Source organism: Frieseomelitta varia, unplaced genomic scaffold, assembly GCF_011392965.1.
Source record: "Frieseomelitta varia isolate USP_RPSP 00005682 unplaced genomic scaffold, Fvar_1.2 scaffold_233, whole genome shotgun sequence".
NCBI lineage: Eukaryota > Metazoa > Arthropoda > Insecta > Hymenoptera > Apidae > Frieseomelitta > Frieseomelitta varia.
In genome coordinates this window covers 525-72,613 of record NW_025109961.1, presented here as the reverse complement: position 1 = coordinate 72,613, position 72,089 = coordinate 525, and the positions used below count along the sequence as shown (strand labels likewise).

The window sequence follows — 72,089 nt, the reverse complement described above, 5'->3', positions numbered from 1 at the left end:
ATGTCCTCGATAGGAACTTTATGGTTGAACTCGGTCAGTGGTTCTAGTGATTTGTTGTCATGTTAAAGCGATACTTTTAATCACCGTTAAAACATAAAGGGTTAATATTGACAAAAACAAAAATTCTACTATCTTAGCTATTTTTTTTTTTTAATTTTCCTTTGTCAAAATGCGTCCAGTTTGAATGTGCAAAATATTTACATTTTCCTCAGTAGATATAAAAATTAGAGTATAGAATAATAGTGATCAATCTTGGGAGTTTCGGTACAATTATCGACATACATAATTATCCTGACTGTTGGCAAATGATATCCTGTACTAATAACGTTCGAGTATTAAAAAATGGTGACTCTGCTGTGGAAAATGGCGAATTAAAATACAAAAGGACAAGAAAACATAAAATATTGAGATAAAAAGGAAAAAAAAGAAGTACAAAAGAAAGGAGCAAGTGTACAGAATGAGACTGTACAGAGGAGCACGGGTTGAACCTTCGAAAGCGAGAGAGCCACCACGTTTTCGCGAAGAATTCACCGTGAACAGTAGGCACGCGGCACATTGGTAGCCGTGTGTCGTCGTTCAACAAACGACCAGGCGTCGTTAAACCGCTATAAACGCGTGGGCTCGCGATATACGAGCGTTGGAAGCAAGCCATTAAAGAACGCGGCTCTAGCCGCGCGCGCGCGCACCTCTAAATTCGCGATTCCTCGAAATCCGCGCGACTCGGCTCGCGAATCGAACGTCGCGCGTAAATTTCCTCGCCGAGGAGGTGTGTCGCGCGAACATCTGTTTCGAGGCGAGTTTACAACGGCGACAGTCACAGGATGATACATTTTAGTAAATCGAGAAAGATTGCCTGGTGCCAAGCGACCAGTTATAAAAGTAGCTCCTCCTCCACGTTCGCAATATTCAAGACCAAACGCCGGATTCTCCTCTGTACGACAACAGGGAAATTCGGAGATCACCGACTAATTAATTATTTGGTAGAAGCGACCGTATTTCGTGGGTGAAGCTATTTCGACCATATGTTGCATATATATATAACTTAAATGAGTATGTTATATATTATGTATTATATTATAGTATAGTATAGTATAGTATTATATATATATTATAGCACATTATAGTATATTATATTATAGTATAGTATAGTATAGTATAGTATAGTATATTATTATATTATAGTATAGTATAGTATATTATATTAGTATATAATACAGTATAATACAGTGTATTATATTATTATATTGTAGTATATTATTATAGTATTATATATATATATATATATATATATATATATATATATATATAATATTATAGTTTGCGCGCACACGGTAGTGTACGTATCAAACACCAAGGGGGAAAGAACGAAAAAGCCGAAGTGAGGAAAAAATTGAACGTGTCCCGGTGCCTAACGATCTCTCCGCCAAGGTAATTAATCTAACGATACGAATCTCTCTATCTTCCTCTCTCTTTCTCTCTCCGTTGAATCTCTGTAATCTTTTTTTTTTCTTCTTTTCTTTTTTTTCTATGGGCAAACGCTAATTAGAAGCGATATATTATCCACGGTCGCTTATCAACGGAAGAACTTGAATAATTCAAGGCATGATTACCGTCAAGGTGAGCCGGTCGTAGGGTCATTCTTTCACGGCGTTCGCCGAGCCTCTAGCAATTAAATTTATCCGCCAGAGAAGAGAGAGAGAGAGAGAGAGAAAGGTCGGCCCCTTGCCAGATGAAAAAGCGTTTCTACCGGCGCGGCGGAATCTGTTTGTTATACCTGCGTCATCGTGAATACCAGAACGATAATGGAACTGCGAAACGACGAAACTCCATCAGCTTTCCTTTCTCTCTCTCTTTCTCTCTCTTTCTCTCTCTCTCTCTCTCTTCAAGCGCTTGTACATACGGGGCAACAAGAGTTCGGCGGTTTAAACGCTTCAACCTGCTCGAGATCGTGAGATTCTTCATCTTTATTAAACCGAGCGTGGAGAACCGGGTCACGGGTTTCCAGCGTGAGCTACGCGCGTTGGTACAGACTGGTCATGTGAGACGCCCCGCAATCGATATTTCAGCAGGAGACTTCAAGCTCTGTTCAAATTCTCTCAAGATAGTGACAAAAACTTACAATTGCAGGGAGTCTCTGTGATTTTAACTTTTTTTGGGAGGGAGGTGGAGGAGACAGTGAAAAAATTATAATTCTAAAAAGTCACTGTTAATTTGCCTTCTTTTGATTTTGGTACAGTGATAGCAAATAACTTAGAATTGTAAGGATTCTCTGTGATTTTGCTTTTTTTTTTTAAATTTTTTTTGGGGACAGTGATAATGAAAAAATTACAATTCTAAGAAGTCTCTGTTAATTTGCCTCCTTTTGATTTTGGTATAATAAAAAACTTACAATTTGTTTCTGTGACTGTGATTTTGCTTTTTTCTGGGACAGTGAAAAAATTACAATGTGATTTTGGCTTTGTTTGATTTGATTTCGATATCAACGTGTATATTCCAAATACTTTATATAAATACATACAATTGACTATTATCTCTTACAAGTGCCTTCAGGGTGAACTTCTTGAACTGGGTTTCACTTCATTTCACGAGTACACATTGAACTCGAACACCTGATTTACATCGTGTCAAGTGTAAATCACAGAAAGTATTAGATACAATTTGTATATTGTATTTATTTATATTGCATTTATTTGTTCATAATATATAACCTTCTGAAATCATGTAATATAACTTCAGAAATATATAATTGTTATTTTATATATTTAAATAATTATATATATATATAATATAATAATTATAAATATATAATTATTTATATTGAAATTGAAAATTCACAGGACTGCTTTTTCCTTCAAAATCGAAACAATAATTGCTGCTACGAAAAAACCTGCTACGAATGCAACTGAAAGAGTTAAACCAATATTTCTACCGTGACGTTGCTTTTGTCAAATAAAATAAAATTACGTCGGTCATTCTTTTTTTTTTTTTCCTCTTCACGTGGAAAAGATATTTTCGCAGTTCCAAACCGGGGAATCGTCGTCGTACTCGGTCGAGTTTATTGCGCGCCTAGTGCTAGCTGCCCGCCGGAATTTCGTGTTTGGCCAGAGGAACACGAAATCGCTGCAACCGCCGTTTAGCTTTCGCTATTTTTACTCCTTTTAGTCGGTGCACACGCGCCAGCCAGCCTGCCTCCTCGCGATTCAAGTTTCGCAAAGCTGGCGTGCGCTTTAAAAGCTTCGCGAGAGAGAAGAATCGTAAAACCGCGGCTCACCGACGAACGATCGGTACAACAATCGGTGTAAAAATTTAACAACCACGAGAGAGCATCGCGCGTGCATTCCTGCTCACCATACAAGCGTTCAAGTGTCCGACAAATTTTTTATTGAAAAAAATCTCGAATGCAAGCGGATCTTTCGAAACGATGATCAACGATGATGTTTCTTTTAAGTTTCTAGCATTTAGCGAGCGTTCTTTAAAATTTCGCTCGACTTCTGTACTGAGGTCAGAATACATCCTGATATATTTCTAAATAAGGATGCAAGTTACCGATCGGCCTCTACAAAAAAAAGAGCGATCGATCGTGCATAGGCGAACGCGATTCTAAACTTAGTATCGGCGCTGCATAATTTCACAGTTTCAACAACGTGCTCGCAGAATTACGTCTCGGCACGTTACTAACCGAAGAAATCTCGCTGCATAGGCAACAAAGTTCCGCGACCACGGCCGAATATCTCGCATTCCTCGCGCATATTTAAAAAGCGTGTTATTTCAGAACGCTCTTTCGTCCCTTCCACGCCGCCACTGAACACTTTCAGTTCCATGTTAGTGAATTTCAACGACTTTATCGTCTGACGATTTTATAATTTATATTTAATATCATGGATACTTGTACGAACCTCTAATATATACAGAGTGTCCCGTAATTGATGATACAATCGAGTAAAATACAAGAAAAACGAGAAAAACGAAAAGAAAGAATAAAATAATTCTTCGTTAGCGCCTCTATTTTCGAGAAAATGACGTTTGGAAATTTACCGAGTATACTTGAATTTTAGTACTATAATTTAGTACTGGAAAGGCGTGAATAATAATTTCACGTGCAAAAATAAGTGAAAAGTGTAGAATATTGTAATTATTATAATTATTATTATATTATTATAATTATATATTACATTATATTATATGTAATTGTAATAATACAGTTATACTTATATAATAATTATTATTATATTATAATAATAACTATAATATAAATATAATAATATAATATAATATATTAATAATATAAATAAAAATATAATATAATATATAAATAATATAAATAATAATATAATATAAATATAATTATATTATAATAATAACTATAATAATTATAATAATTAATAACTATAATAATTATATAATTATTATAATAATTATCCCCAAGAGAAGAAAACAGGAGTCCACTCGCGATGACTTTGCATCCGTTGTGACCCAAATACGCGACGACGAGGCGAGAATCGTTATCGAGACTGAGTACATGGGAATCTGCTTTCGAAAAAAAAAAAAAAAAAAAAAAGAATCTTGATCCACTGATGCTGTCCTCAACGATACAGACGAACTCGAGCGAGACACTCGAGCGGGTCGTACCTATTTCCACGAACAAGAAACTTTCGACAAGCGAGGAACTCGGACGGAATTTAGGCGGCTGCGTGCCGCGAGACTTCTTGCTCGCTACGACTTCTAATTGCCGCCGCAAAGGCAACCATCGCGCGTAGATTTACCGCGAGAATTTCGTCTGTCTGTCGTTATGCGCCGGCAGAATGAAATCCCGGCCAGAATGCTTCCTTTTCCTAACCGGAATGAATCTCACCGTGATCTTTCCAGATGCCTACAGCTCTCTCTCAACCGACTAAAACCTTCGTTCGCGTTTCTTTCAAATATTTTGCCAATTAAAGTTCCAGGTAAATTCCCTTCGAAGATTGCCTCGTTTTCAACAATTAAACGGTGAACGTAAAGTCGCTGCTGGTGAAATTCTCGTCGATCGTGAGAATTAATTGTTTTATTAGATAAAACGAAAAAGGCAGATGGAAATATAACTCATCGAGTGCTTCTCGAAATATACGAAACATACACTCAATCTTGTTCAATATTTCTTTTATATTATATAATACATTATATATTATATTTTTTACATATATATCTATTAATATTTATATACTAATTTATAAATTTATATACAATATATATTATTTATTAATATTTTATGTATATATTTTATAATATTTTATATATTATATTTTTTTCATATTATATAATATAATATTTTATTTATTACATTATTTTTGAAAGTTAGATTTTCATCAATACGTCACAAAAACGCATTTAACAATCTAACCTCAGCCTAACCTAAACCCAAATTGCAACATTTTCTCAGTTTCAAGTATATTTAAACTGCAACCCAGGCAAAACAAATGATAACTTTCTCACTACTTAATAATTTCTATCCAGTGATATCGTACCGACGAGCTCAGACGAAGAAGAAAGCGACGAATTGTTGTATACGGTTCGGTCACTCGTTACGGTCCGCGTTACCAGTTGCCAGCGCAAGGGGTTAAGACTGGAGGCAAGAATTCGTCGGCTTTGCGAAATGGATTATAAAAAATGGATTTGACTGACGATTTATTCCGAGCCAGGTAAAAACCATGAGATTCTCGTCCGTTTCAGGATTTATTTCGAAAGCTCAAGCGAGAAATCTTTCCCCTCCTCCTACGGATATTCCTCTTTGAAATATCCACATCGCTTTCATCCACCGGTATCTATAGACGATATCCATCCATTCCCGACTTATTTTATTTGACTCGGGAGGAGTCAGGCGAATTTGAGTGCAACGGAACCCGATTACCCGATCCTTCCTTATTTCCCCGCAGCGTGACGGCATATTCTCTTTTCCATGCGGTGCGCAATCTCTTTAGACTTCTCGTCTCGTCTCGTCTCGGCTCGTCTCGTCTTCGCCTCTCTTTCCAGCCTCTGTCACTCGTTCCTTATTTTCGTTTCCTCCGCGCGAACGCCCGGAAACGCGAGAGGATTCCGCTTGATCGAGTTGCACGCTTCTCTCGCGCGACAGATATAATTGCGAATGAGATTACACCCTCGTGCAAATCCTATTCACAACGCTTTTACATTGCTCGTCGTGTCATGCACTTTCGCGAGATGGATACACACCCATCGTGGCGTCGAGTGGATGAAAAGGAAAAAGAGAGAGAGAGAGAGAGAGAGAGAAAGAAGAGAAGAGCCGAGGCTGAATTTTATCGAATAACGACGCGTTCGTCCATTATACCGTTCCCAAAAGACCACCACTACTGTGTAACTGCACCTTATCCGACGTCGAGTACGCTCCTGTTTTTCTTTTTTTTTTTTTTTTATTGTACTGGGCATTCCTTCTTGCTTCTCAATGGCTACGCACTTGGCAATATACATTTATTTATATATATATATATATATATATATATAATTTAAAATTAATATAATAAAATGAAGTTTTATGATAAAAATATATTTTAGTAATAATTAAAACTTAATAATATTATTTATAGTTTAAAGTAATGAAAATGAATTTTCAGAAAAAAAGTAAAATTTATTTTGTATCAGGGTTAATTAATTTATTTTAATAATTTTAATTATCTCGAAAGTAAATGATCTATATATATTATTTTTTTTCTAAAATGAAAAAAATAAATATATATTTAGAAATTAAATGTTTGTCATTTTTATTAATATCTAATTTTTCTTAAATAAATTGATACACTTGTTAATAGAAGTGTATTAAATGAGTCAAAAAGAAACTTAAATATATACGTCTCATTTTATAATAATTTCCAATTATCTGTCTTTTCATTTTCCTTTGTAATAAATTTTTGAAATTATAAAGAGACTTTATGGACACCCTGTATATCTCTTCGATGATTTATATGTGTGTTCAGTTTTGTTCATCAGTGTATGCGTGGAAAAATGAAAGTAAAAGAAAAACAATTTCACTGAACTTAAGATGTACTTGTTAGAATAAGTTGTTCTACGAACTTTTACTTTAACAAAAATTATAAAAAAGGAAATTCTCTAATAATCTGAGATTAAATTAAATAAAAAAAAAAAAATAAAAAAGAAAATTCTTTCATTTCTGCACTCGCTTGTGACTCAAATAATATTTAGTAAAACAAATCGCCGTCTAAATTTCATGTTCGCGAAAATGAAAAACCTAATAAACATTTGACTCCTCTCTTATCATCGGTTACTTATCGAACTTATTGCTAATAAACGTGCAAAATGCACTGAGTACAGATCGACGTGAAATACGCGACACGTATCAAATATTGGACAAACTGGAATGGTAGTTTTCTGCTTGTACGAGAATCAGTGACGATGACATTCACGAGCGTCGTAAGGTCGGCGCAACATTTTATCATAGCACTTAAAACCCTCGAGGTCTATTTTAATAGAACCGAGTTCCAAGCAACACGTTCGAAAGCAAATAAACGCGTGCATCTATGCATGTCGGAAGGTTCGTTTTCAAGAGGGTACAAGTGGAAACGCTGTTTGAATAATACTCGAGCACGTACGTGAAGAATTCGCCGTGTTCGTTGCGCTAATAACTCGGGAGATATTAGCAATACGACCGTTCGAATTTCCAAACTATCGAGGGTACTTGAAAAACCGCCGGGATTTTTAGTTTAGCCTAATTAGGGTAAAATTTCTACTTTGCTTTTCTAATTTTGCTACTGAAACAAGAAATCAGTCGTTATAAAGGTCTCGCTGTTTTAACCGCTTGCGCTGGCAACTGGCGGACCATAACGAGTGACCAAACCGTACACAATAATTAGTCACTTTCTTTTGAAACTCGTCGGTATGATGACACTGAATAGAAATTATTGGGAAGTAACAAATTTATTATTTGTTTTGCCTGTTTTGTTTTACTTAAATATACTTAAAACTGAGAAAATATTACAATTTCGGAACAAAAAGTTCTCGACGTGCGTGGCACGAAAAAAAAAAGTCCGAAATACCAAAAATTGGGAAAAATTGGGAAATAGCCGCCAAAATTAGAAATTTACTAAATCTAGAAACCACGCAGAAACAAAATGTTTAGAATATTTCAAGAGTGTAAGTAAAAATAATTTTCCAAAAAAGAGCAAACGTTTCGTTGTAATCAAACGGTCTAATCGACCGCAGGGGTGGTCTAATGAAAATTAATCCGTAGAGGCCAGGGCGCAGCAGGTGTTATGATAATGCGTCGAAATTAGCCCGTGTACACATCCGTATGCAAAGTTATGCGGCAAGTTAAACTTTCGCCCGCGCGATTCAACGAACGCCATGGATCGCCGATGCAATTATGTTACAACGATCCCGCGGCTGGATTGTCAGCGTTAGTCTAATTTACCCTACAACTACGCACACCGGGTGATGTTTATCTGGATTACAGTTCGGCCTCGATAATAATAGATATCGTTTGTCGTTCGTGCTCTGCTTATGATATCACCGTGAAATGACGAGATGGTATGTATGCTTTTAATAACCGAACGACCGTGGAGCTCTTTCATTCTCGAATCAACGACACGGGGGGGGGGGGGGGGGATGAAACGCTATTAATTCAGCGAGAGGTAATTTCGTAAACCAGATACATTTCGGTTATCTATCTTGCAGAGTTAACATTAAATGTTCTAGATGTACGTGCATAGCTCGATCGTTCAATAGTGAATATATTATCACCACGTTCGCGCAGATATTAACAATGTAACTTTAACAAAAAGTTTTGGAAACAAAGGAGGACCGACCTATAAAAACTTTTTCGCCAGCGTCGTATCCAGATTATTACGTAGCCTGAAGATGCATCGAGAACTTCGCGCGCTGCATATTAAATTTATTGCTCAACTTCCTACCAGGCGTAAGGAGTTTAATTACTCGCCATAATAAATACCGACTATTTTATTCGATTATTTTACCACAAATTTTACATTGCTTTCTCCAATTAGTTTGCGAGATTTCCCTAATTAACGTACCACGTCGCACGGTACAATTTGCCTCGAGTTTTAAAATTCAACGCAACGGTTAGCCTAAATACGAGGCGCAGGAAATTTTTTCTTACTTGCAGAAAGAAGATTGTAAAGAATCTGGAGCGCGCACGATTCACCTTTTAACGTTAAGATCATTATATAAAAACGAAAATCCCAATTTACTTGATATCTTCTTTCGTTCACTGACATTTTCCTATCGAAATTTCACGAGTTTATCAAATTTAAAGGTAAACTACTATTCTAAATGTGGTAACAAGGCACACCGTCAACGTGATCCCTTCAACGCGAACCAAATTAAATTAACGTCAAGAGAAAAACCAGCTCGTAAATGTTATATATAATATTATATATAGAGATCTCCGTTGTTTCCGTGTCGAAAACACGGAGAGAAAGCTCGAAACAAAAATGCAGGCTGTAACGAGGAAATACAATACGGAAGAATAAAGCCCGCCCGCCATTTCAGTTCCATTCGGACGAATTTTTCACTCAGAAATAATACGTGTCGTTTGTTGAAATCACCGCTCCGACAAACGACCGTCTTTTTCAAAGCTTTTCGCTATTGCAGCGGCTTTCTGTACAAAATACGAAATCAAAAATCAGGTATATCTGCTCCAACGAGCACAGAGACAGCGCCGTGAACAGGATAATACGCGTAAGGATATCCTACGGTGGAAGAGAAATTGCACGGCAAATAACGAAAACGTTGGAACTCGTCTTTGATCCCGCGGCTCGTGTCCCAATTATTTCTCAGCCTTTTCGGTAAAACGAAACGGTTAGAAAGATTCTGGCACTTGCAACGTTACTTCTCGTTGCCGACCGCGTTATTCTATTGTTCCATTGTTCTATTGTGGCTAGTTACAGGACAGTTATAAATAACGTGCTAACAAATTTCTTCGCGTGGCAAATATTGGCACGAATTTATTCGTGCCTTTATGGTACACGTGTAAGTGCGTACAGACATACGTGCACAGTCGCTTGTAAAAACATTGGAACATATCGCAGAAAATTTCCATTCATGTATATCGCGTGTGTTACGTAAAACATTTTAAAATTTTAATAACGCTGATTGTTTTAATACTCAAGATTTCAAGTCGATGTGAACGTAAGTGTAGAAGATGCAAGGTAATCACTGCGAGTATATTTTTGGATATATTTGTGTTAAAATAGACATACAACAAGTGCCAAAAATGGACTTAAGAGTTACGAATACAACGAAATTTCAAAATGTTTCATATAATATATAAGTCATACAATAAACGCGTTCAAATATTTATTTATAAGTATTTGAATATTTTTATAAAGTCACTATATGTACTTTAGTGATTATAGTCCAGGAAGGAATTTTCCACAAAAAAAAAAAAATGAGTCGAAAATAAAATTTGTTGACACGAAGCTTTAAATATAAGTTTGAATATCTTTCGGTATATTTATATACATGTTGAATGAGTTCCAATATCCGCGATATTATTAGCATTTGCATTACTATTGATATAAAGGTTATGTTTAGATTAATTGAAATACAAAAATTGACACTGATCAAGCAACAAACAGTCGGGGACCAAAAGTAGCAGTTATTAGAAGAATTTTTACGAAAAAAGATCAGTAACTGAAATTTATTTATTATTCACGTTGAGAATGTTAATTTTAAAATGTAAAGAAAATTTTTCAAACCAGGCCAAAAAATTTTTTAAACAACCAAAAAATTCAACGTTTTGGTTATAAATAACAATTACAAACGACTGAAAATTTTCTTGAATTGCCGATAATCGTTATTGACGAGGGGAATTTGTTTTCAATCCCTTATAACAGTTATCGATATGGGAAATTCATTTGCTTATACGAGAAAAGCTCCATTTCTGTCGTTCGTAATAGTGTAAAGTATTGCTCGGGCATATTCGACCGAAACAGTCCTCCACAATCGCGTTAAAACATTTTCAAAACTCTAGAGTTACTTTCCGATATAAATCTCGCGAGAATTAACGAAAAAAGAGAACCGAAATAAATCTCCCTTGTCGATAATTATTCGGTTAGCAACCGAAAGAGAGTTTCCCTCGCTGAGAACTATTAAATAATAGAAATAAATTTCTCTCATCGGTAATGGTTATTAGCAAGAAAAAAATTTTCCATAAAACTAGTAATTTGTAATCGATTTAACGTTTTAGTCAAAAAAATAATTATGATCCTGTGATTTTTTTTTTCATTCTGATATAAATGTATGGTTATGATCCCTAACGAAAACAACGTCGATAATGCAGACAGAGTTTTAGCTATTGATAAGGATGACGTCACGTAACGATCAAATTTTTCGGGAGGGATTCGAGAAGCAATTATCGTACAATGACCCTGCTTCATTTCGTAATTAAAGCATCACGTTGCATTACGCGGGAAGTTCAACGTACCCAACGACACCTCGCGATTATCGATCATCGAACAACGTCAACTTCAATGGTCTGACTCTCGATGAAAAAACCAAGTAGGTATCATGTCGCATACATGTACATATATTTCAAAAATGACACAACTCAAACTCATTTCAAAACTTCGTAATTTGAATAGCTAACAGTTCTTAAACACACAGGAGGAAAAAAAGATATAGAGAAAAAGAAAGCGTCAAAGAGCACTAACCTTTTCGATGGCTTCCAGCGCCGCTTCAGAACTCCCAGCATGAGTAAACCGACGTAAACGAGGCCCAGGTGCCAACGGGCTTCCGACTCCCAAGAGCGTATCAAGCACCACCACCAAAACCAATCACCACACAACCACCGATCAACTTCGTCGATCTTTCCGAAAAGATCAATCCAGTCACCCGAGTCACACCATGATCGTTCACTTTATTACTTTCTTACTTTCGCACGATTATATCGATCAACGTTCGACACCTGATTAATCGATTCTCGCGAGTTCCCTGCAAAACGAACTAATCGGACCTTTTAATTGGTTCACCAATTCGCGCGGGAAGCCACGCCATTGGCGATGCAGTCGTAAGAAACCACCAATCACAGCGCCGCCGCCAAAAATTTCATCCCCTCGATTTGCCGCTAAATTTGAATCGATCAGAATCACGGAACTTTATTCTCAATCATATTTCTTTTCTTCTTTCACGAAAATGCGTCCATCGCACGATGCGAATTTATTAATGCTTGCTTATCGACGCGCGTGAAACTTTTTCCTCGAGTAGCCGACGATAAGGGAACTTTCAAGACTGGTAAAGAACCTCTACACACAGTCTCTGTGGTCCGTTAACGCATAATAGGGTCTTTGCACGTCAATACGGGTGAACGTCCTGCAATCGTACTCCGATGCAACGAACGGGAGAAACCACGTTAACAGCGATGACGCGTTGATTTTGAAAAATATGAATGATTAGATCACGTTGATAACTCGATTACTTATCGATGAACAATCACTGACGACGGCACTTGAAATCATGTGATACTCGATTAATCAATCGGAAAATTACAAATTCAATAAAGAATTCCACTTTAAAAAAAAGAAAAAAAAGAAAAAAGTCTCGACTTATCCTTTTATTTTTATTTACTAATATCTTTTATAATAACTGTTTGCGTGATCTGTCGTAATTACATGGCAAACACGCGGAATATACGATGCACGATGAACGAATATCCGATGCACAAAATCGATTAATTATTAGTTTCCGTCCTTTCACGTCCTATCAACGATCGTCGCTGTCAAATAATGGAGAATCCTCTCGGTAGACATCTCCGCGAGCGTTCAATGTTACTCTTGTGCACGAGATACGCATGCCACTGATTAATTAGCTGCCAATGATGTCAGCGCTACCTAGGTACCCCTGATTAATCGTTCGTTCCCAAATAATCAATTACAGAACGCGATAATTAGGCCAATAATTAACTCCAACTTGCCAGAAAAATCTGCCCGCAGATTCGGAATCTTGTCCAATGGTATTCTTCCCGTAATTATCACGATCGAAAACTTTATTCGTATCAAAAGAGAGAGACAGGTTTGACGTAGCAACGTACGTTACGTTGGAGAATCGATGTAAAACCCACGCACTGTATATAGCAACGCTGTGCTCTCTATGGAGTCACGAATTTAACTGCATATATTTCGGAACACTAATTATAGAATGTATATCGTCCGTTTTCTACCAGACTTTTTCCTAGAAATCGATATTACTCGATTGATTATTTAGCAATGGAATTTCGTTGATAATCCCTAGAATTCGAACGATTGAATTACTAAAAGAGATATCTTTTTTAAAAAAGAGGTTAAATGTCCCTACGTTGAATTATGACATTCACATATTAAATTTGTTAAGTAATAATGGTGCTCCATTTGTAATTAATTCTCCCGATATCTCGAGCTGACTTTCGAGATGTCACTTTCTTATACAACGTCTGCCATTGGTCCGAACGTCGGAGCTCGAACAACTAATCGATCATTCACTAACGTATCGACTAGTTGTTCAAGCCTACCGATCGATATTCCAGAGCAATCTAAACAGCAATGTTTACATTCACAATGTGTTCTTACTATCAATCGGAGTACGAGTATCAAGTACGAAAAGTTTAAACGGATAAACACAACAAATTACTCGCGCGGAAACGTCAAAACCAGCAAAACAAAACCCCCCTTACGCTCTTTCCCGAACGCTCCAATGAATCACCTTTTCCCTCGAGACGTAGCAACTTGCGATTTATCATCGATTGTCCCCTCGTACGACACCGTGGAATTTCACATACGCGCGAGACAACGCTTTTCCAACTAAAAAACCACGCTGGCTTACAGATAATTATACCACAGAAAACTAGAGCGAATGATTGGCGACGCTGTGAGTGTCGGTAATGTATATATATATACGTATGTACCAAGTTTCGGAAATTCGTCCCGGTGACCGCGTTCCAAATTGGAGGAAGACGCGAAATCACTGTGCAGATCGACAACGTATCGACACGAGTCGCGGAGACGAGATGAGCGCCGATCGGGCGGAAATCGAACGCAAAGCACACGGATACGAACCGGCTGCACGCCGAACTCGAACTGAACTAAAGACAGAGATGGCAGACACGCGGTGATACTCCTTCCCGGCGGTTCGCCGGGCTCCTCGTTTCCCCCACTCTGTCCGACTTCCCACAAGCTTTCCCCACCACGGCGCTCACCGCTCAAGGTACCACGCCGATACGAAGTGCCGCGGGGTTACTACGCTGATAATCAATCGAATTACGTTAATATACGATGGTTCTTCTTCCCTGACGCTCTGAATTCTTCTCCAAAATAGTTTGCGTAATTTTATATGCATAAAGTGAAATTACTATCATCCAATCTTAACAGGTTGACGACCCATTGAAATATGATTTATTAAGGATCCAATGTTTATGTGGAACGGGAAAGAAAGGTTATGTTGCACTATATTGTTATTAAACATATCGATCACAGAATTGAGTTATATGTAAAATTAATAACACAGATACGAGACAAATATATGTAAATATTATAACGTTTCAGTTATGTAAAATATGTCGTAAATATTTCTGACTCCGTAGTTGCTGATAAGTTTGTCCAATTCGTGAGTGTATCACAACGTTTTAAGAACGAATAGAAAAAAAGCAGTAAAACACATGTTCATCAAATTTACATCCTTCGTTCTCTCGCAAAGCTGCATCTACGTCCTATAACGTGGAGACAAAAAGCCCTCCGAACAAGAGAGGATAAGTGGATGAATTCACCTAGCATTATGTAATCCTCATGTTCACTAATCTGATTACAAGATGATTAATTCGTAAGTACCAGCAGAATTTCAAGCGTGATTATTCTTTATAATCGATTTTCTATTCATTGTTATTAACACACTTTACCACAGACAGAAGCAACGTTTTACCTAGTCTTGGTAAAAGTGACTGACGGTATGAGATAAGTTCATTAAAAATTAAACATCTTATTAAAATATCGAAAAGGGATGAAAAGTTATTAATACCGTACGTGAATCCTCTAACAGAAGCTCTGCAGAAATATTATAAGAACACCTCTTAACATTTGTGCATCCCTTGCATTGCTCCCAGCTAAAGGTTGCCCCGATTCCTTTCTATTTCTAGACCGATGATACGTCATGGAACTATACAGTTATACTAATTATAATTAAGAGCAAAGGGGATTTATTAAGGTAGACTTGTTAAACTGAATTGCTTACTAAAAATATGTAATTATCATGTTATACATTATAAATCAATACTTATAAGGAGAATAATGGAATGAACACGCTATTATTTTATAAGAATTCGAGGTCATAAGATCAGGAGAGAGCTCATTATAAGCAATCCTATTTAACGAAACTACGATATCTTTACCAGCTTATTTAAATCCGTACGTCGCAATTAAGCGTTATCTGTCCACGGGGCAAAGAGCTGATACAAAAGAGCTACTTTATTTTTTTCAGGTAAAGCTTCGCGTGTGTATTTGAATGCAGATAACGAAGAACGCCATTTATTTTACGTCGTTCTTTTTCTTCAACGAATTGAGATACAAAAGCCTAGCTCCCCCCTTTTCGACACAATGCACCGAAACGTTAATTGAATCTTCACGTTCTAAAAGCAATGTTGCTCTGAACGATGAAAAAGAAGAATGAATATGAAAATCACGTTCACGAAACAAGGACATTGACGTGGGAATGAGAATTTCCTGCGATTATTTATTACGTGATTGACTTTGAAGTACATGGCCATTTTTAGACTCCAACTTCGATCAGATTGGTCAAATTTCATGAATTCAAACGACTCAAATTTAAATATGCGACCTGAGCCCTTATCTTTCCATCCTTTCGACGATAATACGACTTGGACATGAGCACGCGAAGGTATGCAATAAATAAGTACTTCTACAAGTTGCTTAAAATAAGCTTCACCAATTCTTGAAATTACAATGGCAACTTTCCAACGTTGTAGCTGCCGAGGATATGCGGTAATCGAAAAGGAAAACTCATTTCACGAGTAACTCCGTGCTCCGTGGATGGGTTTAGAAAGTCGAATCACGTCCCAGATATCGCGAAGAAAGTTCGGAAGAGGTCCAACGTAGATATTCGAAACGAACGTCCCGAACTTTCCACTCGTGGAGATGCGAGTGAATCGTCGAACGCTTTTTCCGACGTCACGGCTCGCCAGGAACCTCCTCCCGTGTGAAGATCCGGTGCAGCAATCGCACCACGTCCGCACAGTTTCGCGCTGGTTCCTCGGATTCGGCACAGCTGAGCCGACTTCGGCATCGCTCGGCCACAATCGTAGGCGATGCATCGATTTTTCCTTCATCCACCGCCGCTGCAGCCGGTGCATCGCCTTTGCACCGTGACCGCGTTGACACTTGCCAACTTTCCTTCTAGAATCTTCCCTTTCGTCCTTGCAGTCACTTCTTTTTTATCCTTTTTCCTTTTCTTTTTTTTTTTTTTTCGTTTCGCACGATGAAAATTTAGCAAATTTTGGATGGTGGATGAAGGGAACAATAATAAAGAAGATTTTTGTAATCTTCAACATTTAATCTGGTAATTAGGTCATGTGCAAGAAGCCTTAAGACTTCTATTTTTAACTCGCCAATGACCAACGTCGCGGTAAAGTAACATTTTGACTTTCTTTTCAATTAATTTATTACCTTATTGAATTCTCTTTTCTAATATTATGAAATATCTTACACAGGTTAGCTAGTAATCTTGAAACTTGAACGTAATTTATATTGAACACGGTGACGAAAAGGATGAAACTCGTTTTCCTTCGTGTGCTCATGTCCAAGTCATTTCGTTTGATTAATAAGCGCAACGCAGCTTTATTAATCATCGTAAAATTATTCCGTATTTGCTTGACTCACCGTGAATCCGACGTGTTCTCAGATTGAAAAGCCGTGAGGGCGAAAATATTGCTTTTAATTACTGGGGAGAGAAAGTTCCTTTATCCAGTGGCTGAAGAAGCTAGGTAACCATTAGTGTTAATCAATTTCCGAGAGAATTTATTGCCCTTTCACGAAGGAACTTTTTAAGCTCGCGTACTTTTCCTCTTATTCACAAGAAACTTCCACGTTTCATCACGCTATACTAATGATGAACCAGAACTTCTGGATTTATAGGACGGTTTGAGCAGAAGTAAAAAGTTATGAAAGAAAGAAAATAAAATCTTGCTGAAAAATTAAAGTGAAAACGTTTGGAATTGTGCAATAATATCACATTTCACGTAAGAAGAGTCATCGAGCAAGATACAAAGCTTTTCTTTACTACATTATTCACACATAGTTAAAAACTTGATGCAAGAACCTATTTTCTCCAATTATAAATATTTCGACCTTTTCACTCTAATCCTAAATCCTTTGTATTTTTTTCCAGACATACGTGTTAACAAACATCATTTTTGTCACACCATTTCCAAAGAATACAAGTAGGATCAAACTACGAAATATATTACAAGAGTAATGCTATAGAAGCACCGACGTACCCTACACAGGAGTCTCGTAAATTTGTGCTTGATTGTTGCGACATAAAACCTAAAATATCATCTTTGTGACGGTTGGATCAGGTCTGTGGAAAAGGCAATTTAATTGTTGGCTATAAAATGTGACCACAGATTAGGGTCAGGGTGAAGTTCAGCGGCGAGGATAAAAAGAAGCTGCAGGTGGAGACGGGCGAGGTAACATTAAACGACCGTGCGACTGGTTTCTCGAGATTTCACGCTGCTTTCCGACAGGTAGCCTCCTCGGGACACGAAACAACCGAACGAAGAAACTCAATGTATCGTTCTAGACGAACCCGTCATTGAAACTGATCGTTCCACGCGGGAGGTAGAGATTCTCGCGTCTTATTCATGAGACTACTTCTGGTCAATCATCCCGCATCCTGAATGGGCCACCTGCAGTTACCACGGGGAACACGGATGCATAATAAATTCAAATCGTTCGACCGGATTGTTACCTAATCCTTTTTATTGGAACCGATCCGGCTGCGTCGATCGTATCTGACCTCCTCGATCATGGAACCGTGTCGCGTTTTGTCGACGATAAACTTAAAGCATGCCGGTTTCAGTAAAAAAAAAAAAAAAAAAAAAAAAAACCAAACGATCAAAGTTGGAAATTTTAAAAGTGAATTGCCGCTTGATCGTACACAACTTGCATATTAATTTAGTAACTTGAAATATTTTAGAGGACAGAGAATCATATGATGAACCACTGATATTTTTCATGAAACAGACGGATACCGTTAAAATACTGATATAGTAAATCAATAGTACGTTGATCCAGTAATAGCAAATTAGAAAATTGAAATAGATAATGAAATTAAGCGGTAAAAATTGAAGTAGATAATGAAATCAAGCGATAACAAATTAAAACAACAAATTTAGAAACTGGACTTATAAACACCGTTAGTATTAAACCAACAATAACACAAACAAGAAATAGCATTATAGACGGAGGTTGGAGTAACCTTCTTGTCCCAAAAGCTATATCTTTCGATCAAACATTATTATCAGACAGTAAAGCTGCTTGATTATCAAGATAAGGAAGCTAAGCTAACGAATTTTTGCAACTGTCTAAACAGGTGATTAACCTGTAGGATTATGATCAATTTACACGCGATAGTATTGAAACAGATCATTTAAAATATAATAATATAGTTAAATATGCTATATTATTATATAATAAATTTTCTGCCTTAAATAGTAGCCTCTTTCGAATAGAAATTTTCAGAATTCTTTCTTTCTAAACAGCCTGGGGAATAATGTAACGTTTCACCGCTCGGATTTGCTCTCTGGAAAGACGCGAAGCACAGAAGAGAAAATCACGTGAATCAAAGTACGCCTGGCAGAAAGATAGGGGTTGTTCAAGAACACTGGAGTTTGAAGGTGGCCGAAAGTATTCTCGCGACACTCGACCCAATTTCGTTCTCCGTTGTGTAATCACCAAGCGAATAAGCGAGTTTTACCAGGCGTTCGTCTGCTTCGGAGACACACAGGCGAACCCAGATTTCCACGTTCCAGCTTTCATCTACGCGAAAACAAACGTGTTCACTTGAAAAAACGAAAACATAATGTGTACAACATTGACGTAAAAAGAACAATTTTTACAAAAGTAACAAGAAACAAATATATATGTAAATTTAGGAGAAAAGTAACGGCGAGTTCATAGAAGTTGCTCAGAAATGTTATCAATCTTTACAGATACGAGATGGTCCAATACCTTCAGGTTAATAGGACAAGCAACATCAAAGAAAAACCTACTCGAAACTTCTACTCAACCCTAGAGATCATCACCGAGAAGATTCGATTTGATATCGAATCGCGTTAATCACGTTCTGCGTTACAATTAGAAATTTGTTCAAGCATCTGTCCGTGGGCATGTTATCGACGATCGTGCGCTATATCGACGTATAGTCACGCACAGTTGGCTCTTTGATGCACGTTGATTCCGCGTAGCTGGCTAAGCTGTTCGATAAAATCAGTTCGGCGGCAAGAGGTAAAAAGAACAGAAAAAGGAAAGGAAGGAACGCAGTTCGTTCGAAGACGCATCGATATCCACGGTGCTCTCCATCTTGTTGTCGCGGTATAAAATACCGGCTGAAAAAGGAGCGCTGAATGGTCGACGTCCGACTAAAAACCGGACTTGCTCTCGTTACGCGACGCCAAAGAAACGAAGCAGTTGGCCGCGGCACGGCGCAGGTGGGTTAGCAGATGGCCGAAACGGAAACAGTGAATGAAGGAACGAAAAGAAGTGAAAAGACACTCTGTACGTCCTATCGTATCATTTCGGACGTGAACGTGCGAAAAGACAAATATCACCGCGTCAACCGAATATCAATTTCAACTTCCGCGATTCCTTCTGTTTCGTCTCGTTTCGTTTAACTAATGGCAATGATGTTTAATTATAAACGAAATAGTTCGTACGTTGAATTTAAAAAATGTGACAATAATAACTAATAACAGAGGAAATGAGCTTTAATATTTGATAGTTTATGTTTAGTTGTACAAGCGAAAACTGATGGTTTCTGTCTTTAGCTAGTATTTGCTATTTATGACTGTTGATTCATAGTTTTCTGGTTTTTTTATGTTTGTTAATTGCAAAATGGAAATTTTTTTCTAAAATTAAAAAAAAAAAATTATATGTGGTTCCGGCCGGGATCGAACCGGCGACCTTCTGCGTGTAAAGCAGACGTGATAACCGCTACACCACGGAACCTGTTGCTAATATGTTTTATATTAATAAGTCTGCTCTGCTATTATTTTATAAATTATTTTTATATTGTATTGCATAAAATTTCACATTTTTACGTCCCAAATTGAATTCCATTAAACTTGTATATATTTCACTAGCGATTGCATAGGTACTTCTGCACCATCGAATAGTAAATGAATTTACAAAATTATTGCATTGCACTCGATATTGTATTGGATTCCATTGTAGTTACAGAAACTTCCTTAGACATTATATTTTGCTGCAGAAAAAAATTAAATTAGTTATAACCACAGACGAGGTATGTGAATAGATCAAGCATCTTATAGAATTTCGTGTCCCATGTTCTGAAATACCGACATAGTAAATGGTTTTTTTAGCGCACTGTACCACGGACTAGATATATGAATAGACATTGCATCTTACGGACTTTCGTGACCCGTGACTTGAAATACCGACATAGTAAAAAATCACTAGTTTTTTAGCGCACTCTACGTTTAAACACAGACAAGGTATTCATGCTCATACTTCATCTGTGGTCTATTCATATATCTCATCTGTGATGACAAGGAACGTACACAATTTTTTTTAATAGAAATTAATCCCATAAATTTATTCATGAATCGAACAAATTTTCAATTGAAGAAAGAACCAATACAGATTGATTTGTAAACTAATAGCACTTTTTCAATTATCACTTTAAACTTTCTTCTTATACTCCAGTTGATGTATAAAATGTGTATAGAGAATATTTACAATTTTATTCAATAGATCGAAGTTTTGCTCTATATGCGTTTAATTTAAAAATGTCAGAATATATCGTTATACTTTTATCCAAAAATATTAAATTTTTTATGTTTGTATTTCATTTTCAAAATTATAATATTATAATTGATTTCAACAATACTTGAGATTGCTTGGATCAAGCATCACAAACGCAATGAAACATATTTGAACTCGTTTAGACATAAAATAGCAATCAAGTGAATCACCATGAATGATTCTATAAAAAACTAATTTATATTGTTGTCCTTGTCTCACGCTATTGTTCTCCTTGTCTACCACGCACGTATCTCTGTCCTTGTCGCACGCTGGTGCTCTCCTTGTCTAATAACGCTAGACAAGGAAAGCAATAGTGTGCGAGAAGGACATCCTTCGATCTATTGAAAAAAAATTCAACTTTTTATACACACGTATTTCTAGGACCAAATACACATAAAATGAAAGCAAGGAGCCTAATTTTAAGGAAACATATAAAAAAGTTCGCAAATTATTCCTCTTAATTGGGTTAATTGGGTTTTTCCGTATATGTGCGAACTATCACAAAATGGACATGGTGGCGCCATCTAGCGGTAACTCCACGGTACTAATTATTTACAAAAATACTTATTTCTACATTTTACGGGTCAAATGGGGTATGAAAAGAAAGCTAGAGGTCTAATTAGGGTGATACAATCGCCAAAGTTCACAATTCATTCCGCTAAATTAGGTTTTTTCGCAAATGAAAATTTCTCTGTTTTATGGGGTAAAAACAGATTTTTCTACTTTTAGTACCATCGAGCTATCAATAGATGGCGCCACATGTGCCTCTAAACATTGACAGGTGACAGTATTTCCACAAATTATGAGAAGAAATTAATTTGTGAACTGTTATGGTTGCGTCTTTGATTTTAGAGACCCTAAAATTGCGTATTATGTTTAGTAAGTATAGTTTACGTATATAAAGAATATTTCAATTTCGTTTACGTTAGCAGTAGTGCCAGGCTTGAGTGCCTAATTTCGCGCAAATTATAGTGAATATTAGATTCAGATTTATTTGCGAATGTGACTGATAGCATCATCTTTGAAATATGTGCTTGTGCAGAACAAATTTGTAGCGTGAAATATTAAAATTAATTATTCCCCTTATGTGGTTGTAAAGTTTAGTAAAGTTTAGTTCCACCGGTCTGCCACAACGCGGCGCCTGTGTTTCTTACCGTGAAGGGATTTGAAATGGCGATGATAATGCGAGGATAACGTAGGAAGTGATGATGTGGGTAAGGTGAGGAAAGGTTGTGCGTTTCGTCTCAGAGTCGCTGCCTAGACTCATCAGTGGGGCTGATGGCAGCGACTCCTTACCCCAGACGCTTGTTGTTGTAACTATTCGCTAGGATGGTCCACCCATCCTAGCGGTTCCGCACTCTGTTTGCTTAACATCGAATATCGGTTGACTTCGACGCTAGGCGCACAGCCACTTGCGGCTTGTACAAGTTGGTGTTCGAAACTCGTACTCGAGGAACTATAGGTGGTCGCTACAACCGTATAGTGATTATAATGATAATATTATAATACTACAAATAAATAAGAACTTCGTGACTTTAGTTACTTTTAATATATTATATTATTTATTTAATATATATTATAATAAATTATATAACAATAAAGTTTATAGATAACTGTTTTCTACAAATGTTAATTAAGGAATGAATAATTCTAAAATGGAGTTTATATATACATTTCTATTAACAAGTAAACAAGGTAATAACATCTCCATAGTGATAATAAAAATAGAATAACAATTTACAGTTTGCGGTGTCGATTTACATGAATCGTACTTTTCGACAGAACGATTGCGTAGATGGCGTTGATGTTAATTTTGAAGGTGTAACGGTCGTTACAATTCCGTAAAACAAATTTTCATCTGCGAAAATACCTAATTTAGCGAAATGAATTATGAACTTTGGCGATTGTATTATCCAAATTAGACCCTTAACTTTCTTTTCATACCCCATTTGACCCGTAAAATGCAGAAATAAATATTTCTGTAAATAATTAGTACCATAGAGTTACCGCTAGATGGCGCCACCATGTCCATTTTGTGATAGTTCGCACTAATTACGAAAAAACCCAAGAGGAATAATTTGCAAACTTTTTTATATGCCTCCTTAAAATTAGACTCCCCGCTTTCATTCCATGTATGTTTCGTCCTAGAAAAACGTGTGTGTAAGAAGTTAAATTTTTTTTTCAATAGATCGAAGGATGTCCTTCTCGCACACTGTTGCTCTCCTTGTCTAGCGTCATTAGACATTAGCACGACAAAGCCTGCCGGTGAGAAAGATTTTCTTAATACAGAGGTTTTTTGAAAAATTTTTGAGCGGAAATATCTCGGGAACGAGAACGAACGTTTGGCTGAAAATCCCAATTTTGTACTAGAAAAACATGTGATTCGAGGAAGTGGCATAACATAGTCCGCCGTCAAGCGGTTCTTCCGATAGAGGTTTTTCAAAAAATTTTTGAACGAGAATATCTCGTGAACAAGATGGTACATCTGGCTGGAAATTCTAATTTTATATCGAAAAATCTTTAAGTTTCAAAAATCATATTCTTGAGGCATTCACTACTTGCCGAACTTCTATCGTTTTACTTAATCCGGGATTACCCACGTGAGGGTCTAGTCGCCGGGATGTACCTGCGCTAGACCCCCAGGTGGATAATCCCGGGTTAATGGAGTTTCCCAATTCATCGTTTTACTTAATGGAGTTCCTCAGTTCATCATGGTTTAAACGTAGTGTACGCGAAAGTCCAGTCATTTTTTACTATGTCGGTATTTCAGGTCACGAGTCATGAAAGTCTAGTAAGATGCAATGTCTATTTTTATATCTCGTCTGTGACCTATTGTATGTCTGGTCTATCTTACCGTTAGTCAATGCTTAAATCACGCAACCCCACGTCGCTTTACTTCATTATAAAAATTAAGCACATATTGGTTTTTGAAACAATTGTCAAACAACTTTATTATTGTAGATACAATAAAATTGAATGCAAGCTAATGTAAGAAGAATAATTCGTACAGCTGAAGTTTGATTTATTAAAATTAAGGAGCGTTCTATATATAATGGGATACTTTTTTTAAAGTTTTAAATGTTAAGGCATAAATAAATTTTTTATAAGTTATATTACATTTAATACAAGATCTGTTGAAATACAAAATGGTAATGAATGTACAAAAAAGTATTACAAAAAATTTATCTTATTCAGTATTTATAACTGAAATATTCATTAACGAAAATTTATAAAACCCAGCATTTATATAAAATTGTTGAAAAAATAATGTTTTTTCACGATGTAATTGTTTTTTGCATAGAATGATTTGTCTGAATAATTTTTCGTATGTCTGAACAATTGCACAAAGAAATCACTTTTTCATTAGTTGTATAAAATTCTTTGTCTTTCTTATATTTAATTTCTAGTATTTTGAGACTAATTCATTGAATCGTATTATGAAGTAATCATATTGCAAAATAATGTCAATATGTTCAATTTTATTATGAAATAAGCTGTATGAATTCAATTATTACTAATTGTGCATGTTTAAGAATAATGGCAAAAACAGAAGTTGTTGAAAATTGGGAACCGTTACGACTGACGCATATTAAACCATCATTTAATAATGAAGAATCAGCTTTGGCAGCACGTCAAGATTTATGGCATAAGTTCATTTTGTTTAACGTAGGACAATATAGTGCAACAGAAATATTAAGAACTGTTATTGTTGCTTGTGAGCCTGAAATTATATTGCCTGTTATGTACAAAAAAGAAAGACCTAACAAATGTACATTCCTTACAAAATGTAGCTCGAGTGCTATTGAAAATCTTGTAAAGCAAGGTTTATGTATAACTTTATCAAATGGACAAGAATTACGTATTGATATCATATTAGGATATACAGATTCCCAAAATTTACAATTGAATCCTAATAGAATTATAGCACAGGCACTTTATTATAGATATGAGCCTACAAAAAAAGTGTTGAACCTTGATGACTTTGAAAATGAAAAATCATTAAATTCTATATATTGTCCCATATCTTTACCTAAAGTATTACACTTTGTTTTAAGATGTACTAAAATGGGTATTTTAAGCAATAATCGTGACTCACGATTACCTATTAGAGAACTGAGTTTAAGATACAATGAAATTACAAGAATTGTCTTTTTTGAGAAGTTCTTCAATTATCATTTAACCAAATTAGATTTACGTCACAATCAAATTGCAGATGTAGAATACTTACGCTATTTCAGTGAGTTTAAAATAAGTGAACTTTGGTTAGATGGAAATCCATTATGTACAAAATACAGCAAGTGTCAAGATTATGTACAAGCAGTAAAGAATGTTTTTCCTCATTTACAAAAACTGGATGGGATTGTAATAGGTATGGAGCAGAAGTTTGTTCCTAGTATCCAAAGTAATTTTCTAGGAGATGGTACCAGTACTTGTCTGATCAAACAGTTTGTGAAGCATTATTTCACATTATATGATCAAAATGATAGGCAAGTGATAAATGGTTTATATGATAGAGATGCACTTTATTCTATGAGCCTAGGACCTATTTCAAATTATATTCACAAACAATTAACTAAAACGTTTGTTACAAACAGAAATTTACTAAAATTCGTTGATTATGCAAAGTGTCAAGAATTTTTATTACGTGGCCCAGAAAAGATCATTTCTGCACTCAGGAATCAACCATCTACTATACACCACTTTAAAACATTTCATGTAGATTTATTATATGAAGGAGAGATCCACCTTGCAATTTCTGTGCAAGGAATGTTTTCATTCCGAGACATTCATCAATGTCCACCAATGTTTTTCAATAGAACTTTCATAATTATGAAGAAAGAAGATAATGAATATTGCATCACTAATGACCAATGTTATTTGGATGGAACACCTGCTAATACTTTGCTAGGAAACAGTGAAATAAAGTTTGAATCAAAAGGTGCCCCGAAATTTATTCCAACAGTGTTTAGTGTTTCTGAGAAAGAACAACTACTTATATTTTTACATGAAATAACTACAATGAACATGAAATTTTGTCATCAATATCTTGAAGATGCCAACTGGGATATTAGAACTGCCATTGCAACATTTATGAATATGTATACAGTTAACAACGTGCCACCTGAAGCATTTGTGTAATATATATTTTGTAGTTTATTGTACAATATTTATATAATATTAATATTAATATTATTACTTGTAATATACCTGTAGTGTAATAAGAAACAATTTAATTGTAAATTTTGCTATTTAGCTATTTAATTAATTTTATTTTTTATAAGTACAAAATTTTTTTGGTAATATTATTTTAATAAAATGTGCTACTATTTGAAAAGATAAAATAAATGCCATGACTGTTTTTCTATAAAAAATTTTTTATTTCAATTTATACAAAATATAAAATTACAATTTTCATAATATTAACAACCTTGCTGTGTATTTAAAAGAGCAATGGTTTTATTTATATATGGTATAGTATTCACATTTGAATTTACTCCTAATTCAAATACTTTTTGCATTAGTGGTAAAGCATGTTCTAAAATAAAATATAATTTATTAAAATTATAATGCAAATTATTAAAATAATTTAAAGATTAAAATAAGAAGGGAAATATACCTTGCATACATAATACAATTTCTGGTAATTTTTCTAGAGCTGACATTAATATATCAGCTCTAGAACTGTCCAAGCATCTTTGAAATGCGGATAAGATATTTGCATTTGACGCAGGACGATGTTTTAATGCTCTTGCTAGTAATGTATGCGCAAGAGATCTTATGTTACTTTGCGGAGATATAAGCAATTCCGCTATATTGTCTGTTATAGATTCCAAAACCGATGGTTTTCGTGATGATAAGTGTTCAATTTCTTGAAGAGCACTAAATACATCTAAAGCACAATATTAAAATTTATATATTCTAACATTGTAACAAAATTTCAACTGAAGTCATAACATAGTTTCCAATCATACCTTCACCTTGCAGTTTAGATAATGTAGTTAACAATGATGGCCAATGTTGTGGAATAATAGATTCTGGAGGTGGAGTAGGAGGAACAGTAATTAAAATCTCCTCTATATCTTCTCCTTCTCTTGGCATTGGAATGCCTGATACGAGCGTTCTAAGTGTAACTAAATTTGGATAATGTACCTGTAATTCACTATATGTAAGTGTAAGCTGATATCTGAAATTGATTAGAAGAGATTACAAGTATTACTTACTGTAGAGCCTGAGCATACTTTTGCAAATATTTCAACGCCCTTTGTGCATTATAAGAGATGTATGCTTGTAGTAACGTAATAAATCTATTTAAGAGTGGTATAAGATCTTTTACAGGGCCATAATTCTGAAAATTAAATTCATTAATAATCTTTAATTTAATTTATATTAATTAAATATTCGTGTATACGCGCAAATATTCCTTTACACACTTGGAAACATTGAAAATAATTCTCTAATGTATCTTCCAAAGCAGTCTGATGTTCTTCGCTAAACAAATGCGGTTGTAATAACTCTAGTAATCCCATTATTTGTACAAAAAGATTTAAATGATGTCCTGTTCTAAATTGACTAAAATCCAAATAAGACCTTCCCATTAATGACGACGCTAACATTGGAAGCTGTCGCAAAACTAAAATAGGATGTACAGCAGCCATTTTTCGAGCACATAATTCGAAGTCTTGAGACCTGGAATTCCATGACTTTTGTCTCGGTGTTGCTGCTAAGGCAGTTAACAAAGAATGACTCATACAATCCAATACAGAACCCGTCCATTCTGTAATCTTTGCTCCTCCGACAAATTTTTTAGTTTGAAATGTATCTAAATAACATATTACTTTAGGTATTTTCATGTACATGTGTAACAAAAACTGATGGACCATATCGGAATCAACGCTAAAAGATAAAAAATAAAACTATTTAAAAGATACTTTATAAACAGAAAACTTAACGCTATATTAAATTAAACGTACTTTGAGTCGTTCATCATACGTTCAGCCAAATATTTTACAACATTGGCAACTAAATGATCATCTGTAGAAATACAATGTAATAATAAATCAAGACGTGAATCCATTCGAGCAAGCGCAATGTTTCTACTCTGACAATTATGTATAATAACAGCTTCTGCAACTATATATGCTACGAGTGTCAATAATTGTTTTTCATGTAAAAGCAAAATATTTTCTGGAACATAATGTTTTGGCGTGAATTTATCTCTGCCTTGCCAGAGTTTTGGATTGCAAGTTAATGCCCACAAGAAATCTAAAACAGCTGTCGGATCATACCTATAAAAATAATATTTCATTACCTTTATATATATTTTTAAATTATGTATATTTTTTAAATTATTTTTTATTTACCCATCATCGCATTTATCTAACAAATGTCCAACACATTTATACAAAGTTGCCCAGCTTGCTCTATGTGTCAATAAAGTTAACAAATAAGGTCTAAACGAATGAGAGCTCATAACGTTATTATCAATTTTCATTTGTATCTTTGTTTTTCCAAATAAAAGTTTCATTTGCAGAGTGGGACATGTCCCAATTAATTCTGGCTCAACAGATGCTAACCAGTCAATTAGTAAACCGGTTCGTGGCTTTAAAATACCTTCGTTACTGTCGTTCACTAATAATCGTGCCATCGCTTCAACAAGAATATCAGTTTTCTGTTGCTTCAAACAAATGTCTAATAATTTACGTCCAACTGCTTCTAAATTTACTGGATCTGTACTTTCCAATATAGATCCAGGATCACGATTTTGCATCAATATTGTTAATTCCATGTTCTTTGGTGTTTTGGTTAATTGCACGTTTGCAAAGTCTCTTAAAATAGACAGAACTGGAGCTTTCACATCGCCTATCAATTGTATCAAGTTTAAACACATATTACGAGCTAATTCGACCACTTGCTTCGAAGTCGATGACTTTTTTAAAGGCAACAATATTACTCGCATCAGAGTACAAGAATATTGAGGCATATGAACAAGTGATGCTAGGAATTGTTTAACTTGCATTGAACTTAATACACTACATATATGTTGTATTGCTAAAACAACGGCTCCACTTTCTTTGGTAGATTTCTGCAAGTCCTTTGCCAAGGTTTTATGCAATCGGCGATATGCGTCTACCTTTTGATTCATTGGTATATTTTCGATAAATAATCTATTAATCAAATGCGGAACATCCGTTTTAATAGAAGATTGTATAACAGACTGTTTTTGAACTATAGCACTTAGTGGTAAAGATTCTTGTAATTGTCCAATAGTTACTGCATTCTCATCAGGTAATTCTGGCTCCATCAATTGCAAAACTTGTACAAAAACTAACCCACCTGTTGCTCCTCTTCTGTGCTGCACTTCAACTAATTGTGCCATGTATGTTTTATCGAGCACTGCTTCGCCAACTGAACTTGGGTCGATTTGCACGCCCGCATCTAATGTGTGCAATAATTTAGTCATTGAAGGGACAGGAATACCGAAGCTTTGAATAAAAAGGACCAATTGTTGCGGCTCCAAATCTTTAAGAGCTGCATCAATTAAACGTGGTACGTTGCTTCTGATCATTCTTAGTTTTAACCAATCTGGTATTAGTAAAGCTTCTTCACTTGTATCAACGAGGAAAGCTTTTGGTGGCTCTGTATTTAGTGGAAACCAAGTTTCAAGTAAAATATCAAACAATACATCGTCATCGGAATCGTACGTTAATAAGATTATCATAGCGTGGACAACTAAAATATGCATAGTGCATTCTTCTCCTGTACTCCATTGTACTAATATCTGATCTTGACTCTCGGACCACGTATATTCTTCTGCTCGTGGAGACCGAGCTTTCTCTAAATAATTGCAAAAAATCACCATGAACGCATGCAAAGTCTGTTTAGCTTGTGGATTGTCAATTTCTGGTTGTGGTAGAATAGCCGCTATAATTGTACTTCGCTCGACTACCAACTGAGATATTTCATTAGCCAAATCGGTTAAATCAGGTAAATCATCGTCCGTAGTATGCGCAGAAAGATAAGATATGTACGCGTGCACAAGATCTGGATTATTTTCGACTTGACACGCACCACGAAGAGCAGTAGAAACTAAAGATCGTACTGATAAGAAATGAGGTATGGACGGTAATTTACGAAGAAGCCAGATTTCCCTGAAATGAACAGTTCGTATTAGGTTCTAGCTTGAATAAATATCATTAAAAGTGTACTTTTTAGATTACTTTTCATTCTCTCCATCTATATCCATGGGTTCTTCTTCGGTAGGTATTGATCCAAGTACCATCTTTAAACCTGTAATTGCTTGGAGGCGACTGCCAGTCTGTTGACTGCTCAGTCTTCTTAAGAAATATTCTAAAACCTCGTAGGCATGTTGTCGATCCTGTTCGGGATCGGTTAATAACATTTGAAGATGAGCTAATAATTGTTGCTGTCTTGGTTGTTTCTCCACAGCTTGAGTACTAGTGGACAATAAAAATTCACAAAGACATTGTACAGGTAATTGACTAAGAGATCCTTCGCTATTTTGTACAAGATCTGCTAGCCATGGCATACTCTGAGACGAACTTTGTTGTTGCCTTTGTATTATATCTAATAAGAAATCTGGTTTACGAGATCGACAAAGTAGATGTCCCAATCTATGAGACACATTTAATGATTGTATTTGTTCTAACACCGCTGGAGGTGGCCTTCTAGCAATACCAGTTGGCTCCATAGTCATCAATTGCGACAGTAGTAAGCTGTTTTGTTCTGATATTTGTATTCTTGTAGATGCAGCGGCTAAGTGCGATTCATATTCTAATATTTCTTGTTTTTCTATAGCTTCGACTTGCAATTCTTTTGAACGTTCTTGCTCTATTATTTCTGGCAATGCCATCGTTGGTGGTGGATAGGAGAAATGGCTACAAAGGAATGACACATTAAAAGAAATCTATTGAAAAAGAATATAAGTATTTTTCTCTGCGCGATTGTATAAAAATTTCAACATACTTCGTAATGCACATTTCCATCAAAGTTCGTAAAATGGGATATCGTTTCCATGCAACTGCACCAATAGTAGAAGGATTGTGAGCAGCCAGTATTAATAACATTATCCATCCTTTCCAGTATAAATTTGATATCGCCAAAGTAGGTGGTACATAGCTAAATAAAAGTAAGAAAATAAATAAATAATTAATATGTTTCTATTGAATTAGTTAAATTTCTAATATTACTACAATCTGTAAATACCTTGACGGTATGTTTATAGTTCCTGGTGGTTGATAAATACACAAGTTAAAAATAAGTTCAATTATATCTAATTTGTCAGCTTGTAGTGTTGGGAAACTCTCAGTGGAATTAGCTGCCGCTCGCCTAATTAACTGATCTACTAGATCTAACGTTTCTGAATGAGTAATGCCATTTTCCTAAAACAAAGAGTATAAAACACTTAAACTATTATGTTAAAAAGATATTCTAGAAACGAATAAATTTATCACTGCAGATACATACTTTTGAAAAACCAATCAGCAGCAGTCTTAACAATGTATTCTGTAATAATGGAACATCCGAAATAAGGCGTAAATAAAACACTCTATCAGATTCAGGCGGCCAATTATCTAATTTATAGTACTGCTCTGGTGGTTCAAGCAGTAAGATTTTATGTAAAGCATGAAGGAGCTCATTTTTTCCAATAGCATACATCTGTGGCGCTGAATTCTGTAGCCATAACACGGCTTCGAATTGTATTGTCGCTACCATGTTCTGAAATTGATGTAATAAAGCTATATCTTTTTTGTCACCTCTTTGTGCTAATGCCGCGGCTTCTTTAACTTGTGGGCTGATAGCTAGTAACATACATAAGCACAATAAATCTGCAATTGAAATGAAGACTCGTTCTTTGAATTCAAAATTAAGCAACTGTTGCGCTATATCCTGTCTTTCAGACATCAACGTGCGTGCAAAGATAAGTAAATTAATATCATGCCGGCAAACACGTATGATTTCTCTGAGCAGTGCACGCAAAGGTCTAAGGTAATCTTCTCGGTTCATTAATAAATCCTGAAATATTTCTGCAAGTAATTTAGCTGCTTGCTCAGGTAAAGTTTGAAACATTACACCTAGCATTGGCATATTATTTGGATTTCTTGCATTAGATAATTCATTGTAAATTGTATGTTTTAAGATAGTAGACAAATTTTCAGGATGCAGACCGATTAATTCCTTTACACCATTCAAATACAGATTAATTACTGCTTTAGTTTTCAATCTCATTTTTACTAATTGACTTATGACTTCGACGTCTCTTTGCGTGTGGGAAGTACAATTGTAACAAATGTAGCTCAGTAATTCTTGAGCAGGTCTCATTAATTTCGGATTGTGTAACCATACTTCCAATCTTGGCACGGCGATATTTCGGATTTCTACAAAACCACAGGCTGAAGAAAGTAATTTTAAAAAATTTTTCGTAATTGATTCTGGTTGCCGTCTGTTTAATTGTTCTTTCACAGCTTCAAGAACAATAAACTCTATGTTATCTATACAATGAGCATATCTAGGAGTAACAGGAAATTCGATTTTTTCTTTATCTCCAGAAAACTGTACAGATGAAGATCCTGGATCATCATCATCAACTATAGACGGACTATGACAATCTCGTGGTGTTAAGACAGATAGCTCTGGTTGTAGGACACTTTTTGGTGGATGCCTTGTATTAAATCCTGTTAAAATATTATCTACAAAACCTTTGCATTCTTCGTGATCAACCCATACTCTTTCACCCAAAGCATCCTCAATGTATAGCTATAAAGAGAACAATAAAAATTAAATTGTTACACAGTACTAATAATTATTAATGTAATGTAGACATTCAAGCAACCTTGACAAAGATTTCTGGCCAATTCCTTTTATCATGAAATCCCTTCATTAACAAATTAGCTGCAAGTACAGGAACTAATGGGTTTCCTTTTGTTTTATAATTATGTCCTTGATCCCGTTTTAATAAAGAGGATAATGCATGTAATATACAATCATTTGAAAACATGGAAGGGCGAATTTTTGCTAAGTACAACAGTCCCATGTAAACCAATGTATCAGGTTTCCATTTTTGATTTTTAAGCGTTTTTATGGCACCACAAATAATGCCTATAACTTTGTCACCTTCATCATTGTCGTTAGCTTCTAGAACCATTGGGACAAAATCTGCTGGATCAATATCTATAGCTACCAATTCCCAAGCCTCAGCGCTTGAGAATGGTGGTCGCTGATGAGAGACATGCGTTGCAAGTTTAGGTTTCTTCTGTGGGATGTATTGAAAAGACTGAAGTGATCCTGATGGTGCTTCCTTTTTCCTATCATTTCCTACAACATATAATATATTATATTTAAACGTTTGTTTATGTATATACATAAAAGAACAACGTTTCATTTACCAGAAGTTGAAGTATTACTACTACTTGGTTTAGAGTGAATAACACCTGGTCTTTTAACATCAGAACTTTCATTACGAGAGCTTTTGGATCCAAGTGCGAACAGATCAGAGGGATGTTGTGCAATTTTACTTTTTGCACCTCTACCAATTCCTGCCTTGCCACGGTCCATTGCGATATTTGTGCCTTTTAAATTTAAAAAAAGAAGAGTAATTAATGATCATTGATATTGCTCATTTTTCCTTTCTGGATAAAACAAATAAAAAGAAAAAAGTAAAAATCTTTCAAATTTAGAATTTAAACTCATTGTTAGAATTTTTTCCAATAATATTCAAAGTACCGTAAAATATATTAGAAGATATTTTATTTTAATAAATTCTAACCTATGCAACATTTATAAAGCGAGTTTTCAAAAACTGTTCTTTCGAAAAATATATCTAGTACAGTGCAGGTCCAAAATAATCTACTACAATTGAAGATGTAGATACATTGGTATTTTTCTACGTCGAGAAATTAATGTTTTACAAACAGAACGCTTTCAATCAACAATAGTAGCAGACACTACTATCGATATCATTTTATTAAAGATTCGATAGTATCGAACTGATAATTGGATATAAAAGTCACAAATTTGAACTGGCGAGCAATGACGACAAAGTCGGAAAATGAACGTAATAATATAAATAAACCTTGTTTTTTAAGATTCGCTTTCGTATGTACTTCTTGTTACAAAAATCTACAACTTACGCAAAAAAACGACGATTTATCTGTACTTAACTGTACTTAAATTTCGATCGATTTAATTCCAAACTCGCGCTCACATTGCAATTAATCATCAAAGAATGCATTAAATAATTCATTAAACGCGTATACTATTCTAAAATGTACAGTATCCAAATGTATTATATATTCAGAATATGAAATTCAAATATTCTAGTCTTATCACGTTCTTGCTTATTGCACTGCATGCTCGATTAAACCAATCAGACTGTAGGAAATTTAAATTTAAATGAGCATTAAAGCAGTCGTCATTTTAAATGGCAGTTGCGATTTGAGGGGCAACATGTAACGAGGCTGAAAAGACATAAAAAGCAAATTATAGGCGAAGTGACCACGTGAAAAAATTTCATTCAAAATTTCTATGCCGTCTCGTTTAATATCGTTGCCAAATCGTCGCCAAAATGTTAAGCGATGTTAAGGTGGGAATTAAACTAAGACCTCCGACGCAACAGGAGCTAGATGAAAATTTGTCGATGCAATGGATCGTAAAAGAAAACTCGATTGTTTCGTTAGAGCAAAAGATAAGTAAATGGAACGATAACGAATTTCATTTTGGTATGTGTCAATGGTTTCAACGCTGTCTCAACCTCTATTTCTTCCTACGTACAAAAGTACTTATACCGGACTATAACCTGCTTGTCATTTTTCATTCAATAACATATTTTCACTGGCAAAGAAAATTAGAAAAAATGTAGAAGTTCCATTACTCATCACAAACGATTAATCAGTAATTGTTTGTTAATGTATTCAATTACATTAAATATTCTTGCTATAAATCATTGGATAATTGGTATTTATTATTTGTACACAATAAGAGAAATAGATAAAGTATTAAATGCATTACACAATAAGAGAAATATATGAAGTATTAAATGCATTTTTCTTATTACGATACTGTAATGTTTTTTGTTGTTGTTGTTATATTACTTATTTTTAATACTTTATTTACAGATTATAATTTTGATGTAAATACAAAAAATTCTAAAGTATTTGACAATATTGTTAAACCTATTGTTGATGCTACTATAAATGGTTTCAACGGAACAGTATTTTGTTATGGTCAGTTTGATTCTGGTAAAACATATACAATGATAGGTACTTCAGAAGATCCAGGAATAATACCACTTACTGTTGAATATATATTTGATGCTATTTCAAATGTCATTCAACGTGAATTTTTATTGAGGTTTGTATTATAGATTGTGTCTGTAATGTTTGAGAAATGATGAGAAGGATATTTATTGTTTTTAGGGTATCCTATTTAGAAATTCATGATGAGAAAATAAATGACTTATTAGATAAGAATCAGATTGATTTAAAATTATACAAAGATAATGGACAAATAATTGTTAACTGTACAGAAAAAATTACAAATTCTTCAAATGACATGTTGTCTATAATGAAAAAAGGAATTAAAAATGAGAGGATAGAAGAAAATAAGAATAAACATATTGGTAGCCATAACATATTTCAAATTGTAAGACTGCATAAAATCTTTTATATTACTACATATATTTTATTATATTTAATGGAACAGAGCGACATTTTTTTTTCTTTTAGATAATTGAAAGTCAAGGAATTGAAGAGGATTCAAAGAATATTGTACAATTATCACAATTAAATTTGGTAGATCTTGCTGGTTTTACAAAAACTCAGTGGACTGAAGCTATTGAAGAACATCAAACTGATATATCTCTTCTTACTCTAGAATCAATAATTACACAGATGTCACAAAATAACCAGAAACACATTGATTATCACAATAGTAAACTAACAGAATTGCTACAATCATCATTAAGTGGCAATGCTTTGATAGCAGTAATATGTACAGTGACACCTGTTGCTTTAAAGGAAACATGGTACACTTTATCGTTAGTATGCTACTTTTTACAATGTAATTTATAACTTTATATGTGTTAGAACAGTTTCCTTGATATTTAGGTTCGCAACTAAAGCTAAAAAGGTTAAAACCAAACCACAAAAGGATAAAATTACATCTGATGTATCACCTCTTTGTTATGCAAAACGAATAAAACTAAAGGTTTGTATAATTAACAGTAATTTAATTTTAAAAATTAACTAACTTTTTCATCACAATTACTATGATATATTGAAATTATTTCATTAGCGAATAAAAAATGGAAACTCATCTATAGATGTAGAAGAAGTAGAATCTAATAAGGTGCAACAAAAATGTCACTTGTTAGAAGAACATATAAAATTATTAAAAACTCAAATTATTTCTGGACATGTAAAAAATGATGAAAAACCAGTTAATTATAAGTCTAAAAGAAGAGAAATTTATTATAATCCTGGAATGGTCAAACCGTATTCACCTATATTTTATACTCAAACTTGCTTACCAACAATAAAAGAAATTTCACCCGAGAAACCACATAAAAAAAACATTATGCAATCAATTGACATAAATCAAAGTAAACTTATTACATTGTACAATTTGCTCTTTTCAATGTTTACAATTATATGAAAATTTAGCTTATTTTATACTTTCAGCATTTCAGGAAGATCTTGAATCAGAAGCAAGTGATCATGAAATAATTGATCATGAAGCAGATTATGAAATAAAAAAAAATGATGATAGAAATAAACATGTTAAATGTATGGGAAGTAAATATTTTTTTCTAAAATCTGGAACGGAAGAGTCTTTAATGCAAATTTCTAGGTATCTATGTAATTATTATCAAAATATTATCCATTGTAACTTAGAGTTTCCTCTTATCTACAACAGCAGTGAAGTATCTCCTTCTACGCCAAAAAAAGTTTTACGGAAATGTATTGTGGATTTGAGAACAGAGCTTGATGAACTTCGTGAATTTACAACTTTGGAAAAACAATTGACATATGAAGAAGAGCATTGTTACACACATGTAAGTGCAATTGCCATCTATGTGTGTGTTATAATTTTAGTTTTTTTTAATTCTATATATGTATATATATATTTTTTTTATAATTTTGCACCTTTTACAAGAATATGGAGGAACAAGCGAATAAATTGTTTACTTGTTCTGATTTAAAAAATGATGAAATTGACAAATATTCTCCAAATTTTGTAATACAATTAAAGGATGAAATAAAACCTGACGTTCAAAGTATTAAATTAGATATAGAAAAGTTGGAAAAAACTATTTGTTTATTGACAAATGAAAATATGGAAATGTCAAACAAATTATGTGTTGAAAAAGAACTTGCTAAAGAAACCGAATTAAACTTTCAGAAAACAATCAATAAACTTTATACACAGATCTCAAAAATTACGGAAGAGAAGATTGATTTAGAAAACCACATAACAGTCTTGAATGACCAATTGGAATCGTTTCGTTCAAAAACATCAGAAAAATGCGATGATGAGCAGTTACTTATTAAATATCAGAATAAAATTGAAGCATTAAAAACAGAAAATATTGATTTATCAGCTATTATTGCAAATCAAAATAAGGAACTTGAAAATATTAAAGAAAGTAAAGCACTATTATATGATCATGACTGTATTTATAAAGATAAAGTCACATTACTTACAGAAAAAAATGAATATTTGATAAAAGAAAATAATGAACTTTCTACTGATTTAATAAACAAAATTGAGGAAAATGATATATTGAAAGAACAGTGCGATATTTTAGATAATAAAATAACTTTAATAAGAAACATGGATTCTAATGAAAATGATATAGAGAAATTAAGGTCAGAAAACAATATTTTGAAAGCTAGAATTGCAGAATTAGGAATAAGAATAACAATATTAACTGATGAAAATGCAAAATTTTCTAATAATTTATTAGAAAGTATGGGAAATTTTGATAATTCGTACAATGAAAAAGTACATGATAATTCATCTATTGCACCTAATGGTCCTGAAAAACCGAATGAAACTATAAAAAAAATAGTATCAAATGAAAATTACGAAGAACTGTCAAATAAAATTATGATGCTACAAAAAGAAATTACACATCTATCTCGTGTAAATAAAAAATTAAGTGATTTAAAATTATCATCTTGTGGTCAATGTGTACATTTAAAGAATGTAAGTGAAAGTCGTAGAGCTTTAAAACTTGAAGCAAAAATTTTAAATCACAAATTAGAAGACTTACAAAAAAAGTTTGATCGTAAATGTGCAGATACTGAAACATTAAAACTTAAGGTTAATCAAGAATTGAATTTAAGTTTTTCTGACCCATCCTTGAATGCCAGTTTTGTAGATAGAATGAATGTAAGTTTTATAGAAGAAAAAGTTCACCATTTAAATAACGAATTACAAGCTTTAAAAGATGACCATGATAAACTTTCAATTTCATATAAAGAAAAATGTGACAAACTTGAAAAACTTCATAGTGCAATAGATAATGCAAAGAAAATCGAGCATCTTCAAAATAATATCGATCAACTGAAAAACGATATAGATGAAATAAAGAAGAGTAGTACACATTTTGTTTCTTTGTATAAAACAAAAAAAGAAAAATTATTGGACAAAATTAGTAGTTTAACAAGTAATAATGAAATATTACAACAAACAGTGGCAGATAAAGAGACATCAATATCTAAAGCTACAGAGAGAGTTCAAATTCTTGAAAATGAATTGTCATATATGAATAAAGAAATTGTACAGTTTTCTGCGATGGAGAAAATAATGCAGAGTGAAAAAATGACATTAGAAGTAGAATTAGAAGAATTAAAGCTTGAAAATGAAAACAAAGATAATCTTATTATTCAACTAAATAAAACAATCGATGATTTAAACAAATGTATATCATCATTTAAACACGAATTAGATTTAATAACTACTCAAAAGAACGAATTGACTATTTTAATTGAAAAAAATGAATGTAAATATAAAGATGAATTAAAACTTTTAAGAAAGCAATGTGACGAATTAAAAGAAGAGAAACAAAAAAGTATAGAAATAGAAAAACTGCAAATCAATGAATTAAAATCAAATATAGAAAAACTTAAAATAGATTTAGAAAAACAAAGAAACTTACATTGTGAAGATACTGTTAAAGAATCTATGATCAAAGAATTAAACTCATTTGAATGTATATCACATTCTGTAGATTTTTCAAATAAAACTATAAACGAAATTTTCAACATCTTTTTACAAACTATTATGTTGAAAGAAGAAGAAATAGTTAAAAAAATGAACGAATCATTCGAAAAAGACAAACAAAGATTAGAAGACGAGAAACAACAATGTGTAGATGCTGAAAAACGTATGATGTTATGGGCTAAAGAATTGGAAACAGAAAATGAAAAATTACACACTGACTTTAAAAAAGCAGAGAGTTTATGTATGAAAAAACAAGATGAAATTGATCAGTTAAAACACTCTATAAAAGAAAATAATTATGAAAAGGAAATACTCAAAGAAGAAATTAAAACATTAGAAATTGATTTCAACAATTTGCAAAACGAATTTGACAAACAGTGTAGAACAGATATTCAACAAAAAGAAGAAACAATTATTATTGCACAAAAACGAGAGAAAGAAGCTCTTAAATGTAAAGAAATTGAACTTCAATCTAAAATGAAATGTGAAAAAGAGCGATATGAAAAGAAAATAGAAGAGTTAATTTGCACTATAGAAATCTATAAAACAAAAAATATAGAAATGAAAAATAATATTGAAGGACTTGAAGCTAATGAAAAACAATTGAAAAATATTATAGAAGCAAATTCTTTAGAACTGAAAGTAAAAAATCAAAACATTCATAAAATTACACTTGATTTTGAAGAACTTAGACAAGCTTATAATGAATTAAATTGCGAAATGAAAGAAAAAACATCTAAAATTCAAAACATTACACTACTTTTGAAAAATAAATGTGATATGTTATCCGAATATAAAATGAAATTAGAAACTATCATGCCAGACTATGAAATATTACAAAATCAAGTTCAAGAAAGAAAAGAAAGTATAGAACGATACAAAGAAGAAATAGAACAGTTGAAGATGGAAAAGAAGAAACAAATTGAAGAAGTCAAAGACAAATTAAATTTGGAAGAGATAAAAAATGTTGGATTGAATAAGCAGTTAAATGAATTAAATAGTAAAAATATTGTTTTAATAGAAGAATTTGATAATTTAAAAGAGAAGTGTGAACAGTTGCAACAAACAAATGTTAAATTAGAAAAGAAGATTAGAAATAGTACAAGTAAAGTGAAAGTTGAAGCAGAGATGGAAGAGTTGAAGGATGTAAACAAAAGATTGCAAAATAATTTAGAAGGTGCAAGCAATCGTATAATTGAACTGCAAGAAAGCAAAAATAAAACTTTCAAAGAATTAGTTAATTTAAAAAGTCAATATGAATTACTGTCTCAAGAAAGTATTGAATTAAAAAAGATGTTATCATTATGCAAATCCAAACAAAATACTTCATATTTATTAAAAGAAGAAAGCAAATATGATGTACTTCTTCAAGAAAAAAATAAAATCGCATTACAATTAGAAGGTAAAAAATTATTACTAACACAAAAAGACAAAGAGATTGCAGAATATGTAAGTCAAATAAAAAATTTGGTTACTGAGAAGAGAGAACTGGATAATCAATTAAGAGAATGTACCACTATTTTATATGAACGTAATGAAGAACTATCAAATTTAAAAGATAAAATGTACATGCAACAAGCTGAAAACAAATTAATTAATGAATTAACAAGAAAATTAACAAGTCTAGAAAAAGAAAATGAAGAATTTAAAGACCAACTTCAAATATTTAAAACAATAGCACAAACCAACATGCAACAGGTAGAAGATACAAAATTACACAATGAAAAAATCCTTGATATTTCAAGAAAAAAAAATTCAGAATTACAAATGAAATTTGATGAATGTCAAAATGAACTGGAACTAAAAAGCAATAGTAACAGTTCAAGATCTACTAGTCCAGCTTTTGAAAATAACAGAAGAAGACGTAGCAGAAATGAGATATTTAATCAAAGAAGACAATTAGAAAATGTAGCAACTGATACAGATTATGATCAATACACACAAACGTGCCAAATATTAAGAAAGAAAATTCAGGAATTAGAATTAGAACTAGTAATAAAAAATGGACAAATTTCGGCATTAGAAACTCAAATTCAGAGTGAAAATTTTCCTTATTTACAAAAATGTAAGGAATTAGAAGAAGATATGCTCACATTTCATAAAAAAGTGTGTATAATATCAATTTTTTTCAATGTATTTTTAGAAAATAAAATTGATCAAATTAATTAAAATGAGTTACATATTTTTTTTTTAGAATGCTGATCTTAGTTCTGAGGTAAGAAAACTTCAAAGGACTCTAAATGACATTAACACATGGGAATGTGATATATGCAGACGATGGCGTATTAATCGGAGAAATCAAGCCTGTCAAACGACGTTAAATAATACATCACAACTTTTTGCAATGAATAATGAAATAATTAAGGTAAATAGAAATATAATAATTTTACATAAAAAACAATTATAATATCTGTGCAGGATGATCTAAAAATAGCAAAACTGGAAAAAGAAAACGCATTAATAAGAGATGTATGTCGTGCACGATGTCGGAAAATAAAACATTTAGAGGACAGAGTAAGAGAATTAGAAGAAGCACAGGCTATGTTGTATTCAGAATGTAATGAACTTATGAAAGAGAGAACTAATCAACAACATACTTCCATGATGGAATTCAACAAACAATTTAATTTAGAAAAAGATATAAAACCGTGAGAAGAACATTTCTTTAAATATGCTTTGCTTAAAATTTGACTACCAAGAATTTTTTTTTAGTGGTGCTTAATTATTGGAATGCAATTGCTACATTTATTTATTATATGCAAAGGGGATGTGTGTACATTATTAATTAACCACATTAATGTGAACATAAAAAGTAATTGATTTCTATTTTAAAACAAAATATTCATATATTATTTGCTATTGTTGGCTAAATTTATATACATTACTAAATTTTTTTTTATATGCATGCTATTTAGAATTTACATTTATATTTCATATCCTATTTTTTTCTATTTCAAAATTTCGAATGTTTAATAGTTGAATTTACACATTATTATATATTAAATATTATTATATATTTAATATTTTTCTACAGAGCAATGAAAGAAAATGTTCCAGTCAATGTGTTAAAGTTCCCAAAATCTTCAAATTATAGAGAAAGCATACAGAACACTAATTACTAAATAATATTTTTCAGAGATTATAGCCTATAATATTATTAGACATAAAAAGGCTATTACTATTCAAGTATTATGTTCATTCCTTTATTAAGTTAATGTAAATAGTAACAATATTAAAATATTTGAATTTGTAAGGTATTATATTTTTATACTTTCGTAAAATTTTGTATAAATGAGGATAAAATTAATTTTTATATGTACTCTGACATTAAAAGTGACTATATATGTCACGTCTTTCGTGCCAACTTTATAGTAAAATGTTATCTGTGATTCTTTAGAATTTAGACCTTTGTGTTATTATTGTATAAATATTAGTATATATATATATATAAAAAATGTGCCATAAATTAATTTCAAATTCAAATTTAAATTATATCATTTAATTGGAGAATTAAAAAAGAAACATGTTTATCAAATTTACTATTATAATAATTATGTAATTTAAAAAAATAATAAAATTGTACTAAAATTGTAAATTCATTAAATATAAATAAAAAATTAGATTGTTTACTTTTTATTTAAAATGGTGCAAAATATAACATCTCTTTGTAATATAATTGTATTTCTTATATTGGCTACACTTGGTAGTTCATGTATAACCTATACATTAAACAATTTAAATCGAGGTTAACTTACATCAAACCTGTACTTTGTTCTGTTTATAAAGAAAACTTATAAAGAATAAGTGAAAAGACGTATATAGAAGACAAAAATGGATTTCCAAAATCGACCTGGAGGCAAAACTGGTGGCGGAGGTGTTGCATCATGGTCAGAAAGTAATCGAGATAGAAGAGAACGTTTACGACAACTTGCATTGGAAACTATTGACCTCAACAAGGACCCGTATTTTATGAAAAATCATTTAGGGTCTTATGAATGTAAACTGTGTTTGACTCTTCATAATAATGAGGGCAGTTATCTGGCTCACACGCAGGGTAAAAAGCATCAAGCTAACCTAGCCAGAAGAGCTGCTAAAGAAGCAAAAGAAGCCCCTCAGACACTTGCGCCTGAGAAACCTCGAGTAGAACCAAAAAAATTTGTAAAAATTGGTAGGCCAGGTTATAGAGTAACTAAACAACGAGATCCAGAATCAGGACAGCAAAGTTTATTGTTCCAAGTTGACTATCCAGAGGTAGCAGATAATGTTATTCCAAGGCATAGATTTATGTCTGCGTATGAACAAAGAGTTGAACCACCAGATCGTAAATGGCAATATCTATTGTTTGCCGCTGAACCTTATGAAACTATAGCTTTCAAGGTAAACTTTAAAATATAAAGACATAATTAGAGAATCATTTATCAATATTTTATATTCAAAAATATATGTACAACATTGTAGGTACCTAGTAGAGAAGTTGAAAAAGCAGAGGGCAAGTTTTGGACACATTGGAATAAGGATACAAAACAATTCTTTTTGCAATTTGCATTTAAGAACGAAAAGCCTTCAGTTGGCAAAGTACCACCACCTCCTGTTCCTTTAATACGACCTGGTTTAGGACCACCTATGGTACCAGTTCCACCACCACCGAGACCACCTATATTTAATCCAGTACCACCACCACCAGCACTTTTAGCTACAGGCATGCAAATACCTCCACCACCTCCACATATAGCATAATTTTCTTATTTAAATGCAACAAAACTAAAAAAAGATACAAACTAATACTAAAATGTATATCTTTCAAAAAATGGTGTTTTTTATATATAAAACAAACGTAAAGAAGCATTTATACTCTGTTGTTATTCATTACTTATATACGTTTTTCATAATAGTAACAAAATTGATTTAAAGTTATTCAAAAATTGTTAATCATTTTAAAATTTTACTTTTACTATTGTAAAACATACAATATTGATAAAAAAAACAAGTGCGACAATTTTTTTGTTATTTTTAAAATTTATTAAGAATGTAAATGTATTAGAATATACAACAGGTCTGTTGAAGATTCCAGTTCCTGAAACACAAAAAAATATTTATTAAATTATTTATGAAAAAAATTAAAATATTATTAAATTTAATTAATATTATCAGCTATATAGAACAATCTACATGGAGTTGAGTGTTGTACGCACTTTTCCGACCGCCCGTTCATTTTGTCATCATTAACAGCTTTAGTCTTTTACAATTTAATCATACTATAGAAGCTTACTACAGAAGTTTATTACAAAATATCTACCTGCTTGCTTAAGCAGAGAGAACACAGACTCCTCCAACAGCCTTAATTTTATCTTCTGCCAATTTACTGAAAAATTTAGCTTTAACAATAACTGGTTGTTTAGGAAGTCGTCCTTTGCCCAGAAGTTTGTAATATCCCTACATAAAATTGAATATAAAATATAATTACAATATAGCATTTTCAAATTAATTTTTTTCAATAATCCTCCTAAGAATTGTACTTACTGCCTTAACTAAATCAATTACTGGAACTTTGCTTTCTGAATCTTTGTACTTAAGCCTGGTTTGCTCAGAAACTAATGTCCATAATTTATCCAAATTCAAGGTAGGGCACCATTTTGTGTTCCGCCTTAAATGATAATTTCGCATACCAAGCTGTAAATTGAAGTGAAAGTCTATTAATAATATCCTTCTATTAGGATAGATTGGATATTTCTATAACTTGTCAGAATATTAAGTGCATTCAAAAAATAATTCAGATCGCCGGTGAATAATAGAGTTATCATCATTTAATATTTGATAGTTAATTTTTTATAGAAATATTAAGTACATGTATTTACCTTTCCAAAGTAGCCAGGATGGTATTTGTCAAAGTTAATACGATGATGATGTAAACCACCAGCGTTACCACGTCCACCGGGATGCTTTCTGTGTTTACCTAGAATGAATAATTTATTATATTACATCTTATTATATATAATATTATATCTTATTAAAATAAAATTTTGAGATTAATACATATTAAAAATAAACTGTACCTATACGTCCGTGACCATGACTCACATGACCACGAAGCTTCCTGGTCTTCTTTTTGTGTGTAGACTATTGAAAAAAAGAAATACACAAATTAAACAATAAAGTTATTCATACAATCACATTGTGTTTCATCAGATAGGTTATGTTCGAAATGTAACGTAAACTCGTAATGTTAACAGTATTTACAATTAACATTGAATTTAATCATTCCAAAAAAGAAAAATAATAATTCCACAAAAGTATTCAATAAATTTTTAGTGAAATTATAATTTTCATTATTTTATTTGAACAAAGATGATTTTAATAATTGCAGATTACGGAAAAATAATTTTAGTTTCTACAACTTACCATCTTGATCACGATATAAAGAATGAAGAGTCTTCACTCTTTATTAGAACTGTTACGTTTTCACCAGATGGCGCATACGTATCTTGAATATCATTTACTCACAAAATAACTATTAAAAATATAACAAAAATTACTAATATTATAATTAAAAATAGAAAATACATTTTGAATTTTACTAAATTAAATCATTTATTCTAAATACGAGAAATAACTTGTCTTTAACATAAATATTTTAAAATAGAAATTTTCATGTAAATCAAATTTTATGTATGTCGTATTATTTATATTTAACTATATTAACTACATTAATAACATGCTCGTAAAAATTACATGTTTTATGAAATGGAAATTAAAATAATAATACAAGGTGAATATTCCTTTTACTAATCTTATTTTCTTAATCACTAGTTGCACATACGAAGTTGGCTTTAATCTTCATAATGTACATCTTGAAAATGTATGGTTAAGTTATGCATATACTTGTGCAGACCGGATTAAAAGGACAGGTGGAGATTCGCAGATTTCATATGATTTATTTATATAATTCCAACATTATATATTAAAAAAGAAATCTAATTTGTCCGTAAAGAGAATTTTATTAGTGAAACGATAAAGAAGCCGTTAAAAAACTGAACGTGCGCAAGGAAAATCTTAAAACTAGATCAAGATGCAGGAATCTCAACCGAAGAAAGGCAAGAAAGGTGAGAAAATAATAAATACATGTGTAATTGAATAAAAACAAAGTGATGGTACCTTGAATGTATACTACGCTTACGTTTTACTAAAATTTTTAATATTCTTTTCTTATATGACGACTGTCGTCTGCTTTCACTTAACCTCAACTTAACCGCTTTTCTTTACATACGGAAAGGATAATAATATGTTTTTACTTCTTCTGTAATATTCATAATTCGATAAATTAAAGTTTATTTAGATTAGAAAGTAAATTTAGATTTATAGAAATAATTATAAAAGGTTGGTATTCATAATTCGAAAGTAATATTAGGTAACATGATTTTTTTATTTTTATTAAATCAAATTTTTATTAAGTAATGCAGATTATCACAAGAATAAAAAACATTACATAAAATATTACATTAATCGAATTAGTCATAATGTATTCATTGTCAAGGTGAAAGTTGCTCAGTTTCAAATTAAATAGTGAAAGTATCTTAAGATAGTACAAGTATCTTGTATACTAAATATTGTTGTCAATACTTTTGGTACTTTTATTACTTGTGTACTTTCATTAAATGACAGAAAAAGTCTTTTTGTTTACTTCTTATTTTATTATATTATATTATATATTATATATCAATACATTATATATATATATATATATATATATATATATATTGACGTAAAGATTAAAAATTTAATAATTTAATCAGTTTATACAAATATTTACAACAAATAATTAAGTAATACAATATGTTGGATGCATAATTAACTTCTGATATATTATTAATAATTCATATTTATGATTAGCCAGAAGAAAGCGCAATGATAGTGATGAGGAAGATATTGAAAAAGTGTTGGCTGAATTGGAACTTGAATATTCTGGACAGAAGAAAGAAGTCAAAGATGCGCCAGTTGAACAGAAAATTGAAGATGAAGATAAAAAGAAGAAGGGAAAAAAGGATAAGAAAAGAGAGAAAGATATCATTGATATTAAAGAAGAGTTAAAGACTACTGAATTTCTTGAAGCAAATGACATTGATGATGAAATGGAAGTTAGTACTGTAAAAACTGCTGCACAAAAGAAGAAAGAAAAGAAGGAAAGAGAGAAGCAGAAAAAACTTGCTCAGAAAAAAGCTGTATGTTGATTCATATAGTTATATTTATTGTATTTATATCAAATTTGTTATTACGTGTTAGTATTACATTTAAATTAATTGATAATAGGAAATGACTAAGAAGGCAGAAAATGAAGAAGAACAGCCTGCAATTACAACAGAAAAGCAAAACAAAAAGGAGTCAGAAGTAAAAATTCCAGAAACAAAGACTACAGAATTGAAAGAAGTCAATGAAGCAGATGTTTCTGTACCTAATGAAGGTGATGAAGGAAAAAAGAAAAAAAAGAGAGTTGTGAAAGAGGAAACAAAGGAAAAAGGTAACACATAATTTTAGTGTCTTTTTTTTTTCTAAGTAGCAAATTAATACAAATTAAATTTGTTAGGATATAACATTAATATGTGTCTACATTTAGTATAATTAGATATGTGCAATAGGCAAAGGTCCTGGGAAGAAAACTATTGCTGCAATGCAAGAAGCCTTAAAGAAATTGAAGGAGGAAGAAGAAAGGTTAAAACGAGAAGAAGAAGAAAGGTTACGACAAGAAGAACGACGGGAACAAGCTCGGTTGGAACAGCTCAGGCTAGAACAGGAACGAAAAGAAAGAAAAAAGCTTAAAGAAAAGCAGAGGAAAGAAAGGTTAAAGGCAGAAGGAAAGCTTTTGACTACAAAACAAAAACAAGATAGAGCCAGAGCACAAGCTATGATCAATGCGCTTAAAGCTCAAGGTTTGGATGTACCAGGCGTAGGAGAGAAGAAACCTCCTAGACCAGGTATTTATTTATAATATTCTGTTGTAAAGAAACAATATATGTGATATATATAAAAATATTGTTTCAGGAACTCGTGTACGGCCGAGTAAAGTAAAACAGCAAGTGAGCATCGATGAAAAAGACGATGAAAAAACGGAAGAAAATATGCCAGAAACAAATACAGTTGAATTAGAAATTGTAGATCAACAACCAAAGGAATTTGAAGAAAACAAAGATGATGTCAAAGATTCATGGGATGCTGAAACTAGTGAAGATGAACAGGATGAAGGTATTAAAAATTAGTTTAGTTATTCTATACATGTTTGCAAGCATATTTAATGAAATTGTTTTAATAGAAGATAATTTCATAGATAAATTAGATGATGTGCCAAAAACTCCTGAAAAAATTAAGGAAACAATACTTTCACTTGAGAAAGGCAAGCAATCACAAATTGAAGAAACTGGGAAAGAATCTTCAGAAAGTGAGTCAGAGAGCGAAAGTGGTAGTGAATCAGAAACAGAAGAAAGTGATGACAGTGGTTTAGAAGATAAAGTATCAGATGCAGCAAGAAAAAAGGAACGAGTTAGAGAACGAATACAACTTCGAAGGGTAGAAGCGGAAAAGAAGAAGTCGCTAGATAATCTTAGAGCTGCTGTAGTGTGCGTTTTAGGTCATGTTGATACTGGAAAAACAAAAATTCTTGATAAGTTGAGAAGAACGAATGTACAAGATGGTGAAGCAGGCGGTATAACTCAACAAATTGGCGCCACAAATGTGCCTATCGATGCTATTCGAGAATCAACGAAGCATGTTAAAGGAGTAAGTTAGCTTCTATAATTGTTTTATATACCATGTCATTAGATTGACAAAAAAATAATAATTCTTTTTTTATTCTCAGTTTGATGAAAACAAATTCAAAATACCTGGACTTTTGATAATAGACACTCCTGGACACGAATCTTTTAGTAATTTAAGAAATCGAGGATCTTCTCTGTGTGACATAGCTATATTAGTCGTAGATATTATGCACGGTTTGGAACCGCAAACCATCGAAAGCATTAATTTGCTAAAATCGAAGAAATGTCCTTTTATTGTAGCTTTAAATAAAATCGACAGGTACGACGAAGTCAGACGTTATGATAATATGTAAATTAAATATTAGCAAAGTAATAATAAATTGTAATTTCCATAGATTATACGATTGGCAAACTATGAATCGAAAAGATGTTCAGGATATTGTAAAAAGCCAAGCTATTAATACACAGCGTGAATTTGAAAAACGTTCAAAGGATGTTATTGTGCAATTTGCGGAACAAGGTCTAAATGCTGCATTATTTTACGAAAATCCAGATCCTAGAAGTTATGTTTCCCTTGTACCTACTAGTGCTATCACAGGTAAATTGATATTGCATTTTTTTTTTAAATATATTTAAGACTGTTTTAAAATACTTTAAAGACTAAAAATTATCGCTTTTTATACAGGTGAAGGTATGGGTAATCTACTATCGTTAATAGTAGATGCTTGTCAAGGTCCATTAGCCAAGAGACTCATGTATAGTGAAGAGCTTCAAGCTACTGTTTTAGAAGTGAAAGCATTACCAGGTCTTGGAACTACAATAGATTGTATTCTAGTCAATGGAATGTTGAAAGAAGGTGAAACAATGATAGTAGCGGGTACCGATGGTCCTATAGTAACTCAAATACGTTCGCTTCTTATGCCACAACCGTTGAAAGAATTAAGAGTTAAAGTAAATATACACTGTTTCATTTGTAATTAACTGCATTGACAAAGTTGCCCTACGTGTGAAAATGTGATAACAATATTTTCTTTATTTGACAAATTGCAGAATGCGTATATTGAACATCGCGAGGTAAAAGCCGCACAAGGAGTAAAAATTGCTGCGAAGGATTTAGAAAAAGCGATTGCAGGTAAATAATTTACTAAATTTATGCATGCGCGTCGCAACATTGCTACACTGTAAAGTAACATTAATATTACGAAAGAAATAAACCACGATTTTGTATTTATGCAAACAGGATTGAATCTCCAAGTGGCTCAGAAATCGGATGAAGTGGATGTTTTGAAAGAAGAAATTGCGAAAGAGTTGTCTAGTGCTCTCGGTAATATTCGACTCGCGGAACGTGGTGTTTACGTGCAGGCGTCAACACTGGGTGCCCTCGAGGCGTTGTTGGACTTTCTCAAAAGCAGCAAGATACCCGTAAGTTTCATTTATATTACACGTGCGATATTACTAGATCATTTACTATTACGTATCATTCATCGTCAATAAACGATGCTAACGAAGCGAAATATGTAGGTAAATGGCGTAGCGTTAGTATAAACGAACCGCAAGTTAAAAAAGTTCGAATGTAATTACGTAAAAAATTATAAATCTCTAACGGCGTCAGAGATTCGTTCACGCGGTTTACGATATTTTGTTTAGTAAGGTTTCGTTAAGTTTTTGCATTCAACGAGAAATCGGGAAGCTGCGTTGAAAGTGTAAAAACAAAAGCAAACTGTGTAACCAGCAGAAAGATCGACGGCAAAGCGGGCAGAGAGACTGAAAGTAAATGAATGGGAGGGAAAAAGATTCGTGAAGGGAGAAGTGAGATGGAAAGGGAGAGAGAAAGAGAGAGGACAGCAACAACGAACCACTTCCTTCTTAACAGTTTAGCAGGATACGACTCATTGGTCGCATATGGTGCTTGTAGTTGCGATCCATCGTGCCATCAGCCGTGTTGTGCATCCGTGAGCACGCCTTACAGGTTTCCTCAGGGTGTTTTGTATGTTTCGCGATTTTTCATCACGAAACTGACGATGAAACATCTATTATCAGCCGATAGAAATATCTATTCGAAATGAAAATTCACCTTCAATTAATAAAATAGCAGAGAATTAAAACATCGTGCACGATATTACTCGTTTCTCTTCCAAAACTAATGGCGAGTTGATGTCGATTATAAATTCAAAGAAATATGATATTCGTACAGAAAAAAAAAAAAAAAAAAAAAAAAAAAAAGAAGAAAATATCCAAAGAAACGATCCTCGATACTCTAAACGAAAGAAGTCGTTTCAGCTGTCGAAGTGCATGAATGAAAGATGTTTGTCGCGTAGCTCAAGTCATTATCATTGTCACGATGATTCGTTCGACGTAGTTTATCAGCGGCAAGGCATCAACGTTCGCACGATAAAGAAAAAAAAAAAAAAAAAGAAGAAAAAGAAAAAGAAAAAAAGGAAAAAATCGTGGCTGACGTCATTAGTAAAAAGTAATCAGCGCGGAGGTGAAACGAGCATATAAAAGAGGGAAATACAAGTGTCTAGCGTAGGGTTAGGTAGTCAAAGTCCCACTCGGTTCTCATTCATTCGAGAATGTTTCATGGAAATTACACCTCCACCACCGAAGCGCGCGTCTGCCCTTTATATCACCGAGACAGACCACCCGGGACAGACGCGTCGGCTGTGAATTTGCATGGTGACTTTGTTTCGCGCGAATCCGAGCCGCCGCCGGTATCGTTTGCTTAACAAGCTCGCCCACCGTGTTCTTCATCGAACACAGTCGATTTCATTTCGGACTTCGGTATGCCTTCCTCCACCTCCCACACTTCTATCGGCCTTTTGCTTCTCGAATCGGCCGATCGATTTACATATGAATCTTATTCGACGCCGGATCTCCGATCCCCAATTCCCTTTGATTCGTCTGGCGGACGACCGCGATCGGAAGAGTCTCGACGAGTCCGCCCGAGTGGCGAGATCAATTATTCTCCAGAGTTTCTCCAGAGATCTTTTATCCCTCTCCGATCCGTTGCAGTACAATTTCACCGTCTCTGTCGCTCTGTCAGGCTGTCCATAAAGTCTCTTTGCAATTTCAAGAATTTATTACAAAGGCTAATGAAAAGACAGATAAGTGGAAATTATTGCAGAATGAGACGTGTATATTTAAGTTTTCTTTTTTGCCTCGTTTAATGTATTTTATATGGGCACCATTAGTTGCACGAAGCACATCAAGACGGTACTCGATTTCTTTCTCAGGATCGATGTTCTTGGTCGTTTATTCCTCCCTTTATCGAACACTGTCCCTATGTCCATAAATTTCTTGCACGAATTGATGGATCTCTCTCATACTTAGTTCTGAAGCTTCGCTGAGTCTGCAGATCCGATTTGGTTTCAATAAACCATGATACACACTATGCCTTCTCTTGAGGAGTTGCCATTTCGTAAGGGATTCATTTAACAGTATCTTATTAGTCAACAGGGTACCTGCAAATGCAGTGTGATGAAAACCTTGATACACTGAGCACATGAAACAAAATCTGATGAGGATATCTCGTCAATTGCCTTTGTAATCAATTTTTCAAATTGTAAAGAAACTTTATGGACATCCATATGGGATTATGTTAAAGATATCGTGTATCAAACGAAGGTACGGAACGTTACTAATCTAAAGCAGAAGATCACTGATATTGCCATCATTGATCAGAGTATGCTACAACGAACATGGCAGGAAATCGAGTATCGTTTTGATGTGGTATTTTATTATTATTGTGTATTTATTATTACATTATTATTCTGACCTATTTACAAACAAATATAAGAAATATCGTGCAACTAATGGTGCCCATATAGAGAGTATTAAATGAGGCAAAAAAAAAAAGACTTAAATATATAATTTCCACTTATCTGTCTCTTCATTTGCCTTTGTAATAAATTTTTCAAATTGTAAAGAGAATTTATGGATACCCTGTATATACATATATACATCCTCGAGTCTCGACAGGACGGGGTTGTTTCAGATCCAAGGCAAACGGATCACTTTTGTTTCATTCGAACGTTCGTCTCATTCGCCGGGAGAGAAAGAATCATTGAACGTAAGCGACCGCTTTTTAATCTCATACGTGTTCTCTTACTGGATGTTTCTCGCAAAGATACAAGGAAAGATGAAAGAGAAGAGAGTACAGAATGGCCACTGAAACACCGAAGGGTTTGAAAAAGTCATAACTTGTTCATTTTCTATCTTTCTTTATTTTCTTTTTTTTTTGTAGGTTATAGAAAAAAGTACTGAAAAAAATCCATTAATTATATTTCCAAATAAAATAATAAGAAATTTAAAAGACACGTGTTTGTAAAAGTTACTTTTGTTTTATATCATTTGGTCTTTCAGTGACCACTGTAGTATCGTTTCTTGCGAGCAATATAAGTATGAAATTTTTCCATAATTCCCACTGTTTTTTCCCTTTTCTTCTCGGGACGAAGGTGATCTTCAATTTCTGAAATAGAATGCCATATTCTTTTATGTCAAAGTTCAAATGCCATATTCTTTTATGTCAAAGATCAAAAGTTCGAATATTTTATGTATTATGAATGTTCTGTATATTAATATATATAATAAAATGAAAATTCTTTTTTTCAATTTTTTCTTCTACGACACTCAGGGTCACTCTTTTTGTGTAGCATATCTTTCTGATATATGCTTTCGTATAAAAAAAACTTTCTGGCTTTTTGTTTAAAAAATTCACTTTAAAGAAAAGTGACGGGGATACAAAAAGGTTTTATGTTTCCCTCTCTTTTTTCATCTTTTTCTCTCATATTTACCATTTATGAGAAAAGACGTTGGCTAGTAAATCCGTAAATACCCTGTATTATTCTGTTACACGTAACATACACGAGGGTCGTTCAGAAAGTAATATCCATTTTGAAACAAAAATTTTGTAAATATACCATTTTAAATAATTCTCGTTAAAACGTACGTTCATTTACTTCAATATTTTATTTGACATATATACTTCTATAACAATATACTTCAACAGTTTTTTTTTTGTTTCAGAATAGTCATCACAATTATAATGAAAATCATGTAACTTCATTGATGAATTCAGCACATTTACTCATTTCTTATACAGATATTTAATACTGGAAGCACTCTGCTTCGTTTTTTGATCATTTGTTATTTCACTCTTTCGTTATCAAGTCGAACTACATATATTCGTCTCATTGTCTGAGAACAAAAATCATCCAACGCAAAAGCTATCATTTTTTAACATTGGAGTTACCGACGAGCATTTGAAAATTTATCGTGAAACTTTCATCAGGGACATGTTGAAATTAAAGGAAACAGAATACACGAGAATACTCTAATTCATAAGATTATTTAGATTTCTAAAAATACAACGTTTCATATTTATCAAATTATACACTGATCGTTTTTTTTTTTTTTTTTTTTATCACTTCGATAGTTCTAGTGTCAACTCACGGTCATTGATTGCGCCGATTTGATACATTTTCCTTGTGCAAAGTTATAGTATTCCGTTGCACGTAGGTACATTTATCTCTCTGTGGCTCTGTGACATTTATTTTTGCGAGTGTGCGAGGCTGGAAACGTAATATCCATTTTGATATAAGAATAATATAAATGTACTTTGAAATGTTTTCACATATAAATAATATACTCTAATATACAAGGTGTCTCACTTTGATTTATGTCATCGTTTGCAGCGAGAAATATTATGAATTTGCAACCTACGGTAGAACCTACGAAAGATGTATGATTTCAAGGCGTGCCTATTTCAAAGTCATTAATCATTTTATAAAGCTTCAGTTTTTTGAAATGAAGTCGTGCAGTTTTAAATTGTACTGATGCACACGTCGAAAAAGAAAAAAATCAGTTTAATTTCCGATGAAAGATGGAGAAACACGCACGATAAAGTTCGTTTAAATGCTTACGTTATCCTAATCTTTCGTACGATGTATGTATTTCAGAAAACTGGAGCAAAAATGTCTCCTAAAACGAGCTAATACTTTCTTACTGGTAATATCGTAATATTTTATTTAGATAATCACATTCGTCTTTTACGTGTCCATTAGCAAAGATTAGTGTGATCAGAATATCGTCGCAGATAATGATAATGACGTACGTAAATAATTGGACACTTAGTTCAATTCCACTGAAGCAATATTTCTGATATTTCTGTTAAATTAATAGTAGGAATTAATATTTCGTTAAGTATTTAATATTTTTGTCGCATTTCGAACTGCGACTTGAGGAACCTTAATTTCCTGCATTTTCAAGTTCCGTGTTCATTTCTGACAAGCAGCCGAAATTTCGACAAATCTATAATAAATCTTTTCAGTGTGGTTAGAAACGCATATTTCAATCGTTCCTAAATTTCGACAATAAACAATCTTGAAATCTTAAAATCTTTCTACCGATATCCATCAACTGTATGTGTTAAGATTATTAAAATCATGTAAGACGTAAGATATATTAAATATTAACAATTTATAGATTTAATTATAAGATATATTAAATTATTAATAATTTTTTAATCATCAATTAAAAAGATTCATTCGAATTTTATTTTATATCGCAATAATTTAAAACTACCTAATTCACGGCGATACGAATCAAGTTTTGTAATATTATATCGTACAATGTCATATTTATTATAATTTTTCTTTTTTTAATTTATGATTAACGTCGCATCTACCTTCTGGTCATTAGCGACGGCTAGGTACTGTTTCCTTTTCAAGACGATTATATCTTATGGTAGATGTTAGTTTCCTTTAGATAATTCAGGACATTTCCTATGTGTTTCTGCGACGTCAGGACTGCCAGTGAAGTTATTTTGTATTTTTGCCTTTGAGCGTGGTACTTGCTGCATTCAAATAGAAGATGATTGCTTGATAGAATTCGGTTGCATTGGATACACATTGATGGTTCTGTTTTTTTTTTTAAATAGATACTCATGTGTGAGTTTGCAGTGTGCTGTTCTAAGCCTTGTCATGACTATTCTGTCTTTTCTTTTCATGTTGTTGGTAGGCATTGTTTGATAGAAATCTTGGGTTATACTATGAGTTTTTGTTTTTCTGGAGGTGTTCCATATTTTGTTCCATGATTGTTTTTCGGCATGATGTAATGTTACAACAAGATCTTGATAAGGAATTCGTCTTCGGATGACATCCGACGAGGGCGATGTTGCTTCTTTGGCTGCTATGTCAGCTTCCTCGTTACCTTTGATGGGATGGAACCCAGGCGATGATTATGTCTTTATTATTGTTGGCGAGGTACGTAAAAATATGTTGAATGCTTAGAATGGTTTCATATTTTGTTTTACTATTTATGTTTTCTATTGCTTTGATTACGCTCATGGAGTCTGTAAAAATGATGGACGATTGAGTATTGTTGTTTTGAGTATGGTGAAAAGCTTTGAGAATTGCACAATCTTCTGCTTGGAAGATAGATGCGGCTTTTGGAAGATGAAATTATTTACGCAGATGATGGCAAATCCAACTCCCTAGCCTAGTTTTGAATGCGTCGGTGTATACTTTCTGGTGGTTTGGATATTTACTGCATAGTTGTTGGAAGTTATTTCTATGTTCTGTACTATTTATTTGATCTTTGGGATATTTTGCGTGGTCAGTTTCAGGGATTTTTAAAATCCAGGGAATTATTATACTTATTTTCTAATATAATCGTCTATTTCATCTCTTACGTGAACAATTGTCGTAATATGGAGCAAGTTGTACACGTTCTACGTTCGCCGCAAGCTCACATAACCATCGTTGCACTCCATCCTATAAATCATCACCTCCTGCAATGCGTCGTCCTCCGAAAAACTTTTTCTAGATTGCAAAAAGATGATAATCGATCGGAGCCAAGCACTGCTCCAGTTCAACGCTGAATTTCTTTCGGGCCAGCGTTTTTCAGTATTCAGAAAAAGGAGCACAGACTGCGCTTTGTTATCGGCGATATTTTCAATTCCCATCGCCGTTTCAACGACGACAATACTGGTTGTTCGAATACAAAAATTGTCACGGTTTGTCAGCACACAAATACAGCTGAACTTCTGTAACAATATTTCGTTGTTCTCTGTTGAAATCAACTTTGATTGTTTATAAATAATTAAATATTTGTTTTATATGAAACCAACTGTAATTATTTGTAAATTCAATTTTAATTGTTTGTGAATAATTAAATGGTTGTACGATATATTTTTTCATCTTCTTTGTAGAAACAATTGAAATGAGATTAATTTCGTTTTGTTTTGAAACGAGCGAATAAACTAATAATACTATACGTGGTTATGTTATAATGTTATATCTTTAGAATATTTCTCTCTTTAGTTTAATTAAAAGAATTTCCAAATTTTGTTTTTTGATTACTCAGAACTCTTTTAATTTAAAATTTAGAATGTTTATGTTATTTACAAATATTTGTTTTACATAAAATCAACTGTAATTATTTGTAAATTCAATTTTAATTGTTTGTGAATAATTAAATGGTTGTACGATATATTTTTTCATCTTCTTTGTAGAAACAATTGAAACGAGATTAATTTCGTTTTGTTCTGAAACGAGCGAATAAGCTAATAATACTATACGTGATTATGATATAATATATTATATCTTAGAAAATTTTATTATCATTAGTTAGTTGGTTTAATTAAAAGAATTTCCAAATTTTATTTCTTGATTACTCAGAACTCTTTTAATTTAAAATTTAGAATGTTTATGTTATTTACAAATATTTGTTTTACATAAAATCAACTGTAATTATTTGTAAATTCAATTTTAATTGTTTGTGAATAATTAAATGGTTGTACGATATATTTTTTCATCTTCTTTGTAGAAACAATTGAAATGAGATTAATTTCGTTTGTTCTGAAACGAGCGAATAAGCTAATAATACTATACGTGATTATGATATAATATATTATACCTTAGAAAATTTTATTATCATTAGTTAGTTGGTTTAATTAAAAGAATTTCCAAATTTTGTTTTTTGATTACTCAGAACTCCTTTAATTTAAAATTTAGTATCTTTATGTTACTTACAAATAGTAATGTGTACTCTATATTACTATATGTAATTATACTATGACATATATGTATATTACAATTACATATCATAAAATTCTTTATTCTAAATATTTCAAATTGTTATATAATTTTGTAGTAGTTTTTAGTATCGTACTATATTCTAAATTATGTAACACGATAATACATAATACTAATAATTTATATAATTCAGAATAAAGAACGTTAGATTATTTTACATTGATTTGAAATATGGAATCTTTATTTTTTTAATGACTCAGAACCTTTTTAACTTGAAATAAAGAATCTTCATACTACTACTTACAAATAATAATGTATTATTACTAATTATGTCATATTATGTGCTAAATTATTTATTAATACAAATTTCTAAATAACATGGATTATTATTGTTACTATGTACATTGAATCATTTTATGTGTATTATATAATAAATGATATAATATAATAATATGCATAATTTAGTATAAATACATACGTTATTTCATACTGACACAAAATACAGAATTATGAGTTAACAATCGATATCTCTTGTTCTCGTGAGGATTTCTTGATCCTCACCTGTCTTCAGAAAACATTATTCGGTTATCGATAGAACATTTCTTCTGTTAATCACAATCTTCTTCGAAACTGTTTAAAAACCACACGATCAAAAAATTCACCAGAATATTTATAGTTCAAGTTCAAGAACAATAATCACGAGTTCGTGGAAAGAGGATTTTGGGAAATGTTTGACTCTGAAAACAAAAAGAAAAAAAGGAAAATTCTTGATCTCTGACGGGTGAAAAATTCAACTTGTCTCGTTTACATAACGCAATTCCGTCGACGAGTATTTTACTGGAAATTGCTGTACTTCATATGCAGATTCCCCATGAATCTAACGTGTACAGTTTACTGCCAAGAGCAAACATTTTTGTACCGAACCTTTAAAGTACACATAACGTTGCGAACAGGCAAGAATAAATGGCGTTAAAGAATTTTCAGACCATTCGGCGATATCTTTTAACGATACGATTTTAGGTTTTTTGAAGTATTTCAAGTCTTCTATTTACTTCCTTAATTCGTTTAACCCGGCTGCGTCCCTCGGCCACATTTTTGCCCCATTGTGGTTTTTGTTTCAACATCTTAACATCTTTCAATTTTTCGATTTTTTTATTTGATTAGTGTTGAAAATATATTTTTTAATCTAGAAAATATAAATATTTATATTTATATTATATTAGAAAATATAAATTTTTATATTATATTAAAAAATATAAAAAAATATAAAAAATATAATTTATATTATATTAAAAAATATAAATTTTTATCTTTGGAAATATTTATATTTATATATTTAAATATTTATATTTATATTATATTAGAAAATATAAATTTTCATTTAGGAAATATAAATATTTATATTTATATTATATTAGAAAACGTAAATTTTTATCTAAGAAATATAAATATTTATATTTATATTATATTAGAAAACATAAATTTTTATCTAGGAAATAGTAATAATGGTATGCTAAAGAATAAAAACATGAACACAAACGATGTAATATATAATAAAAGGTTTAGTTTAAAAATACAAATAGCAGAGTAACGTGAAATATAATAAATAAAAGTGAATGTATTCGTTTCGAATTAAGAGGCAAAGAAATTTACATTAATTTGTCACGTGTATACAGAATTTGTTACACAGTACGTAAAACTTGTAAGTAAAAAGTATTAGCGTGTAGTATATGTTGAGATATATTTCTCCACGTGTTTTTATATTCCTCTGGTTCGTCACATTTCTTTAATACTTTTCTTCCAAGGATCTTATTACGATATTTTGAACATAAATTTAGTTTATAATATATTATATACGATAGCTTTGTTCTATCGCGTACGTTTATAATTTTATAATTGCTAAACAACAAAAGTTCTTTTGGCCATAGATTAATATATATATTTAGTCAATGTGATCATTCCAAGGATAACTGATGTTACGTATTTTATATGTCGTTAGATGAAAACTACGTCTGCAGTAATTCATTCTATAACGTTTATTTAAGTATTTATTTTTTGGATATACATTTCTAAGGAATTTTGAAAGAAAACGCACGTTTCAAGTTTCTCCATTTTTTTCCCCCTTTTTTCTTTTGTCTTATTTCTGATTTTAAATAAGCCGCGACTTTGTACTTTCATCTCGCTAAATTATCAATAGACGCATTAATATGCACCGGTGCTGTTTGAAATAACATCCATTATAAAAAATCGTTTTCCGTCGACTGAAAATTTAACAAGCTTTTTTTCATTTGATAGACTCTTGTCCGGACGACATGAATTGAATTCAGTTCAATTATTGAACAAGTTTAACAGTACCCGCAAAGAAATAGAAATCCACAGTTTTCTCACAATCGCTTTAAATAAATTGACCGAATTTCCGACAATAAAACTTTCATTTGACTTCGGCCAAGAACTGGACTTCGGCTTTACCTTTGTTCATCTGAACGTTAAAACGATAAGGATTTAGTTTATCTACAGAATTCTACGGAAATTCGTTCGTTATTTACCAATTTAAAAGTTTTGGATCCAGCACACGTGCAGTGATTTTTGTATCGTTCGAAAAAGGTGTTCGTCGTTTTTTAATATATTAAAATATTTATTCTGGTTTTTAGATATACATATTTTATTTATATTTGCTTTTATCTGTATAGTTTTTTTTTTTTTTTATTCCTTTATGAGAAAAATGAAATTTAAAATCGCAGAAATTAGATTAATGGACAAATAACATTAATTTTGTGACTTTAAATTTCACCATTATTTAATTTATCGCTTTTTACTCAAAAAATTATGTTAAGTAAAATATTTAGTTATGTGTATTAATAAATTAAGGGTTAATTAGGTATATTAGTAAATATTAGTAAATTAAGTAATGGCGAAATTTAAAATCGCAGAAATTCGAATAATGACCAAATTAATAAATTCCATATATTTTAGACACTAATTTATACATATTTATTAATTTTTTATTAATTATTTACATTAATTTATACGTATTTATACATATTATTTACACTAATGTATACATACTTATACATATTATTTACACTAATTTATACATATTATTTATGCAATTGAATAAAAAATTTTATTGAATTTTGCGATTTCAAATTTTTTCACTATTTAATTTAATTCAGTTTTCTTTTTAAATGCAAAAAGCTATATATGATACATGCATTGAATAAATAAGATTCACGTTTCTACTAACTGCCATAAATTTTTTAATTCAACGTATAGAGCGATAATTTTTCGTATAGTGTGATGTTCGAACATTAAATTTTTTAATAGAATAAAGAGTAAATAAATGTTTTACTTCTCTATTAATCTGTTAACCGCGCTTTGGCAACTGTACTCGATACTCAACGTGAAATTCAATTTCAATGTTCAATCCATATTTCAATTAAAGTTTTCGGTGAAAACTAAAAATTACACGTAAATTTGAAACGTTTTACGATATTTTGAGACCACAACGTCATCGAACGAAGTAAAAAAAAGGAAAAAAAACGATAAAAGGATTCGTTTGAAAAAACTACGCACGGCAAAAATTGTTGGAACCCCGTTGTACAAAATTCTAATTTCCAGAAATTTATTTGGAAGAGGAATATTTTTATTTATTTTCAAAATACTCTTTACATGTCAACATATATAAAATGGTTCAATCGCTTAATAATTACGTAACAATCAGGTGTATATATTTTTTTTTTAGTAATTTGCTAATGCGAATTAAATCTCTAAATTTACCATATTATCTATATATTATATATTATCTATATATTATTTATTAAACTTTTTCACCCTTGGTTTCTTCTTTTCGAACAAGAAAATTACGAACGTTTAGCTCAATGATAGCGAATCTGAGCAGCGTATAAAATTGTTGATTTTTCAGAATAACACAAATTGAAAATTGATTCAACTCCAACTGCGCGATTAACAGGTTAAAATTCCGTCACTTCGACGTTCTTGAAGTCGAGTCGCGAGAAATCGTCGTTTCATTAAAATTCGAGAAGATTTTATGTCGACGAGGTGGCGATGAAAGAGAGGGGGGGATTTCAAGCGCGATGAACAATACTCTCGACGCGACGAGAAATTCCGCGAGTTGTATCTATTTTGGAAGCGCACTTCCGCCCAAAGTATTCCGCGGAAGAAGAGAGTTCGAAGTTGCAACAAGGAAGTTTCGCGGTGGTTCTTTTGATATGGTACATGATATGTCCATTTATTGAATTGCCGTAGTCATTGTCGTGAAACTTCCGCGCGCGCCCCGGTAACCGTCACGATCGATTCTACGATTCGTTGAAATTCATACTGAGCTCTCCGGGGCCAGCTGAAATGTCTTCCCCGCGAACACTTTAATCCCTTAAGCGTTTATGTCAAGAGCACACTTGTTACGAAACGATGAAATTTTTTTTGTTCAATGTCGAAGTTTCTATACTCGTCGTGTAGAAAAAAAAATCGATTTGCTATGTATGGTAAAATTTAGGTAAAAAAAAATTATATATTATATATATAAAATATAATAAATAATATACTAAAATGATAAATTATGTATTATATATATAAAATATAATAAATAATATATTAAAATAATAAATTATATATTATATAAACAAGTTATATATATATATATATATATATAATTATACGTTACATATAAAATATAATAAATAAAATAATAAATTATTAATTAAATAAATTAAAATAATAAATTATATATTATATAAAAAAATTATATATATAATTATATATAATATATATAATATATATATTTATTTATGTATATATATTTATATTTATATATAATTGTAATTTTAGAATATTTTAGGGCGACGAAACGAACAAAGAAAATACGCACTTGAAAATAACAGGAATTGTTTGGAGAAACAAATTAAATTGCAGAAACAAATTAAATTTATCTCTGATCATTTTAATATTGCAAATATTTCTATTTCTTTTCGTGAATTGATGAAAATTCAAGTTCTTTTTTTCACATTTCGAATTTCTCATGGAGTGACTTTTAAAAAGTAAAATATCAAGTTCTGTAGATGTCAATAAAATTAAAAATTTTTCAGAAAACCACCGAAAAAAATTCCCTAGAAAATGCTATCCACAATCCGCGAGAACGTTGGAAAATTTTCTTCACGGCTGAATCTATAATAGATTTGAATATTGAAGCATCTCCCCTTTATAATCTCAGAAAACTTAACTACTTCATTGCACTTTTATTGAAATATATCAGACTTGGACGACGAGAATTTCAGAAACGCGTGATAACGTTATTAATAAGAGAAAAATATTGTTCACTTTATTTACGAAGAATTAATGTATATTCTTTACGAAATAAAAATTGCAGAAATAAGAAAACTGGGGAGCATACAGTTTTCTTATTCGGTGAACATCCGGTTTATCCTGCTAATCAGGATATCGCGCAATTGTCTAATCTAATCAGAACATTCTGAAACCATTGCGAATCGGGAAATGTCTCTCGCTCCTTCTTCATTCCTCGAAACATTATCAACGACGAGAGCGTACAAACTGAAATCCAGAAGCGAAAATAGAAAACAGTTCCGATATAATGATAAGTACACGTTCGAGATGATTCACGAAGTTGAATTGGAAAAAGGAATTAACTGAAAAAAGAAAAAAAGACGCGGGGGAAAAACAGGCTTCGTTACCATCGAAATGAATTGCAGAGACAACATTAATGAATTAAGCAAGGAATTAAAGTGGACAATTATTCTTCGTCCTGCCTAACTTTCTGGATGTTATTGCAAGTGATTACGCCCTTTTCAAGTTCTGAAGTTATTCAGACGGAGAACGCCGAGAGGATAACGCCTCCTCCACGGGATGTCCCATTCCAACGGGATATTTGTTTTACAAATATTAATTCGAAAATTGCGAGGAAGGGTAAAGTTAACTGCGGAAAGTAATAAAACTTGCTAATTCAAGGGTTTTTTTTGTTTTCCCTCGTCCTCGTTAAACAAGTACAGCGTACTGCAGCGTGACTTTTAACGTATTATTGTTTCAATTAATCGTATAAATTTGTGACACGATCAATTAATTCGATGGGAAATTTTATTTCCGTTTAATCGTACGATAGAAAAATTGCCAAATTTATGTTGACTGATATATTTATTAATGTAAATTGTGTAATGTATGTATAACGTGTGTGAAATTATTGCAATAATTTTAATGATTTACTGCAATAAATTTATATTAGTTGCAAAGTATGTATATCCTTCGAAAATTGTATTTATGTTACGAAGAAATCATAGCGTGGGTGTTTCTTGGATATTATCGTTGAGAAATGTTTGTCGGGAATAGTATTCATTTTGCGTTTCATTTTTAATTTTAGCCCTGAGGTTGAAATAAAATAAATCGGGGATTTACAATTAACGCGTGTGGTAAAATGAAGTGTCGAGGTCCAGTAATAAACGAATCGTAAATTGGATTGCAATTCGCTAAAAATTCAGGAATACAGAGAAAAAATATATATCTCGTTTAAAATTCTTTGCACATTTTTATTTATATATCATATATTATATTATATTTATATATTATATATTATCGCACACTTTTTATTTTTATTTATATATCATATATTATATATATATATTATATTTATATATTATATATTATCGCACACTTTTTATTTTTATTTATATATTATATATATATGTTATATTTATTTATTATATATATATATTATATATTATATCATATTATGTATTTTGTAATATACATACAAAATATTTTACAATACTCGTGCAATTTGAAATGATTGCTAGTATAGGCACTGATATTTTAAAATTTACAAGTTCTTCGTGAAATAAAGTATTCTCTCATTTTCTCGGTTTTGAGATAAGTAAGCATAGCTTCCTATTCACTATTTTATCGAATTTCTAACTATTCCTAGCTAACTTTTATCTAATTATCTAACTATTTTATCTATATCAACTTAATTATCTGATTCACTTTATCTACATAATTATCTAACTAATTTCGACCAAGATTCAGAAAATCCATACGAACGAAATGACGGAAACGAGGAAAAAATGGAAATCGTACAAGTTTCACAAATGGGAGTCTGTGCAAGTTTTCCACAGACGAATTGAATTTTGATAAATTTTCGAGAAAACGGGGGAAAGCTTACGTCCTATGACGTAAATCCTACGCGACGTGAAGCCATCTTCGAACAGAGGCAAACTGTCAAAGCGGAAGAAACTTCACGCTTCGAGACTCGTATTGTTGCGTGATTTTTCATCGCCGAAAGTTTCTTATTACGAGGGGGAGGGGGAGGGGGGGGGGATTGATAGGAACGGGTTCTAGCGAATTTCAATTGGCGAAGCTTTCGCCGTCGCCGGCTGAAATTACAAGTCTGCGAAAGAAACAGTGGGTAAAAAGCGACGGCAAAGCAAACCGGCATTCCGTCAGAGAGGAATCAGCTACCAATAACGAGTCTCTCAGCTTCGAGAGAGCGCGCACACCTTTGAAAGAGGCGCACGATGTTCCAGCAGTTTGCCGTGTCTGTGTATCTTTTTTTTTTCTTTTCGTGAGAGAGAGAGAGAGAGAGAGAGAGAGAGAGAGAGAGAACAAGTAGAAAATTCATCGGGCTGTCATGGATTTGCAAGTAGTATGGTAATGCATGATGTAACTAGAGGTGCAGCGACGCGTTTATCTACGAGCACCTTCGACATTCGTGGTTCGTTAGTCAAAGCGTTCGTACGTTGCCTAGCGAGCGTTACGAGGGGAGCACATGGGCATGCAAAGCTTTTCATTCTCATTCTCTTTCTCCCTGTCTCCTCTTTTCTCGGTGACTGCCTTTCCTCTATGTGTGTTCTCTCTCGTGCCTGGCCAACTTTCTCTCTTTCTCTCTCTCTCTCTCTCTCTCTCTCTCCTTTCTCAGCTTCTCTCTACGTTTTGTTTCTCTAATTGCGTCCCGCTGCAGCCGCGTCCTACGAAAATTTCATCAAGAAACACCCACCCACCGGGCTCGTTTCCAGACGAGCATCGTGTTTTCCCTCGTGATTTCTGAACTGTTCGGAATTTTGGGAAACTTGGCTTTCACGAGCTCTGGTGAAAAGGACAGCGTGACGGGCCTAAAAATTACGTATAAATTGGAGGGCTAGTAAAAAGAAACTATTGTGGTTTATTTTAACAGATTATGAACTGTAAAAGGCAACATTAAAGAAGAAGAAAAAAGAAAGCTCGTATTTAGCTTTTTAACGGCATACTTTTACATAACTTTTTTTACATAACATTTGCCTATCAGTGTGCATAGTTCCAGCCAAACAGGATTAGCTCTAGGGATTGACGATCCAACATTTTCATTTCTGTGTAAATTATAAAAATAACAGCTATTTGTTTTTGATGTATCGAATTTATGCCAGAAATTTGTACGTTTTTTGTTTATATTTTTCGAAATTGTTAAAAATTTAAAAAATGTTCGATTGTCAATCCCTAGAAAATGTTACACTAAAGATACGTACCAAGTTTCACAGTAATCGGTCGGTTAGATTCCGAGATATCTTGCACACCGTTTCTAAATCTAGTTTCGAGAAAAACACGTTTAAAGTTTCAGAACGTCATTTCTCATACGTATCCTTTACTTATATATCGCGGCTCACAGTTCATACAATACACAACTAAATTGAATCCAAGTCCCCTAATATTCGATTCATCAAAAGTAATATTTGAATCACACAATTTACAATTTATAATACTGCTTAAAGTTGTAAACAGTGATGCAAATTCAATTATTCTGTACCCGTGGATTTATTATTATACCTAAAATAAGTTTCAAAGGCTACTTTTGTATCTTATTTCTAAGACTTTAAACTACTATTCCAAACAAAAGAAAAAAAAATTCGATTTTTTGAAAATTTCACACTGTCCTGACCTCTTAATTATTGTTAACATTTTTTCTAGGAGTTTTACATTGTTTCTGACACTGTTTGTGTAGCGTTCCTCGATCGTTCGCGATTTTTGAAATGTGTTTTGTTCTGTACAGCGTGGAAAAAATAAATATTTTTACACAGTAATACCAAGTATATGTTTCAATTTCTCTTTTTTTAGCACACACATGTACAGTCCTTTAGAACGTTCAATGATGTGATATAAAGAAGAACAACGAGAATTTCATAGTCAAAAAGTATTTACAGCATTTATGATTTAGTTGAGAAATATATTATTATTTCATTTTATATTTATCACGTGTGAAATTTGTGTTTAATATTTTCTCAAGTATTAAATATACTTGTATTACAGGTATTAAATATATTAATATAGTTATTCTCATCACTGAATAATATATTGTACAATATATTATCATGGGTATTAATATTGAATAATATATTGTACAATAAATATCATGTGTATCAATATTGCTTTTCTCCATTTTTCTAAGTCGTGCATTGATTACTCTTGTTTTTCAATTTTCACATTGTCAGTTGTCAATTAAACTTATATTTGTCCAATACAATACTATAGTAATGCTTCAGGGTTACTTTTATGGTCACTTTATCAGTGTTGAGAGTAAAATGTCTCGTTCACGCTTAATTTAACACACTGATAGTAACTGGCATAACCATCGCTATAAATATTGTAATGTGATTCAAAATAAGATAAATATCACTGACAGGAAATCTTAAATCGCACGAGTAACTATATAATGCTACAAAATGAAAAATATACTTTTACTGTAACGTAACGTGTTCTAAAAATTAAATGTTACAACTCACAAACAAAATAATGATATATGAATTTCACGTGGCAGTTAAAATATTTGTAATTAATTATCGCACAACATATTTATATATTACTGAGCACCCGTTTCTCCCTCGACAATTTCGTCCTCCATCAGACAACAAACATCTCCAAACCATATTTTTAGTTACATCATTACAGATTCTCAGTGGCTGATACTTTTTCTTCGTCAAGTCAGAAATATTAAATTTATTCCCATCGGAGAACAACTACAGTTTATAATGAAATATAATATACATACGTAAAGATATTTTAAAGAAAGGGTGTATATGAATATTTAACCCACTGTATACGAGTATCTTATGACATACAAATATAACCTGCTGCTATTTGCGAATAATTCGTCAGTTAGTTATAAATTTCACGTGGCAGTTAAAATATTTGTAATTAATTATCGCACAACATATTTATATATTACTGAGCACCCGTTGCTCCCTCGATAAATGTACAGTTTCGTCCTCCATCAGACGACAAACATCTCCAAACCATATTTTTCATCATTAGTTACAGATTCTTAGTAGCTAATACTTTTTCTTCGTCAAGTTAAAAATATTGAATTTATTCCCATATGTAAAGATGTTTTAGAGAAAGAGTGTGTACAAATATTATTTTAATTTACTGTTTGCGAGAATTTCACAGCAGACGTATAATCTGTCCTGCGAATTATTTGAGAATAATTTGTCAGTTAGTCAGATCAGTATCTAAAGAAGAGTATTGCCATCTTCCAATCTCGTCACACCATTTTTCATATTTCCATCAAGATAAGAATCCGTAGGACACTTCATCAGCATAAATACTTGCGTTTCCGGCGATCGATCACTCTCACCATTCCAGACATCGGATCCAGGACACGAATTTCGGTGTGCAAGATTAAAGAGTGTAGAGTTCGTTAAAGAGAATCTGTCATTTTCGAAAGAATAATTTAATTAAAGGATTTGCTCGACTATATAAATTAACAACGTACGATCTCCGTTCTTTAATCAATTTTTAATCATATTATACTTTTTAGTAATTACCTAAAAATTCAATGTTCTCAGGATTATCTAAATTCTAATTCTACTCAATAAATATACTCAATGTACTATATCCAAGCACGTGATCGATGTTTATTTTTTCATACAAGATTTATTAGATATTTACATAAATTAGGCTCAACACCATTAAGCGACAAAAATTTTTTTAAATTATTTCAGAAGCAAATTGTGATTATTTTTGTATATCGTTACAGTGTTTATTTGGGTTTAAGTTTGAGAAGAAATTAAAAGAAAAAAAAAACATAGATGCTATTTTATTAATTTTCCTAGTGTTTGTTTTATGGAATTAGTCGATTTGAGAAATAGCTCATGCACGTGTATTACTTTATGTAGAACAATTCGCACAATATACGATATAATAGAAGAATCATAACTATTGGATAATTACTTGGATTCTTGCAACTATTTTCAAGCCCTGTTTATTTTATGTAACAAGATATTATGTTGTAAGACACAATCAGTCACACCAAATTTGAAATTTGGAACATTTTATAGACGTTAATTTATATGTTGGTTAAAACAAACAAATTGAAAGAGTAAGTCACAAAATCTATTGTAGTTACATTAAAGTATAGAAAATGTGTTTTCTTCTTCTTCTATTATTATTATTATTAGTACTACTATTATCATCAGAATATATTTTATTTTTTTTTACTATACATGTGATAATTATTTACAGATTTTCACAAGATCGTTGTTTCGATTTATTTATTTATCTATACTTTTAAACACATTATGTTTATTATAAATCACAAAACCTATCACAGTTGCTATCACATTACTGTAGTTGTGTTAAAGTATAAAAAATGCGTTTTTTTTCTTGTCATTATTATTATCATTAGAATATATTTCACTCGCTTTATTTTATATGTAATAATTGTTCACAAACATTCTCAAGATCGTGACGATCGATTTTTTGTTTCAAAATTGCAATATTTCCTCAGTTTTGAGTATATTTAATAATTTCTATCCAGTGATATCAATTATTATATGTAATTCTGTTATTAATTATTATATGTAAAATAAAATCAAATGCCCCAAATTCTGATAATCTGTAAATTAGTTAATTTTAGAATCATTGATTTCATTTAATTTTATTACCAATCTTTACTACAAGTAATATAGAACGAAATCAAATACCCTAACTAAATCCTCGTTATCTAAGAAATTACTCGACTAAATGAAAATAAATTTTCAAATAAAATCAAATGCCCTGAATTTCCGTGATCTAACACAAACTACTCAAATTTAGACCCTTAATTTAGACCCAAAATTGCAATATTCTCTCAGTTTTAAGTATATTTAAGTAAAACAAAATTAACAAGACAAATAATAAATTTATTACCTCTCAATAATTTCTATCCAGCGATCGTCATACCGACGAGGTCAAAGGGAAAACGACGAATTATTGTATATACGGTTCGGTCACTCGTTATGGTCCGCAATCATTTGGGCCAGCGCAAGTGGCCAATTAATTTCTTGGTTAAATACTTAAAATTATATTATATTCCATAACGTTGGCAATATTAAAGTTCACCAACTCCGGGACGTTTCTTCCACCCCGTGTTTTGAATATTCGAAATTTGACGAATGCACACGTGACGTAGTATAGACTGTGGCTGCAGATGTTCGACAACTATTCGCGAACTCCCGTTACGAGGAACATTCACGAAAAGTTCGCGCGGTGGTTACAAAATGTTTGTGAACATCTTACGAGTGGAACATTGTTCGCGAGCTGTTGGCCGATGAGCACGCGCCCTCATGCGCAAACCTGTGTGATCTCTGCGTTATCCTGGCTTCGCGACCCTTCGCGAAAACTTCCGAAACTCCGGCGCGACTGTGCGTTGCAACCTTCGTTCTTATCGTACAACAGCTTCGACGAGAGGATCCTAAACGTGAAGATCATTTCTTAACGTATGTACACGTCACCGCATGCCGCAGATCTCTTACAATTAGAGTAAACCCCGTGCTCGATAAGTTACAACTTTTCGTTTCTTACGGGCAGTTGGTTGGCTCTCGGCGAAATAAAAACGCAACTAGTCCGATCCTTCTGTTAACATATTTCACAATCGAGATAATTGAATTAAGAAAGTTGGGCTGTTGCACGAGGAGAAGTTGTCTTAAACTATCTTGGTCTCGGATGGATACGGAGCGAAGAAAGTAACCGAGTAAACAGACGTTCTGAAAATCCAGTGGAAACGAGACTTTTTAATCTTGTTCGTTAGAGTACGAATCATGAATTAGTCCACGTTGACGAAGCTTTTAGATCGTGTTACGCGCAGGTAGTGGTAGATTTAAACATCGTTTGTGAGAGACTGGATGGAGGATGACACGAAATCTTTTATTTTGTTTGCGTAGAACAACGAAAAAATGTTTCAAATAAATTCTATAGCAATAATAATATTCTGTAATGACAATAAATAAAAAATTTCCTATTCTTCAAGATCAGTCTCTTTAACAAAAATATTAATACAATATAAAATGAATTCTGAGTTGTGTAGAATAATAAAAAATGTTTCAGATAAATTCTATAGTAATCTTATAACAGCATTCTATAGCAATAATAATATTCTGTAATGACAATAAATAAAAAATTTCCTATTCTTCAAGATCAGTCTCTTTAACAAAAATATTAATACAATATAAAATGAATTCTGAGTTGTGTAGAATAATAAAAAATGTTTCAGATAAATTCTATAGTAATCTTATAACAGCATTCTATAGCAATAATAATATTCTGTAATGACAATAAATAAAAAATTTCCTATTCTTCAAGATCAGTCTCTTTAACAAAAATATTAATACAATATAAAATGAATTCTGAGTTGTGTAGAATAATAAAAAATGTTTCAGATAAATTCTATAGTAATCTTATAACAGCAAGTAATAGTAAAATTTAAAGGAAAAGAGAAAATAATGTAGTGTTCTACTTGAAAAGAAAATGAGTTTGTTTTGACTGCCTAATTTAAGGAGAAAAAAAAATTTATTAACATCTGCTACGAATTTCGAGAAAATGGATTCCAACACTTAATATGAATCAACCTGTATAGAAATGGATTCTAGAAATGTTATAAGTTTTAATATCGTGGAAAATTGGGCAAAGAATCGTTTTATCTGTTAAATATTACAAAGAATATTTTATATATTTTTGCATGTATTATTCACGTGTTGCGCATTGTTGTGTTTTCATGCTGTTTT

General features: G+C 32.3%; 5 protein-coding genes, 2 long non-coding RNA genes and 1 other non-coding gene across 11 annotated transcripts; 4 read left to right on the top strand and 4 right to left on the bottom strand.

Moving 5' to 3' along the window:
* Positions 1–11,672: 11,672 nt before the first annotated feature.
* Positions 11,673–14,081, bottom strand: LOC122527852. 2 transcript variants are annotated; one of them, XR_006306424.1, is made up of 2 exons: positions 13,890–14,081; positions 11,673–11,964 (listed from the first exon to the last, which is right to left on the bottom strand). It is a non-coding gene; the product is annotated as an uncharacterized LOC122527852 (long non-coding RNA). The 2 variants fall into 2 exon arrangements; XR_006306423.1 differs by having other exon boundaries at positions 13,898–14,081.
* Positions 14,082–15,265: 1,184 nt separating this feature from the next.
* Positions 15,266–20,023, top strand: LOC122527853. Its single transcript, XR_006306425.1, has 6 exons — positions 15,266–15,389; positions 15,463–15,721; positions 17,386–17,686; positions 17,744–18,591; positions 18,761–19,121; positions 19,211–20,023. It is a non-coding gene; the product is annotated as an uncharacterized LOC122527853 (long non-coding RNA).
* Positions 20,024–20,152: 129 nt separating this feature from the next.
* Positions 20,153–20,225, bottom strand: Trnav-uac. The gene has a single exon. It is a non-coding gene; the product is annotated as a tRNA-Val (tRNA).
* Positions 20,226–23,861: 3,636 nt separating this feature from the next.
* Positions 23,862–26,277, top strand: LOC122527854 (nuclear RNA export factor 2-like). The gene has a single exon (XM_043652410.1). The coding sequence runs from the start codon at positions 24,540–24,542 to the stop codon at positions 26,178–26,180; it is 1,641 nt and encodes a 546-aa protein (XP_043508345.1). The 5' UTR covers positions 23,862–24,539; the 3' UTR covers positions 26,181–26,277.
* Positions 26,278–26,396: 119 nt separating this feature from the next.
* On the bottom strand, positions 26,397–34,074 carry LOC122527858 (integrator complex subunit 1). 2 transcript variants are annotated; one of them, XM_043652415.1, is made up of 14 exons: positions 33,826–34,067; positions 33,446–33,628; positions 32,893–33,374; positions 31,527–32,816; positions 31,266–31,441; positions 31,026–31,178; positions 30,260–30,937; positions 28,403–30,190; positions 28,013–28,327; positions 27,473–27,935; positions 27,263–27,387; positions 27,014–27,201; positions 26,659–26,931; positions 26,397–26,577 (listed from the first exon to the last, which is right to left on the bottom strand). In XM_043652415.1, exons 2-14 carry the CDS (start codon positions 33,612–33,614, stop codon positions 26,462–26,464), a joined length of 6,216 nt encoding a protein of 2,071 aa, XP_043508350.1. In that variant the 5' UTR covers positions 33,615–33,628; positions 33,826–34,067; the 3' UTR covers positions 26,397–26,461. The 2 variants fall into 2 exon arrangements, with proteins under 2 accessions (XP_043508350.1, XP_043508351.1); XM_043652416.1 differs by lacking the exons at positions 26,397–26,577; positions 26,659–26,931 and having other exon boundaries at positions 27,027–27,191; positions 33,826–34,074.
* A 391-nt stretch (positions 34,075–34,465) lies between these two features.
* LOC122527855 (kinesin-related protein 4-like) lies at positions 34,466–51,426 on the top strand. The gene is made up of 23 exons (XM_043652411.1): positions 34,466–34,777; positions 35,174–35,408; positions 35,474–35,699; positions 35,783–36,093; positions 36,164–36,263; positions 36,351–36,657; positions 36,737–37,110; positions 37,212–41,390; positions 41,479–41,649; positions 41,703–41,933; positions 43,107–43,661; positions 43,743–44,015; positions 46,345–46,384; positions 47,172–47,500; positions 47,589–47,796; positions 47,915–48,250; positions 48,318–48,518; positions 48,586–49,049; positions 49,129–49,346; positions 49,423–49,625; positions 49,713–49,978; positions 50,078–50,159; positions 50,268–51,426. The coding sequence occupies exons 1-23, from the start codon at positions 34,624–34,626 to the stop codon at positions 50,519–50,521; spliced, it is 9,717 nt and encodes a 3,238-aa protein (XP_043508346.1). The 5' UTR covers positions 34,466–34,623; the 3' UTR covers positions 50,522–51,426.
* LOC122527856 (splicing factor 3A subunit 2) lies at positions 42,987–44,062 on the top strand. Its single transcript, XM_043652412.1, has 2 exons — positions 42,987–43,661; positions 43,743–44,062. The coding sequence occupies exons 1-2, from the start codon at positions 43,116–43,118 to the stop codon at positions 44,019–44,021; spliced, it is 825 nt and encodes a 274-aa protein (XP_043508347.1). The 5' UTR covers positions 42,987–43,115; the 3' UTR covers positions 44,022–44,062.
* Positions 44,289–45,745, bottom strand: LOC122527857 (60S ribosomal protein L27a). 2 transcript variants are annotated; one of them, XM_043652413.1, is made up of 6 exons: positions 45,684–45,745; positions 45,338–45,401; positions 45,140–45,237; positions 44,805–44,954; positions 44,581–44,717; positions 44,289–44,358 (listed from the first exon to the last, which is right to left on the bottom strand). In XM_043652413.1, the coding sequence occupies exons 1-5, from the start codon at positions 45,684–45,686 to the stop codon at positions 44,589–44,591; spliced, it is 444 nt and encodes a 147-aa protein (XP_043508348.1). In that variant the 5' UTR covers positions 45,687–45,745; the 3' UTR covers positions 44,289–44,358; positions 44,581–44,588. The 2 variants fall into 2 exon arrangements, with proteins under 2 accessions (XP_043508348.1, XP_043508349.1); XM_043652414.1 differs by having other exon boundaries at positions 44,585–44,717.
* Positions 51,427–72,089: the final 20,663 nt, after the last annotated feature.

Coding starts and splice junctions, on each gene's coding strand:
- LOC122527854 (XM_043652410.1), top strand. CDS start 24,540: ATGAATTCAATTATTACTAATTGTGCATGTTTAAGAATAATGGCAAAA.
- LOC122527858 (XM_043652415.1), bottom strand. CDS start 33,614: ATGGACCGTGGCAAGGCAGGAATTGGTAGAGGTGCAAAAAGTAAAATT. Junction 31,179..31,265: donor ACTATAAACATACCGTCAAG/GTATTTACAGAT, acceptor ACTTTTATTTAG/CTATGTACCACCTACTTTGG. Junction 26,932..27,013: donor ATCTAAACTGCAAGGTGAAG/GTATGATTGGAA, acceptor ATTGTGCTTTAG/ATGTATTTAGTGCTCTTCAA.
- LOC122527855 (XM_043652411.1), top strand. CDS start 34,624: ATGTTAAGCGATGTTAAGGTGGGAATTAAACTAAGACCTCCGACGCAA. Junction 37,111..37,211: donor AAGAGCATTGTTACACACAT/GTAAGTGCAATT, acceptor ACCTTTTACAAG/AATATGGAGGAACAAGCGAA. Junction 44,016..46,344: donor CTCCACCACCTCCACATATA/GCATAATTTTCT, acceptor TCTTAAAACTAG/ATCAAGATGCAGGAATCTCA.
- LOC122527856 (XM_043652412.1), top strand. CDS start 43,116: ATGGATTTCCAAAATCGACCTGGAGGCAAAACTGGTGGCGGAGGTGTT. Junction 43,662..43,742: donor ATGAAACTATAGCTTTCAAG/GTAAACTTTAAA, acceptor ACAACATTGTAG/GTACCTAGTAGAGAAGTTGA.
- LOC122527857 (XM_043652413.1), bottom strand. Junction 44,955..45,139: donor ATCCTGGCTACTTTGGAAAG/GTAAATACATGT, acceptor TTCAATTTACAG/CTTGGTATGCGAAATTATCA. Junction 44,718..44,804: donor TAATTGATTTAGTTAAGGCA/GTAAGTACAATT, acceptor AATTTTATGTAG/GGATATTACAAACTTCTGGG.